General features: G+C 39.3%; 1 protein-coding gene and 1 long non-coding RNA gene across 2 annotated transcripts; one reads left to right on the plus strand and one right to left on the minus strand.

The window, feature by feature from the left end:
- The first annotated feature begins 29,666 nt into the window (after window positions 1–29,666).
- LOC123810195 (ADP ribosylation factor like GTPase 14 effector protein) lies at window positions 29,667–40,474 on the plus strand. The gene is made up of 4 exons (XM_045825761.1): window positions 29,667–29,909; window positions 35,830–36,327; window positions 38,031–38,158; window positions 39,204–40,474. The coding sequence occupies exons 2-4, from the start codon at window positions 35,902–35,904 to the stop codon at window positions 39,430–39,432; spliced, it is 783 nt and encodes a 260-aa protein (XP_045681717.1). The 5' UTR covers window positions 29,667–29,909; window positions 35,830–35,901; the 3' UTR covers window positions 39,433–40,474.
- Window positions 40,475–52,227: 11,753 nt separating this feature from the next.
- Window positions 52,228–60,412, minus strand: LOC123810229. The gene is made up of 4 exons (XR_006784199.1): window positions 60,172–60,412; window positions 59,361–59,430; window positions 55,980–56,080; window positions 52,228–52,686 (listed from the first exon to the last, which is right to left on the minus strand). It is a non-coding gene; the product is annotated as an uncharacterized LOC123810229 (long non-coding RNA).
- Window positions 60,413–60,948: the final 536 nt, after the last annotated feature.

The following is a 60,948-nucleotide window of genomic DNA, read 5'->3' on the forward strand; positions in this document are numbered from 1 at the left end:
TAACCTTGCCACCCTCCACCAAGCCAGACCAGTCTCAGAACATGTCACTTAAAAGTACCATTCTTCAGGAAATGCAGAAGTCTACAGCTCAGAATTCCTGGTCACGGTTCAGCTCCAAGCATCTCTCATGAGTCTGTGTGAACCTGCCTGAGTCCTTCTCACAGCAGTTTCTCTCCTCTGGAGCTGCTTTTTCTCTGGCCATCAGCTCACCAGTGTGTGTGTGCTTGGCCAGGCAGGTCTCCCACAGATCTGCCTTCTGTGCAGGAGGGGTGCTGAGAATGTTTCCAAACCATGTGGTCTCCAGGAATCTGCCAGGTCTCAGAACCCTGGGCTCCCTCTAGCAGACAGGCTAGCCAGAAGAAGGGGGAAAAAAAGCTTTGTGCTTCTCCGCACGCTGGTTTTGAACTGGGCTTGGAAATCCCTGCATGAGGGAGTGTCAGGCTTTTTCTCAAGGTGTGTCACTCTGCCATTCTTGTCAGCTCTCCAGCATCTTTGACCCTCTTTCAGCTGCCATTTTATAGTAAGGGCAAAGTTTCCCAGCTGTGCGCAGGTGCACAAGCATCTGTTTGTCTGGGGTGCGGAATCCAACCCCCCTCAGCTCAAGCAGGGCTGTATGAGTTACCCCCAGCTATATGATGAGTGGCTCCACTGCTGGCACATTTGGACAGTCACATAGTCTTGGTTTACAGTTTGCCCCAGAAGCGGCCTCCTTCTGCAGCCCCGCCCTTCAGGAAGACACTGGCTAGGGTGCTTGGTTGCCATTTTAATCTGCCATCCTGGGCATTTCCTAACCAGCACTAATGTAACTCTCTCCCTTCTGAAGGGGAGGTGCTGGCTCTGCCAGATCTGGGATCCCTTGCATGAATTGGGGTCCCTTGTTTTCCAGCAATCTCAGGTCTGACCTACCCTGTTGCAAAACTAGACCATTTCTTACACCATATGCAACATCCCCATAGCTATATTGTAAATATCTATTTGTACTTCTTAATCCCCTCACCTCTTCACTCATCCCCCTCTCATCTGGCAATCATGAAAACGCTCTCCATATCCATGATTCTGTCTCTGTTCTTCTTGATTGCAGTTTGTTTTTTAAATTCACTTGTTGATAGATACGTATTTGTTGCCATTTTATTGTTCATAGTTTTGATCTTCTTCCTCTCAAATAAGTCCCTTTAACATGTTATATAATAATGGTTTGGTAATGACAAACTCTTTTAGCTTTTCTTCTGAGAATTTCTTCATCTGCCCTTTCATTCTAAATGCTGTCTTTGCTGGGTAGAGGGATCTTGGCTTTAGGTCCCTGCTTTTCATGACTTTGAATATTTCTTGCCAATTCCTTCTAGCCTGTGAAGTTTCTTTTGAGCTGAAAGTTTTCTAGAAATACCCTTGTAGGTAACTAACTCCTTTTCTCTTGATGCTTTTAAATTCTTACCTTTAACTTTTGGCATTTTAATTATGATGTGTCTTGCAGTGGACCTCTTTGCAACCATCTTGTTTGGGACTTTCTATGTTTCCTGGACTTAACATGTCTATTTCCTTCACCAAATTAGGGATATTGTCTTTCATTATTTTTTTTCAAATAGATTTCCAATTTCTTTTTTTTTAAGATTTTATCTATTTATTTTTTTAGAGAGAGGGGAAGGGAGGGAGAAGGAGCGGGAGAGAAACATTAACGTGTGAGAGATATATCAATCAGTTGCCTCTGGCATGCCATCATCTGGCCCACAACACAGGCATGTGCCCTCACTGGGGATTGAACTAGTGACATTTCAGTTCTCAGGCTGGCACTAAATCCACTGAGCCACACCAGCCAGGGCAGATTTCCAATTTCTTGCTCTATCACTTCTCCTTCCAACATTGCTATGATGTGAATGTTGTAACATTTGAAGTTGTCCCAGAGGCTGCTTATACTATCCTTGTTTTTTCAGATTCTTTTTTCTTCCTGTTGTTCTGATTGGTTGTTTCTTGCTTCCTTATGTCCCAAATCATTGATTTGGTTCTCAGCTTTATCCACTCTACCATTGTTTCCCTATAAATTGTTCTTTATTTCAATTAGTGTATCCTTTGCTTTTGACTGGATCTTTTTTATGCTGTTGAGATCCTCACTAAGTGAGGATCCTTGAGCATCCTTATAGCCAGTGTTTTGAACCAGAGTGCTTATCTCCATTTTGCTTAGTTCTTTTTCATTTCGGCCATGTTCCTTTGTCTCCTTGTCTTGGCAGCCTCCCCGTGTTTGTTTCTATGGATTATCATCTAAGCTGGGTCCTCGAGGTACACTCTTCATGTGGACTGAGTACACCCCCTTTTGTAGTTGAGCCTTAATTACTATTAGCAGGTCAATGGGAGGGATTTACCTGGGACAGTCAGCTGCAAGGACTGGCTGTGACCACTGGCCACCCACCTCCACCCTCTGTGGAGCATCAGCTCTTCAGGGGCAGGGTGGTGGTGCTCCAACATGGCCTATAGCTCTCCACTGGGTGTACAAGCTCTGGGGTTTCCCAGTGGTGCAGGCCAAGGTCAGCCCCTACTTGTGTTCTGCTCGGGGCCACTCTGACTGAGTTATAAAGCAATCTGGGATGGCTGCTACTTGTGCTGGGATTGGAGTTTCCCAGGTGAAGCCCAGCTGTGAATCTAAGCTGACTGCTCCAGTGCCAGGCCTGGGGCCACTTAACAAGAGGTACAGGGGGCTAGGGGCTCACTGAGGCCAGCTATTGCTTGTTTGAGATGATTTTTGAGGTTGTGAAGCATGAACTAAAACCAGCCATTCATATGGAAAAGTCACTTTTAACAATTGGGGTATGCCAGTAAGTTGGGTGGGACAGAGTACAGGAGATTTCCAGGGTGACTCAGTGTTAGCCAGGTTGATGGAGTCTCAGATATGGCATCCACCTGCCAGCTCTGTGGCTCTGTTGCGGGGGGGAATCATTCAGAAAGGGAACAATGGCTTCCACTTGCCTTTCTGCCTGTGACAAAGCTGTGCCCCAGCTCTCGCCTGATGCCAGATACTTCAGTTTCTCCCCATGTGCCACTGGTGCCTTTCAAGCTGCTACCCTGGTGCTAGAACTCAGAGGGAATGAGTCTGAGTAGGTGAGTCCATGAGTGTGTTCTTTAAGAGGATCTGCTTGGGACTCCAGAAGTTTCCTCCACCAACTCAATCCCCACTGGTTTTTGTGGCCAGGAATTATGGGGGCTTATCCTCCTGGTATTGGAACCCTAGGCTGTGGAAACTGGTATTGGGTTGGGACTCTTCACTCCCAAGATATCCCTCCCAAACTTTTATCCACCACATTGGGTATGGGATGAGGCTGTTCCATGTCTCCATCCCCCCTACCAGCATGGATAGATGTAGTTTCTTTAATTCTGTAGTTGTCAGACTTCTATTTAACTCGATTTCTGACAGTTCTGACTGATGGTCGTTCTATATTTTAGCTGTAATTCTGATGTGGTTGTGCAAGGGGGCGAGCCATGTTTACCAATGCTGCCATCGTGACCAGACTAAACAGACTAAGTCTTGACCTCATGGATCTTACATTCCAACCAGAAGAGACAGATAAAAATAAATGAATATGTAACTAATAAAACATGAAGAGCCCAAGAAAGAAATAAAGCATGATAAAGAAATAATAAAAAGCATTGTTATTAGGAAAAGCTTCCTTGATAATTGATATTTAGGTAGAATCTTGAACTAAGAAGGAATGAGCCTTTCCTATTCCAAATGTATCTCATAGAAATCTAATAATTAATGAGGGAACATTTTTTCTTTGTAGAGATATTCCAGCTTAAAAATGAAAGTATCACCATTCTGCTACTCATAATGAAATAATGGAATTAGGCAAAACTCAATGATGACCTCTAACATCACAAAAAGAGATAACTAAATAGAATGTGCCTCCCATTGGGAATATACAACATACTCCATAACATATTTTTGGTTAAAAAAAATCTGATCAGCCCATTAGATTTAACTATAATCCATAGGAAATATGAAGGTATAGAAACATGACAAATAAGATTACAAGAATAGGCCCTGGCTGGTGTAGCTCAGTGGATTGAGCGTGGGCTGCGAACCGAAGTGTCGCAGGTTCAATTTCCAGTCAGGGCACATGCGTGGGTTGCAGGCCACGGCCCCCAGCAACCGCGCATTGATGTTTCTCTCTCTCTCTCTCTCTCTCTCTCTCTCTCTCTCTCTCTCTCTCCCCCCCCTTCCCTCTCTAAAAATAAATAAATAAAATCTTAAAAAAAAAAGATTACAAGAATAAAAATCAGGAAAAAGTGACAGTCTTCAGAGCAAAAGCAAAACAAAATAGTATTTTTCAACAAGGAAATTGCAAGAATGAAAATAAAGAGAAACAAAGGGAAAACCACTAGATTAAAAGAGACTTAAAAGATATCTCCACTGCAGTAGATTACAAAAGTTGCCCATTCTTCATCCTACCCTGTGCAGTGGAACTTCGTAGTGCTTTCCAGTATGACACTGTGACTTGGCATAATGACTTACTTTGACCAAAAGAATGAAACAGAAGCGATGGTGTGCTAATTCTAAGTCTAAACCTCAAGATGTTTGCACACTACTGCTTGCTCTCTCACTCCTTTGCATCACCATGAGAACATGCCTGGGCAGCCCACTGGATGATGACAGATGTATGGATTAAGACCAAATTATCCAAGTCACTCCAGGTGAGCCAGTATACATAGCCAGCCAAACTCAGATATGCAAATGAGCCTAGAGAAAATCAACAGGGCTACCATGCTGACCCCAGGTACATGAGCAATAATTTTTTTGTTGTTTATCTGCTTGTTTGCTTGTTTTACCTCCAAATTATTGTGGGTTTTGTAATAAAAGTGTTACTGTAGCAACAGACAAATGATACACCCAGAGAAGTGTAATATAGAGATCTTATTTGTATTTTGATGAACAAACTATTGAGTGAATTGGGAAATCTTAAACCAGGGGTATCCAACTTTTTGGCATCTTTGGGCCACAATGAAAGAAGAAAAGTTGTCTTGGGGCACACATTAAAAACACTAAGGAAAACTAATGAGCAAAAAAAGGTCTGTGCATTATTTTTGTGATATCTGCCACCACAGATAAGCAAAAAAGTCCTCACATAATAACCCTAATTATGCAGCAGCCCTTTCAATAATCTTCTCCTTCTGGCACCCCTATAATTCAGATGTTGGAACGTTTAAAGCTGTCCTGGAGGTTCCTAAGCCTCTCCTCATTTTTTTGAATTTTTGTTTCTTCGTTCTTTTCTGATTGGATGTGTTTTTCTTTCTTCTGGTCTACACCGTTGATTTGAGTCCCAGTTTCTTTCCCATTTAAAATCTTAGAGCAGGTCCCAAGTTTATTATCACTAAAGTAGAAAATGTATATATCTAAGTAATAAAATGTCATTGATTGTTATTATATGTTTTTATTATAAAAGTAAAAGAAAAGAGGGCAACATAAAACTAGTGGGATGTTGGACATTGTATTTGAGAAACTAGTGCATCAGTATCTGGTTTGACAGAAGTAGTTGCAATTCCCAGTGAGTTCCCAAGGTGCTTATGAGATATTTTGATTCTAATTTTACTCTTAATGTATTGCATTCTTGAAAATATTTGCTTGCAAATGTAGGTGCTGTCAAGTAGTGATGACATGAATAAGGTGTGATTGTGAAGCAATGGATATTTGCCTGAGAAGATAGGACCTATAAAGGTCCAGCAAAGAGACATAATCAATTTTTTCTTTAAGTTGAATATCAGATGCATTCCATATGAAAATTGGCAGGTAACATATTTATGTCAATAATCATTTTTAATTGATTTTATTGCAATAATTTAGCTATGATAAAATTCACCAATTTTAAGTTTACAATCGGATGATGTTTGAAAGTATAAAGTTGTGTAACCAGCATTATCATCAAGATATGAAACATTTAACTTACACCCAATAGTTCTCTCTTATTCCTTTGATATGCATTCTTTTTTAAATGTAGCCTTAAGAAAGTTTGCCAACCTCAATAGTGAACTCTCATTAACTTGCATCAAAGATGCTAATTACACATCCATTGCTAGTGATTGGTTCAGGAACTAATATAAAAATCTAAGTAATTCAGGCCTAGGAGAGGATTACTATAGACTTCTCGTAGAGAATGAGCATCCTCTTTCGGTCCTGAGAGTAACTGGTACAGAATAAACATCTCACCATAAACAAACAGAAAACTGGACAAAATCAATCTAAGAACTGTTTTCAGACCTTAGACAACAGTAGTGCAGAACTGTGATCACTTAAGGTTACACCCCTTTTCTTCCCAAAGGAACTGTCCAGCCTGCAAAGTGGGGAGGTATAAGCCATGCAGAGAAGGCTTATCTACAGAGCCAAAGAAACAGCGATCAGAGTCTGGGAGGCTGAGCAGCTGCAATTTTTGAGGCAGAGTACCAGAGAGAAGGGAACAGAACTGAGCAGGGAAAAAAACGCCAGAAATCTACATCCAACTCAAGAGTCTGAGCTAAATTCTAAGATGGCATATGACTGGTCAAAGAGCAACTACAATGAAAAAGCAAATATCAGGGTGCTATAAGCTGAATAGCTACTGGAAATGTTTGAATTGTGGCCAGACAGACCTATGAAAACCTGAGACATTCAACAGAAACCCCAGAACGGCCACACACTTCAGTCTATTTCCCTTTGCTTCCTCTAATAGCTTTCCAACTCAATTACTGCAGGACATGTCTTGGTTCTTCCTCCCAGAGAAATAAGCAATATTTTTTAGTATCAAAAGTAATTTATCCACACTAAGATAAAATTAATAAATTCATTGGCACAAATTCTAAAACCAATACAGAAAGAAAATGAAATCTGAACATATCTATTAAGGAAATTTTTTTCTTCTCCCATGGCTTCATTTTATTGTATTAGTGTTCAATTACCGTTGTGCCCATATCTCCCCCATCACTCTCCTCTGCCCTACCCACCACCCACCTCCCACATTCAATCCTCCCCTTTGTTGTCTTTGTTTGCCTTTGGTCTTTCAACAATGCTGTGTCTTGGAGTGGGCCCCTCTGCATCCGTCATAATTGGGATTCCATGTGCTTCCTGGACTTGCATGTCTATTTCCTTCACCAAATTAGAAGTTTACTTTCACTGGCTTTTCAGATATTTTTCCAGCTTATTGCTCTTTCTCCTCACCTTCTGGTACCCCTGTGATGAAAATACTGGAATGCTTAAAGGTCCCAAAAGCTGTTTATACTATCCTAATTTTTTTAGGCATGAATTCTATTTATTTATTTTTAATTACTTTATTGGTGTTCAATTACAGTTATCTGCATTTTCTTCCCACCCCTCCCCCAACCCCAGCCAAACCTCTCCCCCTCTCTTGCTTTCATCCTCCTCCTTGGTTTTGTCCATTTGTCCTTTATAGTAGTTCCTAAAAGCCCTTCTCCCCACAGTCCCCTCCCTCCTTCCTTCTGGCTATTGTTAGATTGTTCTTAATTTCAATGTCTCTGGTTATATTTTGCTTGCTTTTTTCTCTTGTTGATTATGTTCCAGTTAAAGGTGGGATCATATGGTATTTGTCCCTCACCACCTGGCTTATTTCACTTAGCATAATGCCCTCCAGTTCCATCCATGCTGGGGAAATTTAAATTGTAATCAGAAACCTTCCTCCAAAGAAAATGGTGGTCTTGAGCGTGGGCTGCGAACCAAAGTGTCGCAAGTTCAATTCCCAGTCAGGCCACATACCTGGGTTGGAGGCCATGGCCTCCAGCAACCTCACATTGATGTTTCTCTCTCTCTCTTTCTCCCTCCCTTCCCTCTCTAAAAATAAATAAATAAAATTTAAAAAAAAAAAGAAAGAAAATGGTGGTCTCATTTTCTGTTTCACCAAGATGGAGAATTCCATTACATATTTAGGAAGATATAACATCAATCTCACACAAGCTATCCTAGGAAATAGAAGAGAAAACACTTCCCAAGTCATTTCATGGTGCCAAATAGCCCCGATACCAAAACACATTACAAGAGTAGAAAAGAGCTGACCAATAACCCTCAAGAATATAGATGCAAAAGTTAACAGAATACTAATAAATGGAACACATCAATGTAGAAAAAAAGAATATCATTGCAAAACTGAGGTTTATCCTAGGAATGTAAGATTGGTTTAACATTTTTAAATCAATCAATATAATTCACCATATTAATATAATAAAAGAGAACAATCATATAATTATCTCAATTAATACAGTAAATGAATTGGACAAAAACTAACATCTGTGCATAACAAAGACTCTCAGAAAACTAGGAATAGAAAGAAATACAACCTGATATAAAACTCTTACCAAAGGACCCTACTGCTACATAATTCTTAATGGAGAATAAAAAGCATGCTGCCACTAAGATCAGTTTCTCTGAGTCATTTTCTATGCAACGTGATGATAAATTAATTGTTCTATCCAGTGCAATTAGGTAAGAAAACAACTGCAAAAAAAGAAATATACTGTCCTTAGTTACAGATGACACAATTACATAAATAGGAAATTCCATATTTTTACTTATCCATTCCCTTAGTGATGACCACCAAGGTTGCCTCTGAATTCCAACAGTGATGAATATCCTTATTGATGCACATGTAGGAAAATTTCTGCTTGATATATACCCAGAAATGTGATTGCTGTTTCATACTTCTACTATTAGTTTAATTTCCAGAAATACTGCACCAGTTTCTATCCTAATCAGTAGTGAATTGTATATTTTTCTCTTAAACTTATTTTAAGTACATTCTGCTGTTTAAAGTGACAGAATAACCTGTTGGAATAATAATTTTGTTTTGTTCCTGGATACTCTACATTTATACTCATAAGGAAGAAAGAAGAAAGGAGGTATGGTCAGACCTTGACTTCTAAGGCCTGGACTCTGCATAAGCTCTAAGGGAAAATAAACAATCATATTGGGTTTCAGAGCCAAAAGAAGGAGTTACCAGGCAGAAATCCACTACCTCGAAGACAGCCCCTAAAAGAGGTCTTTATGCTTCAAAGGTCTAGGTCCATTTAGAGAATTAAAGAAGCTTTGGAAAAGAGCAAAGAATAGAGCTTTATGGAGTGTGACCTGGTGGGCTCTTGGTTGCTGATTCTCTAGGACTGCAAATCTGCCGTGGGTGTCAGGGCTGATCCTCCCTAAACTGCCTGCAGTGAAAAGGCTACAGAAGGCTATAATTAGGTAAGAAGTGTTACACTCCTAGAAGTCTAAGTGAGGGTCCCTCTGGTTAAACTTGATACAGTGGAAATGAACCACACACTAGAGTGATTAACCTTGAATAGACTGTTGTGCTGGCCTTTGAGGACCTTGTAAGTCCCCCGGGTTCTTGTAAAAGCCAAGCAATTGGAAAAGAGTCTGTGAAATAAAATGCCTGATAATGAACTTTCAGGCAATCTTAGCAGGTAGGACTAGGTTTAGCCTCATTTAGAATGTCTCCCCTGCAAAAAAAGTGAGTCCCTCAGGGGAAAGTCCAAGAATCTTTTTTCTTTTTTTTTAATCATTTATTTATTTATTTTTATTTTATTGATTATGATATTACAGTTGCCCCATTTATTTCTCCCCTTCATTCCCCTCTACCCTACACACCCCCTCCCACCCACATTCCACCCCTTTAGTTCATGTCCATGTGTCATACTTATAAGTTCTTTAGCTTCTACATTTCCCATTCTATTCTTACCCTCCCCCTGTCTATTTTCTCCCTACCATCTATGCTACTTTTTTAAAAAAAGATTTTATTCATTCATTTTTAGAGAGGGAAGGGAGAAAGAGAGAGAGAGAGAAACATCAATGTGCAGTTGCTGGGGGTCATGGCCTGCAACCCAGGCATGTACCCTGACTGGGAATCAAACCTGCGACACTTTGGTTCGCAGCCCGCGCTTAATCCACTGAGCTACGCCAGCCAGGGCTCCATCTATGTTACTTATTCTCTGTACCTTTTCCCCCTTTCTCCTCCTCCCACTCCCCTGTTGCTAACCCTCCAGGTGATCTTCATTTCTGTGGTTCTGTTCCTATTCTAGTTGTTTACTTAGTTTGTTTTTGTTTTTGTTTTAGGTGTGGTTGTTAATAGTTGTGAGTTTCCTGTCATTTTACTGTACATGTTTATCTTCTTTTACTTAGGTAAGTCCCTTTAACATTTCATATAATAAGGGCTTGGTAATGATGAACTCCTTTAACTTGACCTTATCTGAGAAGCACTTTATCTGCCCTTCCATTCTAAATGAAAGTTTTGTTGGATAGAGGAATCTTGGATGTAGGTCCTTGCCTTTCATGACTTGGAATACTTCTTTCCAGCCCCTTCTTGCCTGTAAGGTCTCTTTTTAGAAATCAGTTGACAGTCTTATGGGAACTCCTTTGTAGGTAACTGTCTCCTTTTCTCTTGCTCCTTTTAAGATTCTCTCCTTCTCTTTAATCTTGGCTAATGTAATGATGATGTGCCTTGGTGTGTTCCTCCTTGGGTCCAACTTCTTTGGGACTCTCTAAGCTTCCTGGACTTCCTGGAAGTCTATCTCCTTTGCCAGATTAGGGAAGTTCTCCTTCATTATTTGTTCAAATAAGTTTTCAATTTGTTGCTCTTCCTCTTCTCCTTCTGGCACCCCTATGATTTGGATGTTGGAACATTTAAAGCTGTCCTGGAGGTTCCTAAGCCTTTCCTCATTTTTCTGAATTCTTGTTTCTTCATTCTTTTCTGATTGGATATTTCTTTCTTCCTTCTGGTCTTCACCGTTGACTTGAGTCCCAGTTTCTTTCCCATCTTTATCGATTCTCTATATATGTTCCTTTATTTCACTTAGCATAGCCTTCATTTTTTCATCTAATTTGTGACCAAATTCAACCAATTCTGTGAGCATCCTGATTACCAGTGTTTCGAACTGTGCACCTGATAGGTTGGCTATCTCTCCATTGCTTAGTTGGATTTTTTATGGAGCTTTGATCTGTTCTTTCATTTTGGGCCATTTTTTTTGTCTTGATGCACCTGTTGCATATGGGGGGTAGAGCTTCACCTGGGTGAGGCAACCCAGTCACTGGGTTGTGACACTGTATGTGGGGCAAGGGTCTAAGAGGGAACAATGGTGCTTTCTCTGCTCTCTGTCAGATTTCAGTCACTTCTCCCACTTCCCACAAGCAAATTGGGCCCTTCTGGTGCTGATTCCCATGTGGGTGGGTTTGTGTATGTTCCAGGACCCTGTGGGTCTCTCCAACGAACTCTCCTGAGAGACTGAGTGTATTTCCTGGCACCTCAATCCCCACAGGTGTTTTCAATTGGTGTTTTGAGGCTTTACATCCCCATCCTTGGACCCTGAGTTGCTGGGTTGTGTGGTCTGTCTTGCTCCCCAGTTTTGCCCGGTTTATCTGCATGCAAATGTGGAACTGCCCTGTCCGCCAGCCTCCTTGTGCACCACAGCCTTCACAATCCACCACCTCGCTGGGTCCACCAGCTACCACCTTGTTGTGAGCCCTCTCTGCCCAGCCACCAGACTCCATCCCTCCTACTGGTCTGGATGACTGTGTGTACTTTAACTCTTTGATTGTCTGACTTCCATACAGTTCAATTTTCTTTTAGTACTGGTTGTTCTTTGTTTCTAAATTTGTGTTGTCCTTATTTTGGTTGTGCGAGGAAGCACAGTGTATCTACCTATGCCTCCATCTTGGCTGAACTCAAGAATCTCTTTTTTTTTTCCTTTTTTTTAAAGAATGATTTTTTAAAGATTTTATTTATTTATTTTTAGAGAGGGAAGGGAGGGAGAAGGAGAGAGAGAGAGAAACATCAATGTGCGGTTGCTGGGGGCTGTGGCCTGCAACCCAGGCATGTGCCCTGACTGGGAATCGAACCTGTGATGCTTTGGTTTGCAGCCTGTGCTCAATCCACTGAGCTACGCCAGCCAGGGCTAAGAATCTCTTTTCTTGTCTCAGCAATGTCTTTCCCTTGTTGATTTCTAGATATCTAAAGCTTTATATGACATCTCTAGGTTGATGACCTCTATTTTTATATACAATTAATGCATGTATACATTCACACTCTTCATATTCCCTATAACCAAATCCTCTTACTTTTTCTTTGTTGGACTTATCACTGTTTTAACATGTTTGTTTTCTGTCTTCCCAACTAGACTGTATATGTACCACGGCAGAAACCACACCTTTTTTATTTACCAGATACATAACTATTTGTGCCCAGCCTAGGGCCTAATAGAGAATACATGATGAATAAACACAAATGAATCAGCACTATCCCTAAAGTGATACAGCACTACATATTTTTTACATAAAAAACAAAAATACTTCTTAAAATCTCCCATTAGTCATGTCATCCTGCTTTCTTTATTAACAATCCTAGGACATAGGGACTTGTTTCTCCTTTACTCCATCATTTTCTTCTCTTATCTCTAATGCTCAGATGACCTTCTTCCATAAAAATGAAGCTAAGTTAATGCTCTAATACTGACTTATGATTTTTAAAAAAATGTGTTTGCCTTATAGGTGGTCCACTTAAGAAAATAGGGATTCACCATCATCATTCAAACATGGAGCCTTGAAATACGTTTCCTGGGGCAGGAAAATTTACAAGAACTATGCTGAGGGTAGGAGGAGACAGAGCAGAGGCAATAAAAGGACAGACTGAACAAGAAAATATTTCTTGGTACCCAACTGGACTGTTAGGATTGAAAGGTAACCCAATGGCACAGAAAAGATATATTTAACATCATTCTCTCAACTATGAATATGCTTGTAATAAGCCATTCATAAGATCAGATTCTTTCTTGTAGTATCTGGACTCACCTTTTTCTAAATGTTTCTGGACAGAGTAACAGTCCAAAACAAACCCTCTGGTTCTGAATGAATTAGAATCATTCCTCAGCTATCACTTTGCTAACATATGACTTAGGAACTGTATGGTATCCACAGTCATAATTTAATTTCCCACCATTCTATTTCAGATTAGAATAAACATCACAAAAAATGGGGTTAATACCTAGAGCACTGAAGAAGAAGGTTAGAGAATAAGAAGACAAGTGATGTGTAGTTCAGAATCTGTACTTAAGCAAGAAGCTGGAGAAAAAGTTTTCAAGTCCTATCTACTTTTCAGTGTGGGTTCAAGAAACTTCCTTCCCAGACAGCAGGTAAGACAATAGATAATGTCCAGCATCTTCTACTTAGCCTAGTGTGATACTCCAAGCTTAAAATAACTACTATAGATAATGAATGCTATAGCATTGCTAATTTACTTAATGAAAAGTGTACTCATCTGTAACATTCCTTTCTAGGCCCAGCCAGCTAAATTGCCTGAAGCAGAGAACATGCTAGTAGTCACTAGACTACTACTAATACTGCTACATTTAACTCATTAAAATGATTTTGGAGCCTTTTAGTATAGTAAACATAGCCTGTTTGTCACTATTTCTATTTTTATTTCTTTGGGATATCAGCTACAAGAGCTAAATTGGACTATAGCAAATGACTGCAGCCTAAACTTGACTACCTTCTCAAGAATAGTGCAATGCAACACTGAGGATTTTAAACTCAGTCAGACCTGGATTTGCCAAGGAAAATTCATTTTTACCATTCTGGGCCCTGGGTATCTTATCAGTAAAATTGGAATAATAATAAATGTGTTGCAGAATGATTATTAATATCAGAAGTAATATATACCTAATAATAAGGTATTTTCTTAGGTGGTTAATAAATGGTGCTTGTTAATATAGCTCTCAGAAGTTTGCCAAAAATAAAAAATAAAATAAAACCCTCATCAAATCATATGAATTTTTCCAATATTTTATTAAAGGCTTACAGATACAAGCACCACAGCAGTCGTATTGATACCAAAAAAGAGCTATAGCTACATAGAAATATTGTTTATAATAAAGTGATTCACCTGTCAGTTTGGCAGAGTTTACACCAGAATTAAGCATGAATGCAAGTGAAGTGGAAGGGACTCTATTTCCAGCTATAATAGCATAACCTGAAGCAAACCAATAAATGTTCACATCAAGAAAAACCAGAAAAAAAGATTTTTTTAAAAAATCTCTGTTTGAAAACATTGAGAGCTACGGAGGCAGCCAGGACTTAAAGGGCCAAGATCCTAAAAAGAAGAAAAGAAGTAAAGCAGAGAACGGTGAGCTGAGACGGGCTCCTGTTTGGGAATTTCCTAATACTTAGCTGGGGTTAAAAGGTGAAGAATTTGTGTCATTCCTAAGAGGAAAAGTAGCTGAAACCCTTTCTGGTAATTGTACAGGACAGAAAAAAACAAACAAACAAAAAAAGCAAGTGGAGTCCAGAATCAGCAAGAAGACATCACAGGTAGGGGGAGAGGCAGACCTGACACAGAGCCACATTTTTAAGATACACAAAGCAAGAGACTCGGGATCTAGGTAGACTGCCACTTAAAAGCATAGCAGAGTTTTCAATGGACTGATAGTGCCAGGGAGACAAATGTAAGAGCATATGACCCAGCAATAAGAAGTGACCCTAATGAACACTGGGCCTTTCAGGTAGACCCTTGGAGAGATAGACCCCAAGAGTGAGCACAAAGCAGTTTTACATTTGTCTTAATAAAATGACCACAAAGGTAATTTACGGCAACTTGGTTGCTGATCAAATTGAAGTGATCTAACCGCCCACCCTAGCTTCCTGACAGAGAACAGGGTGAGCCCTTTCTCAAAGAAGATAAAAGCATCTGGAACGTGAGCAATTTTTTTCATACACAATATCCATTATTTAATTAAAGATGACAAGGTATACCAAGAAATAAGACAAAAAGGAAACCCAGATGGTATAAACAGACCCTCAGATTCCCTAGATCAGTGCTGTCCAACAGACCTTTCTGCAATGACGGAAACGTTTCATGTACATGCTGCCCGATACAGTATTGGTCGCATACATGTGGCCACCTGACATGAAGAACTGAATTTTTTAATTTTATGTCAAATGTCCTCTCCCCTCCCCCTAGGGTACTAGATGAGGAAACAACACACTATAAACCCAGAGGTGAGAGAAGTACTGACAGGACTCCTGCCAGAGTGTTCTATCTAAACCACAAATCTGACTCTCACTCATGGTATGAACCATTCTGAGATTCTTCCTTGCTTTCAGGGTAAGTTAAACTCCTTAAAATGACAGGTCTCCCTCCTCTTTCAGCACTCTTCCTCTCTCATTTTATGTTTCAGCAACACTGAACTACTTGTATTTCTCTGTACATGCCACTTTTTCATGTTTCTATGTCTTTGTTCCTCTGACCCTTGAAACTTCCTTCACCTACTCTCTGCCTAAGTAACTATAAACAGCTGGGATTCTTGTGGCTGCAAAGAAAGCCAGCTCAAACTGATTTGGGAAAAAATAGAAGTTTACTGTAAGGATAATGAGGTGTCTCACGAAACAGAAGAAGTAGCAAAGAAGTAGCTGCATATCTATTATAGGTGACATTAGAGCCAGAGGCTTGAATGGTTTGAATGCTAGGAGAATGGGTTCTCTCCACAGCTTGTCTCTGCTTCTCTCTGTGTATGTCAGTGTAACTTAAGACCATTGTTATTATTGTTTTCCCCCTACCAAGCAGCAGAAAACAGGTAGTTAACAATTCTCAAGCTACGTTGTGACCTATATTGGAAAAAAAAAAAAACAAGAGAGGCCACAGCGATCTTGAAAAAGAGCACAGTTGGAAGTGTCATGCTACCTGATATCAAACTATACTTTGTAGCTACAGTAGTCAAAACAGCATGGTACTGGCACACAAAAAAAGGTATGTGGATCAATGGAACAGAACAGAAAGCCCAGAAATAAACCCAAATCTATGTGGTCAATTAATATATGACAAAGGAGGCAAGAATATACAATGGGGTAAAGACAGTCTCTTCAATAAATGGTGTTGGAAAAACTGGACAGAACATAAAAAACATGAAACTAGACCACCGTCTTAAACCATATATAAGAATAAAGTCAAAATGGATTAAAGATCTAAATGTAAGACCCAAAACCATAAAACTCCTAGAAGAAAACACAGGCAGTAAACTCTCTGACATTGCTTTTAGCAATATTTTTTCTGCTATATCTCCTCAAACAAGGGAAACAGAAGAAATAACACATGAACAGGACTACATCAAACTAAAAAGGTTTTGTGCAGGAAAGAAAACGATTAACAAAACAAAAAGACAATTTACCTATTGGGACAAGATATTCACCAACGATACATCCAATAAGAGGTTAATATCCAAAATTCATAAAGAACTCACACAACTTAACACCAAAAAATCAAACCATCCAAAATGAAAAAAAAGTGCAAAACCTGAATAAACACTTCTGAAAGGAAGACATACAGATGGTCAATAGACATATGAAAAAATGCTCAATGTCACTAATCATCAGAGAAATGCAAATTAAAACCACAATGAGATATCACCTCACACCTGTCATACAACAAGTGCTGGTGAGAATGTGAAGAAAAGGGACACCTCCTACATTGCTGGTGGGACTGCAAAATGGAGCACTCACTATGGAGAACAGTAAGGTGTTACCTCAAAAATTAAAAATAGAACTATCCTAGCCCCCACTGGTGTGGCTCACAAGCTTGATGTGGCTCACATCATCCCACAGATGTAAAGGTCAGTGGTTTGATTCCCAGTAGGGCACATACCTGTGTTGCAGGCCAGGTCCCCAGTTGGGGGCGTGTGAGAGGCAACCGATCAATGTTTCTCTCACAAATCCATGTTTCTCTCCCTTTCTCCCTCCCTTCCCCCTTTCTAAAAATAAATAAATAAAGTGTTAAAAAATAGAGCTACATAAATAGAACTACTTTATGAACAAGCAATTTCACTTCTAGGTATTTATCAGAAGAAATCCAAAAAAATAATTTGAAAAGATATATGTACTCTTATGTTGACTGTAGCATTATTTACAATGGCCAAGATATAGAAGCAACCTAAGTTCCCATCAATAAACAATTAAATAAAGATGTGATACATACATGCAATGGAATATTACATAGCCATAAAAAAGAATAACTCGACATTTGCAACATGGATGGACCTAGAGGGTATTATGCTAAGTGAAATGAATCAGACAGAGGAAAACAAATACCATATAATTTCACTTATATGTGGAATCTAAAGAACAAAATAAACAGACAAGACAAAAGCAGAATCATAAATACAGAGAACAAACTGTTGCCAGGTGGGAGGGGGTTTGGGGAACTTAATGAAAAAGGCAAAGTGGTTAAGGATTTCAAATTGCCTTGGATAGGGTAGCTCAGTGGATTGAGCACAGGCCTGCAAACCAAAGGGTTGCCAGTTCGATTTCCAGTCTAGGGCACATGCCTGGGTTGCAGACCAGGTCCCCAGTAGGGGGCACATGAGAGGTAACCATACATTGATGTTTCTCTCACTTTCTTTCCCCTTCCCTTCCCCTCTCTCTAAAAATAAATAAATAAAATCTTTTTTAAAAAATGATAGTATTTTTTAAAAAAGAATTTCAAATTGGTAATTACAAAATAGTCATAGGAATGTCAAGTACAGCATAGGAAATATAGCCAATAATATTGTAATAACAATGTATGGCACTATGTGGGTACTATAATTATCAGAATGATCATTTTATAAGTTATGTAAATGTCTAACCACTATGCTGCATACCTAAAAAAATAACAATGCAGATCCAAGAAAAGAAAACCCCACCTAGGGAGGAACACTGATTGTCCCAGCATGTTGCAGGTGTCTGCTCTTGCCATAATCATATGAATGGGGACAGAAGCACCTAGAGAAGCTGAGGAAAGAATTCAGGGCAGACTATAAATATCTTGAGTGGAATACATTCCTACTCAACCTTTATGACTGAGCTCAGGTGGCCCTCCTCCAGGCGGCACTCCGCACCCCCTGTGGGTTGGATGCCTGTGTTCTATGCGTTGCCGCCCTGTGGATATGCCTAATTGTCTGATGCTGCCAATAAACTTTTCAATCATCTGTTTTAGTGTCAGTGTCTTGTGAAGTCTTTGAGGACAAGAGTGTAGCATATTCAGTTTTATACCCCAAACTCTGAGGAAACAAAACAAACAAAGCCATAAAGAATATGTAAATATATTGAAGCTTTATGGGAAAATGAGGAGCTGATTACTTCAATTAACTTTCACATGGATTTTATTTCTAAATCTCTAGCTATAAAAAGTTATCATTTCAAACTTCCTTTGGAGTCAGCTGTATATTTATCCTCTTTCAAATCAAAATCAAGTGATTGAAATAATTCCAAACCTTAGTACATTATTACTTCTCTGAAATAATTAGAAGTAAAAGAATCTATATAATTTTATTATATATATATTTAAAATCACTAAATTAACCTATTATGGAGAAAGAAAGCATGTGAAAGCTACACAAATAAACTCCTACTATACTTAAGAACTTTCCAAATCCAGCTCATTTGATAGCCTATTGACCAGTAAGTGAAATAAAACTCCAATCGTTGATAAAAGCATCCTCTGCCCTCCCCAAAAGTGCAGGAAAGTGTAGCATTTTACTCACTACTGTTAAGGAATGCATCAAATATGTGTGTGGGGTTGGGGGGCAGCAACGAATAAAAAGTAAAACCGTGTAAAGGGAAACTTGGTGAAAACTAGCAAAAAACAATGCTCTGCTCTCCCCCTGCTGGCTTTTTGGCAGTACTGCTCTTCAAAGTCTGTGGAAAGGCCCAAGTGAGGGTTCTCTCAGGGAATCTTAAAAATACTTAGAAGTGCTCATACTACCCATATGAATAAGCCCCTCAAGTCAAAGCATCCCCACCAAAGCCATCAATACCTTCTTTTCCTATCACTAATAATGGCTAATATTGAAAAGACAAAACATGTAGATGTTAATGGCCTGACTCCTAATTTTAAAGAGTAATTCAATAGAGAGGTATCTGTAATATTTTCTGGTTTTCTGAGAATATGACCCTTACTTACAGACTGAGATGAAGCCTGAGAGAATGGGGAAAAATGCATTTTGAATTGGAATTGGAAGACCTAGGTATGAGTCTTGGCTTTCTCCATTACTTATTGGTTGTATAACCTTTACTGTTACTTTTATATTGGTTAGGTAAAATTACCATTTTTGAAAGTGAGTTTCATCAGCCTCTGAAGTTATGCAACAGAATTGTTGGATACTGTGATGCAGCAGCCCCAAACCTGGGAGCCGCTTAAGTGTTCATGATACTCCTAAACACCTGGTGGACTAGCAGATGAGGCATGTCATTTATTACAGTATAGGGCAGTTCACTGGCAGGTCGGTGAGAGGGAGACCACTGCTGGGGCCTGCCCTGCCTGGTCTCAGGAAGCTGTAACCCCCCATGACTTAGGCTAAGTGAGAGACCTCCAAATCAAGAGCCACTAAGGAGACAAAACTTATTTCCCTGGCATGAACGCTGTCTGTTCTGTGCCTGGCCTCCTATGCTTGATCAGTTAGCCAATGACAGGTAAGATTTCCCATGGGGGGGATCATCTAAGACAGTCATGATTATGTGGAAGCCTCAGGGAAGAGACTGGGGGCTGTGGAAATGAAGGGGTGATGGACATCAACCCCTGCCCCCTCGGGTTTGGCAAAGCCTGAGTGCTTGTTCTTAGTTGAGAGAAATCCAAGTCTCCTGGCTGCCTTTGTCTCCTCTGCCCGACTTAGGCCTGTGGAAATAACAGGGGCAGTGCAGCCCAGACCAGAGTCAGCAGACCCCCAGGGTAATCAGGCCTGGGACATAGAATATGCAAGATCCTGTGAGATCTACTTGCTAGAGGATGCTATTGAATTAGAATATGAAGGCACAGGCAGGAAAACGGGACTAGCCTTTTAGGTCCTGAAGTGATAAAACCCCAAACTCTGCCCAGAATCCCAGCAGGAGTTCTGTTAGCACCTTTGAAAATTACCTACTTGTTTGATCTTCCCTGCCACACTGGAATCCACAAACTGTATCTATGTTCTTAACAAAAGCACTACTCAGGTGGGAACTCGGGGTGGTCTCCACTAGAGAGGGTGGCAGTTTCGTCCCTATTTCCCCACAAGACTCGGTTGTCTCTATGTATATTTTTCTCATGTTTCGATGAGCCATCCACAGTGTTCCACAGTCACTGCAGGCCGGTGGCCCCATCAGACCACACCTCCCCAGTGTAAAGCTCCTTATAAGGAGTCCCAGACAAAGGCATGTGTCTTATGTGTGACTGTAAACTACATTACCTCAGTGAAAGCATGCAGAAAGAAAGGTTGAGAAGCAGTCACAGGACCAGAAGCCACTTCCAAGAAAAGATAAGGAGGGGGTTACAATGCATTCCCAAAATAATACACATTCCCTCTGGCCAGAGGCCCTCTGACTAGACCTCAGTCATGGGAGGGAGAAGGGCCAGGTACTGACCCCACAGATACTTTTCTAATTCTAATATTTTATTATGCTAAGTGCTGTTGAATTATAAAAATTTAATGATTTATTTCTGCTTTTTCTTTATACTATTTGGGTCATTTTCAGACATGAGCAAAATGGTTAAAACCATCCTTCTACTCATCACCTTCTTTCCTTCATATAGTGCCAAACATACTGTGGACACCCAAATGAATCTCAATTGATAAAATGATGATTATGATGGCAGTGAAAAGCCCAGGGGTTTCTGTCTAAGCCAGATTCTCTCCCAGTTATATGGCTAGTATTTTTGAGTAGCAGCTTCTAAACAGATCTGTATTTCCTTCCCCATGCCACCTCCACAACAGTGTGAAATCTTTGCTCCAAGTAAGAAAAATCAAAAACTAAAAATGCAATTTCAACTGTCCTACTGTCCAGTCATTAGTTAAATTCCCTATATCACATTTCTTTAAATAAGATGACTCTTAAATGTTGTTGTAAGAAATGAGGATACAAAATGGTGAAAGTGAAGTCAGGGGATAAAGGTTCAAATAACAACTCCACGTCTCAGTTTAATATCCATCTTTCAAGATTAAAATATAGCATATCATAACTGAGAGAGCATGTGTGAGCTGATTATTCCAGTGTTCCTGGATATAATTGGAAGTCCACAAATAGTAGCAAGAATAATTATAGCTACCAGTTATTGACAGCTTACTATGTGCCATTTATACACACACACACACATATGGTGCCATATATATATATATGCTTACTATGTGCCGTGTGTGTGTGTGTGTGTGTGTGTGTGTGTGTGTGTGTGTGTGTATGGCATGTAGTAAATATATACAAATATATTGAAGGGTATTGTGATCTTGGTTTTGGTCCTGTTTTCTGACTGAGAGCCCCTAAAATCCTTGGAATTTTCTAAGAGGTAAGAGTGATAAAACTGTCTTTGTTATATATAACAAGCTCTTTACAACACAACCAGAGTTTATGTTAATGAAGAGACTACTAAGAAGCCCCAAAGAATGGGGACCGACCCCACCTCTGAGAGGGGAAGGGGGCTAGAAATCGAGTTCAATCACCAATGACCAAATACTTAATCTAACATGCCTCCTTAATGAAACCTCCATCAAAACCTAAAAGTTCAGAGAACCTCCCAGGTAGGGGAACACATGTAAGGCTCTGGGAGTGCGCTGTACCCCAGAGAGGGCATGGATGGCTTTGAGCCTCTTTCCACAAACTTGTCCTATGCACCAGTTAGATCAGGCCATTCTTGAGTTACGTCCTTTTCTAATAAACTAGTAATCTAGTAAGTAAAATGTTTTCCTGAGTTCTGTGTGCTCCTTTAGCAAATTAATTGAAGAGGGGGCTATGGAAAGCAACAATTTATAGCTGGGGAGTCAGAAGCATATGTAACAATGGGGACTTATGATTGGAGTCTGAAGTGCAGAGGGGGCATTCTTGTAGGACTGAACTCTTAGCCTTTGGAATCTGACACTATCTCCAGACACTGTCTGGACTGAATTCAATATAGGACACTATACACAGTGTCAAAGAACTGTTCAATGTGTGGAAAACCCAAACATCTGGTGTCAGAAGTAAAGGATTATATAGTGTAAAGGAAAACACATGAGGAGGTGTGTTTTTTCTATATATTATATATATGTAAAAATATCACAAAAGTGTGTGTGTATATATATATGTTATATATATATATATATACAGAATCTATTTCATAAAAAATAGTGTATTTATTCTTACATGTTTAAACTTCAGTCACCTTCAAAGTCCTCTCCATTTGATGCAATACACCTATTGAGACTTTCCACTGCCTCAGGCAGTTTTTGAATTTGTGATTTTGATGCCTTTTAGTGCTTCTGCTGTTTGTTGTTTCACCTCTTTCACATCAGCAAAACATTTTCCTTTGAGGACTTTTTCATCGGGAAAACAAACAAAAAGTCACTTAGGGTGAGATACGGTGAAAGTTGCTTAGGGTGAGATACGGTGATACGGCACAAGGGTCAGGCCATTTTTGGTCAAAAACTGCTAAACACTCAGCACGGTGTGGGCAGATGTACTTATAAGTCACCCATGATGAAATGGGCAAACATGTTGAGTCTTCAAAAAAAAATTCACTGAAACTGAATGCAGCCTCTGACAACAATGCCAGCTGGCACACTTATACAGATGGGTTCCTAAAACACTCACCTAGCAGGGGAAGCCTATACTACAAGGGGCCTGCCCTCCAGAAGATAATTCTAGTTTTTTGTGGGCCCCCTCTCATATAATCTAGCATAATGTATAATGCCTGGCATATAGCTAAGTTCTCAATAATGGTAGTTAATATATGTGTATGCTAAATAACAAAATTTCACTGAGTACATTTTAAAGCTCTTCCTGGCTTTATTCAGCAATTCATGAATCAGGCAGTATCCAATTTAGCACATAACAAGGAGTTCCAAAGAGCTATATAAAATGAAAGTCTTTTACAGACAGAAGGGAACAAGAACAGGAAAACCATAGTAGGCATTTGCTAATTGGTTAAAGCAGAGTTATTTTCCTTATACAGAGCAAGAGGAAGTTAGGTAACTTATTGAGCAGTCAAGCACTGATTGGTTCTGGGCCTTTTCTGGAAGAGCAAACACAGAAACTTACTTGAATTTTGGTTTCCTAACATGGGGCTTAGCACAAGCGTTCTATCTTGGGCCTAAGCTGGTTACTATATTATATATATACACATATATATACATACATATATATATGTATGTATGTATATATGTGTATATATATGTAATAGTATAGTATAGCATTATATATTATATTAATATATAACATATTATATACCACATTTTGTCCTGTATAATGTGTACTTTTTTGCCCAAATTTTTGAGCAAAAATAATATAAATAATAATATAAAAAATAATATATAGGTAGTACCTGAAATAACCTTGTATCTGTTCTTGTGTTTTGTAATTATTGTTACATAAAATTTCTAGTACCATAATATGTTCAAAAATAAATGCTCAAATTCCTTTATAATAACAAAAGCAAGCATCTAAATATAACTAAATAATTAAATTAAAAATTAAAGCGAAAGATTTTTTCCCCAAAAGTTTGGCCCAACAATGTGGATGTGCATCATACAGGGCAAAATATGGCATTATATTGATATACACACACAAACATATAGAAGTATATATGCATGTTACCCATACACACATTCGTTTATTCCCCACAACAACATTGTAAAGCAGATGATATTATCCCTGTTTTGTAGAAGTGATTGGAAGTGTAGAGAATTAAAGTAACGTTCATAGGTTAGCCTACTAATAAGTGGCTAAGCCAAGATGTGAACCAGGCATCTAATTCCAGAGCCCACTTAGTTAGAATTCTGTTTTGTACACAAGTAATACCCTGAAGCAATTTAGCTTTAGAAAACAATTACTTATGCATCCTCCAGAATAACAAAAACGAAAACCATCAATAACAACTGATAATCCCAAGGGTTGGTGAGCACAGTGTAAATTATTGCTGGAAGGAGTGTAAGCTGATGCAATCACTTGGGGAAACTCTTTGGTAGTGTCTACTCACACTACTTGCACATTGCCTGCGATCTGACGATTCCACTATCCACTATATACCCAATAAGTGTGAATACACGTGCCCCATAATGTTCACAGCAGCATTATTTGTAAAAGCCACAAATGAAATCAACCCAATGTCTATCCACCACAAAACAGATAAAATAAAATACTCTCACTTTCATGTGATAGAAATGCAATTTGGCAACGACAACAAACTACTGCTACACTCATCATGATAGACCTCACAGACTTAATGCTGAGCACAAGAAGCCAGACACAAAACAGTATACCCGGTACAAGTCCAAATTTCAAAAACAGACAAAATTAGTCTATGGTGAAAGAAGTTAAAATGGTGGTTACCTTTGTTGACAGGTGACAGTAACTGGAGGGCAGTGTAAATAAGGCCTCTAGAATACTGGGAGTTTCTTGGCCTGGGTAGTGACCATACAGATATAAAAATTCAACAACCTATAGACTTAAGATTTGTATACTTTTCTGTCACATATTAGAATTCAACATGAAAGCTTACAAAAAGAAAAAAAACAACTACTAAGAATCCATCCTCCTTGTTTCCCACATCCCCTTTCAGAGCACCACACCATCCCATCCCAAACTTGGGACCCATTCCATGCTGATGTTCCATGTCTTCGTAATTCTCAGTTCCTTTGGACATCACCAGGTGCCTTGTATGTGGGGCCGAGATTTAGCCTCACAGGGAACCGCACCAGCAGCTGCTGTTTTAAACTTCAGTTCAACTCTCTGACCACAACTCTATTCTTCCAATATGATCACTGCTTTCACCTTCTATTTTGATTTTTGAGAGCCCAAGTTCTCTTCACATTCTCATAGCCAATCAGCTTTCTCTTACTTGTTTCCAGAGATTTAAAACTGTAACCATTCCTTTACTCAACTAACATTTGTAAGCTGTGGGAATATCATAGTAAACCAAACCAACACATTGTCTTTTTTGATAACTCTTAGATTTCAGGAAGAGTTATTTCCTTGACAAAATTCTAAACTCTGCTGTCCCTTGTCCTTCTGATGCACCTGACTGACAATTCTTCTCCATTGAATTAATGCAGTTGTCTGACTTCACTGGTCCCATACAAGAACACCTATATACTAGAATAGAAATTGGATTTTCACATCATAGGTTTATGTCTCTAACATATTTGTGATCTCTGACTTCATGTAGGCCCTAAATGTTGCTCTTCTATGCCCCTAGTTATAGTTTTCTCTTTATTTCCCCTAACCTCTAACTGAAATTGAGCAGTTCATTTACTTACAATACAGGCAATAAATTATAGTATTATTAGCAGTAGCTATCAGTTTTGTTGCAGTATTAATAACTCTGTCTACAGTAGCCATTACCTTATCACCAATAAAAATCACAGACTTTTTGTATCAAATTACAGTTTTTACAGATATCTCAAAATATCATTTATACTCATCACCATTTTGAAATTATGGTAGGTATTAGAGTTGACACTAGAATATGACATTTTAAGCATTTTTAAAACATATCTGCAATTTTTTTATACTTCTCCCACAAGAAGCGGAAGCTATATTCCCTCTCCTTGAATCTGGGCCAAGCTCAGTAACATACACATAACAGAACAGGTGGAAGCGACAATACATGACTTGAGAGGGTAAGTCACAAAAAGTGAAGCTGATTTCACCTTGTTTGCTGGAACATAAGCACTGGAAGCCCTGAGCCACCATGTGATAAATCCAGTACCTCACAGCTAGCACGCTGTGAGGAAGACCAAACTAGTCTAAGAGGAGAGATCACATGGAGAGACTTGGAGGACCAGAAGAGTGAGAGAGACAGAGAGATATGAGGTGGAAGATGGGGAAAGATCATGCACTGGCTAGGCCCCAACTGTTTTTATTTTGATTGGTAGAGACAAAGTGTTTATTACAAAATCTCTCTATTCTGGGTGATGGGAACTATTCTCAGCATCAGACATTGTTTGAACTACTACTTTTTGGTGGCTCTTTCTCAAACCTCATGGTGTTTCACCCTTCCATTGCGCAGATCAACACTCAGCCAAAAGTACAAGGGGAAAGGTACACCCTGGGCAGACCTCCAAGACTCTGTGCCACCTCTTCCTCTCTGATACCAGCCCATCAGCTTCCCTCAATTCCCACCTCTGTCTCCTTCATTCAGTGAAGCCACTAGTCTCTGTTTAGGTTCCCCTCCCTGCTCTGCAGCTGAAGGCTGGCTGCAGCAGGCAGTAAGCTGGGCTCACTACAGGATTTACCTTATTTGTTTCCCTTCTGTCAGTGATCATAATTCTGTTCTGCCTGTTGTGCAATATCTGAAAATATAGTTTTCAGTGGGAAGGCAATCTGCAGAAGCAGAAGTCCAAATTAATTGGACTGAACTGTGTTGTCTGATCACACTCAAATTCACACTCAAAAGCACCAAAAATAATAATAATAATAAAAGTAAAGCTTCTTGAAAGTGTTCTGTGGTAGCTGTTATCTCTAATTTCCCACTCTTTAACTGGGTATATTCTGGCTTTTACGCCCCCCCACTTCACTGAAAGAGCTCTTACCACATCATCTACAAACATCTCATTGCTATAACTAAAGAATACATTTTAGTTCTTTTCTTATTTCACCTTATACAATTATGCTATCCAATATGGTAGCTACTGACCACACGTAGCTACTCAGTACCTGAAATGTGGCTAGTCCAAATTGAGAGGTACTATAGATATAAAATACACACCCGATTTCTATGATTTAGTATGAAAAGGGGAGAAAACATACCTTATTAAATAAGTTTATATTACATGGTAAAATGATAATGTTTTAGATATAGTGAGTTAAACAAAATATATTTATAAAATTAATTTCACCCATTTCTTTTTACCTTTCTAATACTGGTACTAGAAAATTTACCATTTACAGCTACATATATGACTCTCATCGTATGTCAAATGTCCAGAACTCTTCTATAGCAGCCTCTCATACCAACAAAGCCCTGCTTTCAACTCTCTCCTCCTTTGGTAATGTGGGACTCTGCTCTTGTTTTCTGTCTACCTGGCTGTCTGCTCCTTTTCAGACTTCTCCTCTGAAACCCAAATCTATTGTTCTCAAATTTTATCACGCTGCAAAATCACCTATTTGCTTGCCAAAAATGCGATATTGAAACTTATCTGTAGATATTCTGATCTAGTACTAACATTTACCAAAACTCTGATGTTTAGCTCAAATTCTCATTGTCTGCCTCTCCTTTCCTACTGTGTACCATGTATCTTCATTCAGACGTCTTAGACTTAGCATACCCAACATTTAATTCCTTGTCTCCATTCTCCTTAACCCTTTTGTCCTCCCAGTTACTCAAGCAAGTACCCTAAAATCATTTGCATTTTTATCTAAACCATTACTAAATCCGCTTGTTTAAATTCTATATTCTCTATGCTGTCTTAATTCCTTTAGTTTGAAGTATATCAATCTTGGCACTATTGAAATGTTGAACCAGATAGTTCTTTTTGTGAGAGTTTGTCTTGCACATTGTAGGATATTTAGCATTTTCCCTGACCTCACACCACTAAATATCAGTAGCAACCCCTGGATGCAAAAACAAAAAATATTTCCAGACATTACCAAATGTCTAAGGAAGCGGGAGGGGATCACCTCATCCTAGGGCCACTGAGTTGACTGAGGCCATCGTTATTAATCACCTCCATTAAGGCAAGAGATTCCACTTGGCTCTCCTGCCCAGTACTGTACCTTTTGCCTATTCTCCATACATCTTACAGTTTTAGTTTACTTCAGAATAAAATTTAGTATCTCTAATATTGCATGAAAAGGGCATTATCTGTCCTCTACTTACCTCTTTCAGCTTTCCACTCCAGCTATGCTGAGTTCCATGTAGTTTCCTTAAGGATGGATGAAAGCCATAAGAAGTGTTCGTCAGAAAAAGTGACTGACTCACTAGTAGCTTATAAAATAAATGCAAAATTCCTAGGATGTTTTATACAGAGAATATGAGTAAGCATGTATTTTGTGAAACATAGAAGTGTGTTCCTATGAGTAAACTCATATGTGAGTAAACTATAAGGCATGCCTAAGCTAAAATAAAGTAAAAATACCATGAAACAGAGGATCAGTTAGAGTGAAAAAAAATGTGGGGGGATGGAAAAACTAAGCTATGGGTTGAGAGCTATGTTGCCAGTAAATTAGCCATCCATAGGCAATACCTAGCATAGTCTCGTAAGTGCTGTATTCTGAATGAATGAATGAATGAATGCAAGCAAATAAGCCCATGTCTGTCCAGGCTAATTAGTAAGCTCTGGTTGTGGTCCGGCATCTTTCCCTGCACCTATCCAATAAAACAGGTGTGTGCTATTGGCTCAAAGCACTTTCTACCTGTGAGACTCCTCGTTGTGACCTGAACGCTAGTCCTCATAAGCATATCATTAAAGGAAAAAGCTGATGGGGCAGGTAGAACGTATGAACACTGCTTAACTCCTGATTCAGGTGAAGTCCTTCCACTTGTTTGCACCCTATCCTAAATGTGTCAACTTAACTCCAATTCTTTCCCCTTGCTTTTCTCTGGGTATTCATATTGATTCAATAAACCATGTTACTCAAGCATCTTAATTTGGTCTGTGTCTTCTTTTTCATTATCTCTAAGACAGCTTGCCTCGTAGTGTAATTGGAGTCAAGTTGCTTTTCCATATGACAGCTCAATCCAGGTAATAATCTCCTTTCAGAATCCCCCTGCTTTGGTAACTCTCATTTCACCCTGTTCACATCCTGTGTTTGTTGTGGCATTTATTGCACCACACTGTGATTAACTCTCCACTCCTTTGTCCTCTCTCTAGTCTGTGACCTCTTTGAGGGGGGGAGGGATACGTTTTATTCTCTTGTCTCATTATTACTTAGTAAAGTGCCAACCATAAAGTAACTATGGAAAGTAGTAACTATGGCATGTGACCTCCTGAAAAAGAGTTGAGCAGGTTAACTATTGTTTTGCCTTCTTGTCACTCCCCAGTCCTAAGACTGGTGTAACTTGGTGAGCAGCAAAACCCCGCCTGGCTTCACAGCAGCATGGAGGTTGTAGGAAGACCCACAGGCCCACTGCAGAAAACAACTTACATTAAGTGAGTACAGAATTACCAGCAAGCTTGGGCCTTTGTGGGCTGTATTTCCCTGTCTCACATTTTTTTTTTCACTTGGCTGGTTAAAGAAAAACAATAGTTGTGATGTAGTTGGGGAGGGGAAGGCTTTTCCACACTACTCCCACCTGAAAATTGGCTGAAGGCTGAGACCCCTTTGTCTAATCTCGAGCACTCAAACATTCTAAATGAATACACAGAGCCATTTTTATAGTTTAAAAGAGATGCATTTTGGAATACATGTACCTTGAATAAAAGAAATTAAATAGAATGTGAGACCTTAAATAAAGGGCCTGCTCTTGAGGTTCTTTTAACTCATTCACTTCTTCAGGAATTAGAAGGATCGGGGTGCGAAAACCTGGCTTCACGATCGGACGTGGAGACTCGCGAAGAGAATCCAAGCTAGCCAAACCAATATCTTGGGAGGGATGGCCCCTGGGACCCAACAATTCCCTAACCTCGGAGAACTGACAGGAAAATCGAATCCGCGCCAGGAGCCCCGTTCCCCCACTTCGAATCCTCCGCCAGCGGACGCCGCCCCGCCCCTTCCGCCCTACAGGGGCCCAGTGAGCTTGGGGCTGCTTCCGGGTCTCGCGCCGAGGCGGCGCCGAGGCGCTCTAGCTCCGCTCGTCGTCGTCCACTCAGTGGTAGTGCCGGGGTTCGCGGAAGAGCGGGTCGCGGCGTTTGTTGTGCGTGGTTACGAGTTCTTCTCGAACCCGGGCGGCGGACCTCGCGCTAAGGTGGAAAGGGCCGTGGTGACTCTAGGCGGGAAGGAGCGGGAGCGTGGAGACGGGTCCCTGGATAGGACCGGCACCCGGGCCGGGTGATGGAGGCCGGTGAGAAACGGGAGAGGAATTTTCAGCTGAGGGTGGGCCTCCTGTCCAGCGGCGTCATCTCTCCCACATCCCTGACCCCAGGTCTCATCTCCCCAGACCTCAGTTCATCTGCGGCCCGTGGTGTCAGGGCCCAGCTGAGTTTCTGCCACATCTGTCGTGTCCGCGGCTTGTCTCTCCTCCGGGGACCTGGAGCCCTCAAAGCTCTTGTACTATGTCGGGTGAAGGCCATTGTGGCTTTGAACCCCGTCTACTGTGTCCCGCCTGTTTTGTTTCTGTTTTTGTGATCAGAATCTTCCCAGCCCTGGATACTGGTTGAAGCTGGAGGCGTAGTAGTACTCGTTTTATATACCGGTACCATGAATGTAGCAGCTGCACATTGGACATATCTGACGCCATGAAACATTTCTTACAGAGCCACGAACTAGAGGCCTTATGCATGTGACCACCACAGGGGTGGGGTGGGAATAATTGCAGGATCCTGGGGCCTGGTGACATTGATGTAGGGAGATTCAGCCTTCTTGGTGTGCGATTCTGACAGCCTCTGAATTTGCGTTTGTTCAAAAGACATGAAATAGTCTACTAAGTGTCTTGTGCTGGGGAAGTTTCAACCATAAGTGGGACCCACGTGATTTCTTTGCCCTCGCAGAGCTTACTAACTATGTAAGGAACAAGCCTGTGATGCGTGCTATGAAAAAAGAGATCTCTGAAGTTATTACTGTTTCGCTTTGGGCGATACAGGAAATAACACCATGTAGCTCTTGTCTACCAACATCTGAGTAATAATAAAGATTTTCAAAATCACCGTGGAAGTCTTGTGCGAAGAGAGAGGAGGACCTATAACAACAGTATTGGGTACGGCTCAACAGATTGGTAAAGACACTGGCTCTGACTTGTAGAATGAATTAGCATTACGTGACAAAAAAGCTAAGTGCTTTCTACGTTTACAAGGTAAAAAGAACTTCTCAGTGTAGTTTACCCTGAATATTGTGGCATTTAGAACAAGTAATGGCATGCTCACGAGCCCAGACTTTATTTTCTACAAAGAGGTAAAAGTATTTTTAATAGAAAAAAGTACGATTTGCGTCACATCCAGAATAAGATAGAATGAGGGGAGTTTGTTCATTTCTCTTGGTCTAGAAATAACCTCTTGTTGAAATCTCAAGTCTTCAGTTAGTTCTCTTTGGCCTTTAAGGACCAAAGGGAATAGTAACAAATTGCAAAAGGGATTTGGAAGCCTGAAGGGTTTGCTACATTGCTCCAAAAATGATCTGAAGGTACACTGGACAAAGCATTAAACTATCTGAGGGGAGCCGTGCCGGTGTGGCTCAATGGATTGAGTGTGGTGTGCAGGCTCGCCTGTTGGATTCCCAGACAGGGCACACGCCTCGGCTGCGGCCCGTCCCAGTAGGGGGCGCATGAGAGGCAACCACACATTGATGTGCCCCCCACCCCCGTCTAAAAATAAATTTAAAAATATATTTTAAAAAAAATCTGAGGGGAGTGCATTAGCTGAGCCTAGAGTAAACCGTTAGGACCTAATTAACAGGGATTCTTCATATGAAGTAAAATTGCTTGTTTTTTAAAAATTCATTTAGCAAACACTTAAGTGTCTCTGTGAGCCATTGTGCTAGGTTTGGTAATCAGAACTCTGAACTTCAGTTTCTTCACCTGTAAATGGAGATGATAGTACCTTGAAGTTGTCAAGACTAATGAGATGATGTTTGTGCTATTGCTGTACCTAGCCCTTACTATGTCTTTTAAGTGGTACTGTGGACTATATTTTTGTTTAAATTCTCTTTACCTTATTGGCCTGGGCCCCTTGAGGACTGAAACTATCTCATCTTGGCTCTTTCATTCATGTATTAAGGCCCATTTTTATATGTGATGTAGAGAGTTAATATTTGAAGATAATGGGCACAAAAAGTCAACATTTGCAAAATGTATGACTTGTATTTGTGTGCCCATAGCTAAAGCTGCTGATTTGTATAGTAGGGGTAGATGAAAATATTTTATTTTCATTATATAAGAGATAACCTGGTAAATGCTTTATAAATTATAAGACTCTATATTTCACCCCTCCCCCCAAAGGGCATTTTTCATGAAAGGGAAGGACTCTTGAATGAACCTAAAACTTCAGTAAAATTTTTGTTCAGTTAAATTTCCACTTAATACTACTTTTGCCACTAATTAGGAGACTGGTAACAAAGTGGAAAGCTATATCAATGAGATATCAACATATTGGAACATAGTATTGCCATAGCTCCCCTAAAAATTTGGGGGAAGAAAAAAATTAGTTCCCTTTTTAATCTGCACCTCCTTCTGCTATAGTTTTAGGGCAGTTTTATTTTAAACTAAGCAGGTCCTATGATTTGTTTATAGGGAGTTCAGATTTCTTTTAACAACAGGTAAGAGATGGAACATAATTTGAAGCTGGCACCAAAGAAAGATCTCTGCTACTGGAAGATGAAAAAAAAAAATTACATAGTAAATGAGGTTGCCAGAATTAGCAAATAAAAATACAGGATGTCCAATTAAACTTGAATTTCAGACAAACAATAACTATTTAACAATATTTGGGACATAATTAAAATAAAAATTGTGTATTATCTAAAATTTAAGTTTAACAGCATTCTGTGTTTTATCTGGCAACTGCAGTAGTAAATAAATCTTACTCCACAGTGACGCCTAAGGGTTGGATGCTTAGAAAACAATATAGGAATTAAACAGCAAGTGGTTTAATTTTCCTTCAAGTGCTCCTACAAAAATTATAGTGCAACACTCAAAGCTCCAAATGTTTGGAAGCTACTATTTACCAAAAGGGAATGTTTTCAAAAACTGATAAGAGTTATGGCTAACTTGAAGAAAAAATAATTTTAACTTTAGATTTTCCAACAAGAGCCTAAGTTCATAGTAATTTTAAATTAATTAAAGAAGTTATACGGTTGTGGAAAGAAATATCAGGAAAATTGATTTAATAGGAATTCAATTTCACTGGCACAATTTATACAGTCTACTAATAAATATTTGTGAACTATGTAGTAATTTGAACCAAGATTAAAGGAAAACAAAGGGACAGAATCCCCCAGTAGCCAAGGAAAAGAATTCCCTACTGGGTAAAAATATTACTGTGGACAGATGGAATTTCTAAATAAGTTTTCTAAGTCAGATTTGATATTCCCTATCAAATGTGGTTAGACCAGCCCAAGTCTGAATACTAAGAACTAGTCTTATGTTCCAAAAATCTTATTATAAATTAGTGCTACAAATTGATGATAGGTACCTACAAATATAAGAATCTGTGGCACTAATAAGACATTAAGCATTAACAGTTTCATAATGTGCTAAACAAATTTTTTTATGTACACTAACTTAGCAAAAGTCAGAGCCAGATTTGTGTCCTATATCTGCTAAGGTACAGAACAGCATAGTTTGTTGTATTAACAGTAGTACCTTGCTTCTTTTTTCACTCTTAATTTATCTAAATCCACTTTTCTCCTTGAAAAAAATCTAATTATTTGTGTGATACAACCTGTTTTATCTGATGTGATTGGGACCTATTATTGGGAATTAAATGTTAAAAGTTGGTTAAAATAGAATAAAAGAAAATAAATATACTTCATTTTAAACAGCTTAAAGTTTTTAAGTTAAAATGTTCAATAACTTTTTAACAACTTAAATTGTATTTTTTAACTTAAATTTAGTATTTTAACTTAAAACATCAAGGTGTATATTTACTCACCTTTTTTTAATTTCAAGAGGCCAGAGTCTGCTCTTTGTATATGGTTTTACTGATTACAATTTCTGCATAAAACACATAAGAAAGGGTCTTCAGTATTTCTAACCAGTTTTTAAACAGGGAGCAACACTTATAAAAACACTTGCAAGATTGTGGATTCCTACATTTTTTAAATGCCTCTCTACCGACCAGATTTCAGTTTTTCACATCTACTTTCAACATAGACTTTTCCTGTTTGTTGAATCTTCTCTTAAGAATTAAATACTTTTTGTATTTGTTTTGAAAAACATTAGTTATGAAAAAATTTAACTAGAAAGTATGGGAAATAATGAAACTCTTAGGTACATGCCACCAACCATACCTTCTGTAACTCTCCAAAAAAAACCAGTTACTTCTTTGAAGTATCATAAATTTGGTATCTGTTACTCTCATGTACATTTTAGTATGTATTTATGTTTTCATCCATAAAAATTTATATTATCTGTTTAAAATTTTACGTAAATGATACGTCCTTTTTCAGCTTTTTTCACTTAGATTCTCTTTAAGATTTGTCCATGTTGATAAATATAATTCGTGCAGTCTATTTCAACTGTCCTTATGAGTCCCCTCTATGAGTAACCCACAATTCCTTGTCCTTCACAGTTAGGTTATTAACAGTTTTTCACTGTCAAAAACAGTGAATGCTGAATGTCCTTATATATAACTTGTGCTCATGTGGGACATGTTTCCCTAACACAGACACTTGGAACTGAAAGTGCAACAAGGTGCTGGTGTGTACGCTTCTTCATTTTGTGAGAAATTGCCAAAAACACTCGAAAGCAGTGATTTACATTCCTACCAAAGTATAAGAAGTACGTAAATGTTGGCCACATTTTAGCCAGTGCTAGGTCATCAGATTTTTCAAATTTTGCCAAGTAATTGTTTGAGAAATGGTATTAATTTGCATTTTCCTGACAATTATGGTGTTGAACATCTTTGCATGCATTTATTGTCTATTTTATTCTCTTTGGTGAGTTGCCTGTTTATATGTGTTTAGTTTTCTAATGCTTTTGTTATTTTCTAATTGATTTGTAGAAGTCAGGATTTTTTCAGGCATTTGCAAGTGTGGCTTTTTTCTCCTTTAGAGTTATACAGAAATATTTAATTTTGACATATGGTCAAATGTATCCATCTTTTTATTTGATATATGCATTCTTGTTTGAGAAATTCTTCTCCACCCCAGTGTCACAAAGTCTTCTATGTTTTTTTGTAAATATTTTTACATTTTTTCTTTTCATGTTTAATGTGTTAATCCATCTGGAATTGATTTTTGTTTGTGAGAAAGAAATCTTATTCTTCCTTTTTCCACATAGTTAGTTTTCCAGACATCTTTCATTGCGTCCTTCTCCCATTAATGTGTAGTAACCATTGATTTATAATACTATATGTCGTACACCCTTCTCTTCTCATAGATCTATTTGTCTCTATTATGCCGATACCACAGTTTTAATTATGATGGCTTTATAGTAAACAAATATCTTACTTGTTTTTCTTCAGGATTCTCTTGGCTTACTTGAACCTTTACTCTTCCATGTAAACCAGTTTGCTAAATTCAAGAGGGAGTGGGCAGAGTACCTGATGAGATTTTAATTAGAATAGTATTGAATTTATACATTCCTGGAGAGTTGACATATTTACCATAGGCTTTCCAAGACATATTTTTTTACATTTTTTAAAAGTATCTTTTGTCTTTCTATTTGATCATTTTTGCTATGAAAGTTTTGCATATCTTTTGTAAGATATATTTTGTAAGGTATCTTAAAGTGTTTTTGGTTTCTAGTATCCTTGTTGAATTATCTTGCTAATGCTAATAGTTTGTTTGCTAAAACCTCTAATATTTTCCATGTAGATATTTAATCATCTTTGAGTAATATTCCTTTCTTTTCAATTCTTACATCTTTTAATATGCCATTAAATGGAAGCTGTGATAACAGATATTATGTAGTTCTAACCTCACAGGGAAAGGTTCTAATGTTTTATATTTAAATATAATAATATTTGTTGTAGGCTTTTGGTAAATACCTTTCTTTTCCTTGTTTACTAAGAGTTTCTTTTAACCAGGCATTGAATTTTATCAAATGCCTTTTGAGTTTTCAAATAAAAAGTTTGCAGCACAAATCTGACTCTCTTTAATGTTTTCTTTAGGGTGATCAGCACATAACTTATTAGAGAGAGATCCCTCGACAGAATTAAACAGGAAATTTGCTAGAATCAAGAATGATGGATCCGTGTTCAGTTGGAGTCCAGCTTCGTACCACAAATGAGTGCCATAAAACCTACTATACTCGTCACACAGGTTTCAAGACTTTGCAAGAATTGTCATCAAATGATATGCTTTTACTTCAGCTTAGAACCGGAATGACACTTTCTGGGAACAATACAATTTGTTTTCATCATGCAAAAATTTACATTGACAGATTTGAGGATTTGCAGAAGTCATGTTGTGACCCATTTAACATACACAAAAAACTAGCCAAAAAAAATTTGCATGTAATTGACTTAGATGATGCCACTTTTCTGAGTGCAAAATTTGGCAGACAGCTCGTACCTGGTTGGAAGCTTTGTCCAAAATGTACACAGATAATCAATGGAAGTGTGGATGTTGATACTGAAGACCGGCAGAGAAGAAAACCTGATTCAGATGTATGTATATCGGTTATTTTTTCCACTGTGTTATTTCTACAACATGGGGTTTTGTTTAACTATAAGAAAGTCATATTATTATACAGTCATACCTTGGTATTCATTGGCTTCAGAACTCATCAAACCCTGTACTCGTCGCATTTTGATGAGGAAAAAAATGTTTTAGCGTCCTCACACTTGCTAGAACTTGTATGAGTTACACCACTACCCTGCAAGAGAAAATGCTTCATGGTTTGGTACTCATTGGTTTCAGCACTTATCATGAGTTCCGGGGTTAATTAACGAGGAGTACCGAGGTACCACTGTACTAATTAGCATGCAGTAATATAAAGTAGAGGAAGTGAAAATAAGTGGTGTTTCTAAATATTTGCATATACCTAGATTAAATGACAAAGAAAGTAGGCTTTGGAACATATTAACATAATATGCCCAAGCAAGACTCCCAAACTGTGGCTCCTAGTACTAAGACATTAGGGGAGTGGCTTTTAGAACACTCTGGCAAAGCCAGGACTTAACTATCTTAGTTTTTTTTTCTGACACTGAAGTAACTCAGTAGGATATGCCAGCCAGCAAGGGTCTGTATGTAGCAAGATGAATTCTCCTTTTCATGAAGGACTCGAAAATTACTGCTTTGAAAGGAACATCAGAGAAGTGACATTTCTTATTTCAACTTTTCTTTCTCCTTTGGCACTATCCCATTCTTTGGGTTTTTGAGACGCTCGTGAATTTTCTTGGTTTCTAGCTGACATTCTAATTGGCTTGATTAAAGCTAATTTTAGGACTCCCTCTGGTCAAAAAGCAAACATTTTTATGTTGTAAGTGATAAATATTAGAACTCCCCTCCTTGTTCACATGGTTCCATTCAGATTCTTGAACCATATCAGAACACCTTAAGATTTCCTAAAGTGCTCTTTGGTGTAGAACAAGGACAAGCATGTCAAAGGAGCACTTCTCCAAATTTCTACTGATAGCCAATTGATCCATTCTTGCTGCTGGGGTACTTTTCTCAATGTTATCTTTCATTATATTATTAAACCAAATTAAAAGATAATTAAAGATTTAAATTTTATGTAGAGTTTTCCTTTTGCACTGCCCTCAAAAGCACATCTCCAACCCAGTGTTATCTTGCAGTTCATACTAGGCTCTTGCTACTGTCACCTAAGATGTCTTCTCCACTTTATTTATCTGCTGCTCTTGTAGAATAATATATCACACTGTCTCCCCTAAGTGACAAACTTAAACTCTTAACCATGGAAATTTTGTAATACATTTCAGAACTCAGAACCATATTTCTGCATTTGAAAACACATACTGTAGTAATAATAATAGAACCTTTTCTTAAGGACTCAGGATCATTCTGAGGAACCTCAGTTACATGCCATTGGGTTGTAAAGCAGCTTTTCTGACTTCTCTCCCATGTTGGCAGCAGCCATTTCAGTTTTCAGTTCCTGTCCCCTCTCCTCCTAATATACCAGAAATTAAAATTAGATAATGAAAATATTATATGTAAATTAACCAATAAATTTTGAATATGGTCAAAGTCTGTGTAGATTCTGTTGCACTTGGGCTCTAAAACCTTTTTTTTCTTTTTTGTGAGTTCCAGACTCTTCCAGGATAAGGAATAATTTAGATTAAAATTAAGTGAAATATTACTATGACCTGATGTCAAGATTTACGTTGATAATTTGTTTACCTTCATTCAGGGAAGAACTGCTAAAGCTTTGAAGTCATTACAATTTGCAAACCCAGGGAAGCAAACTGAATTTGCTCCAGAAACTGGTAAAAGAGAAAAAAGAAGGCTTACAAAAAATGCAGCCTCTGGTTCAGACAGGTAGGCTATCTGTTACTTAAGTCATATGTTAACTTTCCATTTCACATCTTTATTGTTCCTCTATCTTTTTCTTAGGTTTTGAATTTCCTGGGTAAATATTTCAAATTGAGTAATCTGGAATTGGTGAGAACATCTGAGGACCTCATAAATAATTAAGATGTCTTTTCAACTCTAAAAATTTGTTTCTAAGAAAGTATCAATGAAGTGAACAAGATAATTTTTTGGCATGAGAATTAAACTAATTTAAACAAATTATACTTAGAATTAAAAAAATTGACTTTTTTGAAAAGCATTGACGTTATGTAATTGGTATATCTCTGCTGTATGAGTGGCAGCTAAAAAGTAAATTTTATGAGAAATTTTATAGATATGAAATTTAAACAGTTATGGTACAGTCAATAGAATGAAGGAGGAAGTTAAATTGTTTAGAATATGACTTTAAGCATTTATAGAATATGAATTGACAAAGAAATGTTAATATAATCAGTCAGAATTTTTTATAGGTACTGTTTGTCCATCTGTTAAGGTTTTCTATTGAGTCATTTAAGTATTTGTAGGCCAATTTTGCTAGAGTCCATTAAAGAACAAGAAGCAGATTAATTGCAGCATAAATACCAATAGGTTAGAATACTGCAATAAAAATAAAACTGTTCGCAAAACAATAAAGAGATTGGTAGCCAAAAAAAAAAGTACCACTGTTTATTAGCCATTCTTTCTTTTGTTAAAGGTAAAGGAAGTTTTAACAGAAAAACACTTACTGTTTTGGACAGGGTTCTTGTCCGTTCTTTTGCTGAGTTGTTTTTAAATGGACTTTGAGAATTCAGGTTTTTTGTATTTGTCTCAACACTTTATAATGAGGTCTCTTCTAGCATGGAGTTCATATACTATTAACAGTAGCGTAGCCTTGAATCTGGTAAGTTATGTACCAGTTTGTTGGGACTTCATCCCTAATTCAGAATGTTTATCTCCTTAAATGTTTTCATTGCCTTACTATTCAAAAATAATGTATTTGTGAGGTGTAATTCACCTTGTGTTTATCTTACAGACAAGTGATACCAGCGAAGAGCAAGGTCTATGATAGCCAGGGCCTTCTGATCTTCAGTGGAATGGACCTGTGCGACTGCCTTGATGAAGATTGCTTAGGCTGTTTCTATGCTTGTCCTGCCTGTGGCTCTACCAAGTGTGGGGCAGAATGCCGCTGTGACCGCAAGTGGCTATATGAGCAAATCGAAATCGAAGGAGGAGAAATTATTCATAATAAACATGCTGGATAATTTGTGCTGTCAATTTATGGGATCTTTAAAGTACTTTCTCTGTTTCTAAAATTCTGTCATTCTTAGATACATTTTCAAGTAGAGTACCAAAAGACAGAAATTTGAAAACTACCCCAGCCAACATGCACTCAATGTGCACTAACATTCTAAATTTAGATTGGCTATTTCAACAATCACTTTAAGCCTACTTGAGTCATTGTAAACCAGTAAGGTATAGGCAGTCTCCTCAGTTTGCACAATTCCCATATCCACAAATTTTGATAACAGTGAATTACACCATTTAAACACCAGTTAAATAACACCAGTTCATAACAGCAAGCTCAAATTTCAGTTACCACAGTATATTAACTATTAGTACATGATATACACATCTCCCTGCTAGCTCTTCAGTCCACTATGTGAGTAACATGTTTTTCATGATCAATGCCAATCACATTACTTCTCTCAAATTCTGCTGTACATTGGTCACTGCACATCTTAATGAGTTCACCCATAGACAACAAAGCATATAGGTGTATTATTTGTTTGTTCTGCATGCGACATCTTTTAAAAGTAGATAATGAAAAGAATGGGCAAAGAAATGGAAAATGGTAATGCTAGAAGTGAGATCTGAGCTGAACATTAATGGGGCTGTAGCAGAAGTCACTGATCATGGGAGCGTGGACACTGCTGCTTTTCTAGAACCTCTAAGTAAGACAGGCAGCCCGAGAACCGTCAAGTGCATGTGAAGGAAAGGACAACTGTGTCCCAGAGGAAGCGATGGTAAAAAACTTCACATTAAAGGGAATTACAGAAACATTTCATGACATTGAAAGTACAAATGATGAAGTGGGGGAAACTAATCTAAATGTAAAGGAGTATGGCAATTTGCCATGGTGTATGTTATTTGGCAAAAGGTAAGCATTGTTTAAACTGCTCTTGATTTCTTTTTTACAATGAAATGACATTCTCAGTCTAATGTTTTTAATTAGTGTACTAAAAACATACTTTTTACAATTTTTTCATTTATGTTTTAACTGAATAAAATAATTTCTCCAATTGATGATTAAGAAAGATTATTCTGAACAGCTATTTTTAATGGTCCCATACTGTCACAGAAGGCCAAGACTGCCTGTAACCGGGAACAGTGCCTACTCCAGGAAAAATTACTTTTGATACAGCTAAGTAGATGAGCATTAAATTATTTGGGGAATAATCTACATATCTGTAGTAAAATATACAATTTCTTCTCCCCACTTAATCTCTTAAAAAAGACATTTCAATACTGTAAATCTTTCATCATTTAGACCATACATTCTTGATGAATATGGGTTCTTTGTGGCAAAAATCTTTATGTATAAAGCACGAATATATATAAACATATAGTGTTGATTAGGATTAAAAGAGCTAAAAAAGGCTCCTGGTGGGAGTAATGATAAAAAAGAAAAGGAGAAACACTGGTTGAAAGTAAATTATTTAGAAATTTACACGATGTTGGAATTTGGGTATTCTTTGGAGAACAGGAGTGGGTGATTTATCTCTGCTTTTTCTTTTTTAAAAAACAGATATACGTTATTCTAAAATCTTCCATCTAGGATACTGCCACTAAACTTGGTTTTTATTTTGTTTGTTTTCCCTACGTATAGAACTTTAGTTTAATCAAATGAGCTTTAAACAACTTTAAATATATTTTAGCCACTGAAGCTATAAATTTATACAGCCAGTTTTATTACCAATAGAGGTTTATTTTTATTTCTGAACACTTTTAGAATTTCTTTAAAAGACTGGTTTTACTTTAGTGGAATGCTATTTTCAACCACAAAATTAAATGTCATTTTTAAGTTACAATTGTTTGCTGACCTAGTTGTCAGTATACAGTTAATCAGTTCTTTGATTTATGTGTTTCAGCAGAGCACTAGCAAAAAGAACATTTTAGCTTTATATACTAAAATTGGATGGTAGATTTTCTTTCTGAATTAAGGAAATAATTTCTTATAAAGGACTTAAACATAGACTCTATGCCCTGGCTGGCATAGCTCAGTGGATTGAGCGCGGGCTAGGAACCAAAGTGTCCCAGGTTCAATTCCCAGCCAGGGTATATTCCTGGGTTGCAGGCCATAACCCCCAGCAACCGCACATTGATGTTTCTCTCTCTCTCTCTCTCTCTCTCTCTCTCTCTCCCTCCCTTCCCTAAAAAATAAATAAATAAAATCTTTAAAAAAAAAAAAACCATAGACTCTAATTTTACCTGAACTTCTAGGATCACTAGACCTTCTTAATTGCATTATTACCATCTTTTTGTTGCTTCTACTTGTTATTTAGTATATTACATAGGCTCTTCATAGGGACAAATTAAAATCTTAGAGATTTTTTTTAAATAGGAATATCTTCAACAGAATAAATGACTTTAAAGGTCAAATTGTTTCAGCATTACTTAGAACATTTTGTATTATTTTTCAAATATGATAAAGCTTTTCAAGGGAAAATTTTTTAGATAACTATTATGCTAATATTTGTTTGTCATACTTATTTAGGAGACCAGATTTTTAATGACCATGCAAAAGGTTTTCAGAGAAATACCTGATTTAGAGTAGGTTGTTAATAAAAGTTGTGTTTTAGGAAACATCACAAGCCTACTTACTGTTTTTTACTATAAAATTTCAGAAATACAAAAAACAATGAAATCATCTAGACCCTTTTTACATTTTGGTATGATTCAAGGTAGCTGAATTACTTTTAAATGCTATTACTCTAAAAAGTGAAACTAAAAGTTATAAAGATATAAAACTTCTGCTGTGTGTACCTCCTGGTGGAGAAGTTAATAATATAGGGCCAGAAACAGTGATCTTATGTAATGTCTGTCACAAATGTTGAAGTAAAAATGCATGTATATATTTGGATAATATAAATGGCATTGCATGTGACCTTTTTTCAATTTGCCTTTTACAAATATAATAAAATAGGTCTGGAATATTACATGTAGATTCTTCTGTTTTCAAAATATTACATCTAGTTCTATATAACAACCTGTTCCACAATCTTGGAAGCCTATTCTAAAACTGCTTGCCTGGTGTGGATTCAACTAAGTAATTTTTAGATGTATCTTGAGACATACATACACACATACATATGTATATAGAGTGATTTATTAATACAGAGAATATAATTTTCTCAAGTCCTAGCACTCCTGTGAGAAGCTGATCAAAGCTATGAGCTATCTCCCCAGAAATGCATTCATGTACTCACAAATACTTCATGTTCAGAATCCCTGAGCCTGTGCTGGAATTCCTCAGTAATATGAAATATTCTGTAAACCAGTTGATTTTTTTAAACTGAAGATGGCTGTCGGAAGTGCTGTTTGGTTTGTAATATAGTGTTGATGGTTTTTGGTGAACAAAATCAGAGCAGTTCAGTTCTTTGAAAGAGCTGTTGGGAAAATTAGTGCCCACTGTTTGCCACGTCCAGAATGATAGTTAACAAGTCAAGTAACAATGTGGAAAGCTGAGGTGTCTTATATGTACTAAGCTTTGGTAATTAGAGATTTTCTAAGTCACTGTGGTTAGCTAGAAATAGCTTAACATCCTTGTACAAATTCATGTGACACTGCCTTGGTTTTTGCTGACATCTGCTGGTATCTTATGAAAATAAACTCTGCTGCTACTACTGAACGCTTCCTCTCATGTTCTAGATGGAACTTTAAACACTGGTAATTACATTGAAGTGGGAAATTTTTTTAAAGATTTGTTTATTTATTTTTAGAGAGGGAAGAGAGGGAGAGAGAGAGAGAGAGAAACATCAATGGGCGGTTGCTGGGGGCCATGACCTGCAACCCAGGCAAGTGCCCTGACTGGGAATCGAACCTGTGATGCTTTGGTTCGCAGCCCATGCTCAATCCACTGAGCTATGCCAGCCAGGGAAGTGGGAAATTTTTAAAATTTTTCTTAAAGTAGAAAGGTTTCTCTTTTTAGCCTTCTTAGGCCTTGCCCATGTTAGATTTTATTTTTCAGGAATATGAGTGAGGATATGAAAATATGCATAGGCACTTTTGGGCTCCTTTTCAATTATTTTTATAAAGTGGAGAGACTTGGAAAAATAATACTCTTTTCTATGTATTTTTTAAAAATTATCAAACACCTCATTGAACACTTAGTTTGAAAGGTATAATAGACTTCTGTAGAATATGTACCCCAACTTGCAGATTTGTGATGGCATAGTTCTCAGGATTGATTCATTTTACTGAAATAATGTAACTTCTAGAAGATGAAGTAAATTAACCAGGTGAAGCAACTGGGTTAGTGATGCTACATCTTTAAACGCAACTCGAAAATATTAAACTACACCCCTATGGAATGGCACAACTAAAATGTATTGTTTTTCCCCCTGATTGAAACCATGAGGGAATTATTTCTTTGTGAGACACCTGATGATTAGAAACTTCAATTTTCTCATTTCATATCATTACAAACAAATATGTTTTATCAAAGAGTTGCCATAATCGTCCTAGGCTATGGTTTTGAGATAAATGGACTTACTAAAATGTTTGCAAACTGCAAAAACTGCCCAAAACTCCCCACTTTGACAGCTACCCCAGAAACAAAAGTTTTAGCCTTGTAATTTTCATTGTAAACATGCTGGATAATACTTTTTTTACCCAGTTCTTATCTGGGGGACATGTTGAGGGGAGGGTGTATTTTAATGAAATAAAACAAAAACACAGACATTGACTTAGGGTTGAGGATCTTTGTCTTATCAAGAGAAAACATCTGCCCTGGCCATTGTGGCTCAGTTGGTTGGATAATCATCATCCAGTAATCAAAAGGTCACCAGTTTGATTCCTGGCCGGGGCACATGCCTGGGTTGTGGGTTCAATGCCCCATTTGGGCATATACGGGGGTGGGGAACCAATTAGTGTTTCTCTTTCACATCGATGTTTCTCTTTCTCCCTCCCCCTCTCTCTCAAATGAAAATAAAATAAACCTTGGGGGGGCATTGAAAATCAAGTTGAAAACCTTAAGTCAGGCTTTAATAAGAGAACTGGAGCAATTCAGAATATAAATACTAGCTCTGTAAATATCCCTTTGTTACCAACAATCAGAACAATTTGATAAATCCAAATTAAACTGGTTTTAATTGTCATATTCTGGTAGCTGAAATGTATGATTTACAATACTACCAAGGTAGTATTGTAGTTATTGCTGGCATAAGATAAAGTGAATGGCAATACTGGTACCATGTAAAAGGATTTTACAAGATTTGGGGTAAAGTACAAATTTAATTTTGGCATTAAGATAGGTAAAATGACTCAGGGTGTTCAGTGAATTGTGGCATCGTTAAGGTTTTTAATCCCATGCTTTCCCCAGGGGTTAGTTAGCCATTTGATTGGATTGGACTTTTATTGTTTTTCAGTTTAGCAAAATATAGTGAGATCAGATCACAAAAAGAAAGTTTAAGACTGCCAATCTGAAATAATCTGGAAAGAACTGTCACTTGAGCCTTTCTTTCTTTTTTCTTTTTTTTTCCTTTTTGGTGAATGAGATTTTTAAAAAATGCCAACAAGCTTCTAGTCACTTATATCTTAGTGAATGAGATTATGCAAAGGGAATTTCTGCATAAAATACAGGCCCTACAATTTGGGGCATGCAAATCAGATTTTTGTTTTCAAAAATAATTTGGCTCACAGCCTCTCTAAATTGGGCCACAAGAGGCCTTCCCTATAGGAAATGTTAAAATGGGAAAGAAACATTTCCAAAAATTTTCAGTACAAGGTTCCAACTATGCCAACAGTTATGCTTGAACAAATGCATATATTCTCCTTGATGTCTTTTTGTATAAAGAACTACACGTAGATTTAAGGGTCAGAGAACAGCTCAAGATCCCTAAGGGACCAAGCCTCACACTGAGTGACACCCACCAACCCACGTTATGAGGCTCCTTAGTCCTTTTAAAAGAAATGGCCCTACGAGATTCTTAACACTGAATTTCGTTTCACTCTGGTCCCAACTGATTGGGTTTGGTGGGAGACTTGACCCAAGGAAAGCTAATCTGTATCTTGTCCAGACACCGATAGGTTGAGCAAATGTAAAGGAAACACTGCTCAAATGACAGAGGTGATTAACTGCACCAATCAGATTCAGGAAACGGAAGGTAAGGGAGAAAGAAGTCAGTCTGTGTAAGGAGAGATGAAACAACAGAATAGCTGAAGCACTGTGATGGAACGTGAGGCCTCTATACTTAAACACCTGGGAGGTCACAGTTGCTGGATCTGCCACTGAGTCACCAGAGGTGTTGAGGGATTTGTGCATCTGTTTGGTCTTAGAAATACGCAGTCTCCATAAAGCCCGGCCATGCAGTCAAGATCCCTCTTAGTTTTGTATGTATTCTTCCCACAAACACTCCATTACTAAAGAAAATCTTAACGAGGAGTTACTTTGTTCACCCATAGAGCTCTACTAATATCCTGCCCTTCTGGGTTAGAGAAGAGACTGGAGGTGTAATGCTATGCTGCTGCATAGCATTAGTAGGTCTGCAGTAGGGGCAGAGAATTTGCATTTCTAACATGTTTGCAAGTGAGGTTGAAGTGGCTAGTCTGGAAAGCGCACTTGAAGAACCACCACAGTACCAGGGTGATTCTCAATCTTGTATACACATTGAAATAACCCATGGAACATCAAAACTACCTCTACCTGAGCCTCACCCCCATATATTTGATTTAATTGGTCTGGAGTTTGGCCTGAGCATTGAGACGCCACCTCCCTTCTGGCTCAGTGTAGGGATCACTCGAGATTCAACTAGGTAACTGAAGGTTGATTTCATGTGTCAGCCAACTGGATACCATGACCTAGCCAAGGTCAAATATGACTCTCAATATCTCTGTGAAGATATTTTTTTTAGTTGTGATTATCATTTAAATCAGCAGACTTTGAATAAAGCAGATTGCCTTCCATAAGACGAGCAAACCTCATCCATTCAATCAAAGGCCTTAAAAATACTGACGTACCCCAGGGAAGGAGGGATTCCACCTCCAGACCTCCTTCAGACTTGAGCTGCAACATCAGTTCTTTCCTTGGTCCCCAGACAATAGATTTTGGGCTTGCCAGCCCCCACAAATTTGTGAGCCATTTCCTTACAATAAAACTTTCTCTCTGTATATCCATCTTGCTTTCATTTCTCTGGAGAACCCTGGCTAATACGATAACCTAATTAGTCTCCATTCCAAATTGGTTCCCAGAAAGGCTCTGGCTCTCAATCAAAGAATATAAACCCTTCACTAGATTTTTTTTTTTTTTTTGCTATTTCTAGCTTTAGGCGAGTCAATGAATATATAGCTCAGTCACTTTTTTACTTCTTTATCCAGCTCCTATTATCAAATCTATTTGGTTCCTCTTTGGAATATTCTTGAATCCATTTTAGGTTTTTTTGTTCATTTTTATTTTGTCTCTACCACCCCAGTTAAAAATCAATGGTGTATTGTATGCCAGTATTCATTCCCCTTTTTGGTGTTAGCAATAAATTTAACTTTGAGCTGCCCCCCTTATACTCCCAGACCACATAGTTCAGGTCATGTGTTGACCTCACTTTGTGGCCCCAGGGGCGGGCACGTCACCAAACCCTGGCCTTTGAGGGCGCAGCGTCTCCTGAGCTTTAGAAAATGCTTTAAGGGCAGGTACACAACTAGCCAGGCCAATCAAAGCCAATAAACATCAACTGGGGTTAGAGAAAAAGAGATGCTGTTTTTCAATGAAGTTTGCTAAGCTTACAATTTAAGACTGGACCTATTGGTAGCTACCCTGAGCGAGATTTGAGAAGAATCTGCCTTAGAATGAAAACATAGGTGAAAGCAGAAGCCAAAGTCCGAGCAGACAGGATTGGAGTGCCTGGATGTAGCTGTGTCTGAAGTCAACCCTGGACTTTTCAGTCACATAAGCCAATCATTTTCTCTTCTTTCCCATGATTGCAGGCAGTGACCAGATGGAGAGTAGCTCTATTCGTATGAGGATAAAAACCACCAAAGTGCAAAAGTAAAATGACCTGTTTAAAACTCATGCCCTTGGATCTTATATACAATAATGTCCCCCCTTATCCACAGCTTCACTTTCTTCAATCTCTGTTATTATTGGAGGTCAGGTGCAGTCCAAATATATTTAATGGAACGTTTCAGAAATAAATAATACATGTTTTAAATTGCATGCCATTCTGAGTAGCCGTGATGAAATCTCTCAGGCCACTCCTTCCCGCCCAGGACATGAATTGTCCAGTGTCTCCACATTACACAGGCTCCCTGCCCGTCAGTCACATAGTAGCTGTCTGGGTTATCACACCAGCTGTTGTGGTATCGCAGTGCTTGTGTTCAAGTCACCCTTACACCACTTAGTAATGGGCCCACTGTATGAAAGTAGTGATGCTGGAAATTCAGATATGCCAAAGAGAAGCCATAAAGTACATCCTTAGGTGAAAAAGATGAAAGTTTTCAGCTTACAAGGAAAGACAAAGAATCATATGCAGAGGTTGCTAAGACCTAGGATAAGAATGAATCTATCCATGAAATTTTGAAAAAGGAAAATTTGTGCTACTTTTGCTGTCATACGTCAAACTGCAAAAGTTATAGTCACAATGCAACTTAAGTGTTGAGTCAAGATGGAAAGGGCGTTAAACTTTCTCATAGGTATGTTGTATACAGGAAAAAACATAGTATGTATGCTTGAAATTATCCAGTTTCAGGCAGCTGCTGGGGGTCTTGAAATGTATGCCCCAGAGTGGTGGGAGGGGACTCCTGTGTATTCCAAGGAATGGGGAGCAAGCAGCTGTGACCTATAGTCACTTCTTTACTCCCTCAGATCCTTGCAGAATCTTGTCACTCATGGAGATGTAGCATGGGCTGGGGCAATTCACCACTAGGGAGGGTCTGAGATTCTATAATTAAAAATATGAGATGTCTAATTAATAATTAATAATAAAGAGGCTTACAGGATCAATGTTTGGTATTTTGGTTGGTATTACTTGCTTTCAAAGCACTTAGAGTGTTTGAAAATAGAGTACTCGAAGCATTCACTCTGTGATTCTATGTGTCATAGCTGGAATCCAGTTGTGGGTGAAGTGATCAGAAATTTTTAATAGCTAAGCCTGAATTAATTGACTTGTCAGGCAATTAAAGGTATATAATTGCCTCAAATTTGTGATTTATAATACATCAGTAGGAAAGTTAAATTTAAGCATGAACAGCTCTGGCTCTTCTTCCCTCTGCCCTTGCAAGACACGTCAGGTGAGGGAAGGGAGGCTCACTCATGGAGATGTGGTTCTCTCCAGAAGGAAGGGGACTCAACACAGGGCGACATTCCCTGTGTGCCGCTTCAAGTGACAGCAGGGCCAAAAAATTAAATGTACGGTGACTTTCTGGGACTTGATATTATTTTAGAAAGCTGTAATTCTTACTTGTGAGAGGGGTATTTAGATATTTTCATCTTTTTTGGTGTTCTATTATATTGGTGTATTTTTAAACCTTTTTTCCATTTTAAAATTATATAAAAGAAAGGATACATTATCCATGCCATGAATTTCATAGGTTCATCTATTTCTAAGGTTTCTGTGCCAAACATGTTTATATGGATATCATTGCTTTCCTTGAAAAAGCAGATGCCTATAAAACGTAGATAATTTAAGGAAATATTTGGTTTGCTAAACCTTTGCTGTTAGCCAAAACTTCTGTAAAAATAAAGAGACTTCAGGAAAAGAAATTATTTTTGTATTTCTACCTTGTTGACTTTTATGCTTTAAAACTTAAATGAGCTGATTTATTCAATTAATAATTGGGACAATCTAATAATACAATACCAGCCACATGTACTGAGTTTAACTCTTCGCAGTGTGTTACCTTTGTTAACTTTGTGTGTTACCAAACAAAGGTAACACACTGCAGTAAATACAGCTCGCCTCCTCACACAACCACAGTAAATATTACAATTAACTACAAAACAACTATCATTAGGTGTTATCTCATTGCACTTTCATAGGTAGCAAAATCTATTAGGTCTACTCTACTGCATCCTACTTAGCTCTTACTTTTCTATTCAGTTTTACCATACAGTGTTATCAACTGTAACCACCAGGTTTGACATTAGATCTGAAGAACTTATTTATCTTATAGCTGAAAATCTGTACACTTTACCAGCCTCTCTCTATTTCCCCCAACCACCAGCCCTTGAAAACCACTTTCCCACTCATTGCTTCTACGAATTTCACTGTTTTGTTTAATTCCACATATGAGTAATATCATGCAGTATTTGTCTTTCTCAGTCTGGCTTACTTCACTTTAGCTGCTACTTTTATTATTATGATTTAACAGAGCAAGAAACTGAGACTCAAAGAATTTAATAACTTGACTAAGGTCATATAGCTTATAAATTAAAGAGAAGGAAGTCAAATGAGGTCTACTGACTCCCAAGCACAAATGCTGAGTAAAAGGCAGCAAAGACTCTATAATTAAAATTAAGACATGTCTAATTAATAATTAATAATAAAGAGGCTTACAGTATCAATGTAAGTCAATGCTTGACTTCTGGTCAAGATGGAGACAATGTAAATACAGCTTGCCTCTTCACACAACCACAGCAAATATTACAACTAAACTACAAAACAACTATCATTCAGAACTGTCAGACAATCGAGCTGCATGGAAGTCCAAGAACCAAGGAATTAAAGAAATCACATTCATTCAAACAGGTAGGAAGTGTGAAGACACAGTGATACAGAGACATGGAGATACAGAATGGGCTGGTCCCATGCATGCCTGTGGTGGATAAAAACCAGGAGGGATACCTCAGGAGCAAGGGATCTGGGCTCCACAGCAGACCATCCAGCCCAGGGTTTTGGTGCCAGAAAGGTAAGTCCCCATAACTGCTGTCTTTAAAACCAGTGGGGGTTGGGGTGGTGGAAGAAACTGCAGGATTCTCAGGTGTCTCATTTTAAAGGGCCTGTGACAGGCTTAGGACTTACTCAGACTCACTCCCTCTGGACTCCAGCACCAGGGCAGCAGCTTTCAAGGACACCAGTGGAATATGGGGAGAAACTGAAGTGTCTGGCATCAGGTGAAATACTAGGGAACAGCTTCCTCCTGAACAAAACACCTCTGGCAGTGGCCATTCTCCCTTTTCTGAGCCCTCCCCCTCCACAGAGCCACATAGCTGACATTCCATCAGTTTAGTTTACAGGGGTTGTCTTGCCCTAGTGATTACCTAAGGCTCCACCCCATCCAACTTATGGGTGTGCTTGTCTACAATTAGACCATGCTATGGAGGCTGGGGGTGGGGGGTGTCAAAGCAGCTCTACCTAGAAACAAACACAGGGAGGCTGCCAAAATGAGGAGACAAAGACACATGTCCCAAATGAAAGAACACATAAACACTCCAGAAAAAGAACTCAGCAAAATGGAGATAAGCAATCTATCAGATGTAAAGTCCAAAACAATGGTTATTAGGATGCTCAAGGAACTCACTGGGTACTGCAACAGCATAAAAAAGACCTAGGCAGAAATGAAGGTTACATTAAGTGAAATAAAGAAAAATTTACAGGGAGTCAGCAGTAGAGTGGTTGAAGCCAAGAATCAGATCAATGATCGGAACATAAGGAAGGAAAAAACATTCAATCAGAACAACAAGAAGAAAACAGAATCCCAAAAAACAAGGATACAGTAAGGAGCCTCTGGGACAACTTCAAACGTACCAACATTTGAATCATAAGGGTGCTGGAAGAAGAGGAAGAGCAAGAAATCAAAAACTTATTTGAAAAAATAATGAAAGAAAATTCCCCTGTTTTGGTTAAGGAAATAGACATGCAAGTCCAGAAAACACAAAGAATCCCAAACAAGATGGACACAAAGAAGACCACACCAAGACACATCATTATTAAAATGCCTAAGGTTAAAGGTAGAAAGAGAATCTTAAAAGAAGCAAGAGAAGAGCAGAGAGTTAACTATGAAGGAGTTGTCATAAGACTGTCAGCTGATTTCTCAAAAGACACTGCACACTAGAAGGGACTGGCAAGAAGTATTCAAAGTGATGAAAAGCGAGGACCTACAACCTAAATTACTCTGTCCAGCAAAGCTATCATTTAGAATGGAAAGGCAGAGAAAGTGCTTCCCAGGCAAGGTAAACCTAAAGGAATTCATCATCACCAAGCCATTATTACGTGAAATGTTAAAGGGACTTATTTAATAAAAAGAAGAAGAAAACTGTGAACATTAAAATGGCAATAAATTCACAACTATCAACAACTGAATCCAAAAAAAGCAAACTAAGCAAACAAGCAGAACAGAAACAGAATTATAAATAGCATTTGCATGGTTACCATTTGGGAGGGGGAAGGAAGAGAATAGGGGACAAGGTGCAGGGGGTAACAAGTACAAATTAGTAGGTACAGAATAGGCAGGGGGAGGTTAAGAACAGTATAGGAAATGGAGAAGCCAAAGAACTTACATGCATGACCCATGGACATGAGCTAAACACGGGTGACTGCCAAATGTAATGAGGGGTACTGGGTGAAGGAAGACAAAGAGGGGAAAATTGGGACAACTGTAATAGCATAATCAATAAAACTTATTTTTAAGAAGTAATGATATAAAGTAAAAATAAATAAAGATGAAAAGCTAATGTGTGAAGGTGGCTGTATAGAAACATAGAAACCCCCTGAATACTTGACGATGTGATATCACTGAGCTGCTGCATCAAGCTGGAAATCACCCATCTCTGGACTTTGTTGTGTGAGATAATTAAAAGTTTTCAGTGTCTAGGAAAAAACAACAGCAACAAAAAAATCAGTGCCAATCTCTATTCATTGTGTTCTTTCTCCAATTATCTTATACATATGATGTTCTTCCTACTCAGGGCTCATTGGAGCTATTTGATTCTGATGGTTTAGGTATTATTATTATTATAGTTTATTTATATAGTATTATTATAGTTAGGTATTATTATAGGATAGTTAAGACATTTCCTAATAGTTAAAACTTTTATCTACTCCTGTACCCAGCACTCAGCCACCTTCATAAAAATGGAAAATTACTGCTCTGCAAGTTCCAAAATGTTTTTCTTATTCCATTGTGAGGAGTCACTTTGAGTAGTAAAGCATACATATGATAAGTGATAACAACAGCTGTTCATTGTCATTCAGCACAATTGTACTTTAGCTCTTTCAAAAATACTTTGTCCATCTTCATTGTATGATGCCCAAATGTCCAGAAGAGGGCGATGTTTCACTACAAACTTCCAATGAAGCGACTCTGACCTGCTTTGGAGAAAAGAACCAATTAGAAAGCAAATTTCTTAAGGTATTAAGAGTGCTATTTGCTTAAGTGCTTTAGGAAGAAAATGTTTCTTTATGTGGAGAAGAAAAAAAATTTCTTTCTCAACCACCTCTGTTTTATGTAAGTTGTTCTTTCAACTGGAAATCAAGTATTCTATTGAAGTGCAGATTGTAGTGGAAATATTCCAGAATCAGTCAATACTTCAATTATAATTATTTACAATCCAGAGCAGAGCGCATGGTCTTTGGTGTTAGACAAATAGGAGTTTGAAGGCTGTTCCTACTACTTCTTAAGCTCTGCGACCTCAGACAAGTTACGTGGTTTCTAGAAGCCTCAGTTTCCTTGCATGTAAAACGTGAACGGGAGTACCTCCATGGTAGAGATATTGTGAGGATTAAATGTGCCAGGTTGAGAGCCTGATTCAGACACGTGCTCAATAAACGGAAATATTCTAAATTTCTGAATAAGCAGTCCATCTGAGCAAAATTATATGAGATTTGCCCTCAAGGTGAGCCTTGGTCATTTCTACTATGCTGCATAAAACACAGTGCTTGGCACATATTACACAGTTAGTCAATTTTCTTAACTGGAATATTTTAAAATGTGAAAAGAAACCATGAAGCCCGAGATAAAACTGGTATTGGAGTCTAACAGATGTGTTTCTACCTTCTTTCTTTTCCTTTCCTTCCTTGATTAAAAAAAAAAAAAAAGTCAGGTCCCTCCTTTCTTCTTCAAAGGGGGAAAGTGAGTTGGACCAATTAAGAATAAGGTTTTGGGGCTGAAGGCAGAAAAGTGGAAATAAAAGGAAGTGTTGTGTTCACTGTCCTCTGTTTTCTCGGTGGGCAGGAAGCCAGCTACAGAAGCAGGGCAAAGGCCTGGGGCCGCAGGAGCGCGGTGTCCGCAGCCTGCAGCGCGGTGGGCCACAGCCATAGAGGTCAAGGCAACACGTCCAGGGGCACCGCGCAGTGGCTCTGCGGTGGCCAGCAGCGAGCTCTCAGAGGTGCAGGACAGACAAGACACGCCTCTCAGACAAGACTCTCATTGGTCTCTCCCTTCCGCTCACCCCCGCCTCCTCCGGGAGATCCCCACCAGTCTGAGCCCGGAACAGCACCACGAGGGTAACCACCCATCCTGTCACTCTGTCGCTCCTCAGCCTTTGGTCTGGACACTCTCGATGGAGGTCCTCATGACCCAACAACCAGATAATGTAAATGATGACACAGCTGTCCAGAGGGAAGTCACCTCTAGATGACAAACATGGCTGCCATTGGGGCTTAAAAATAGAAGTTTTGTATAGGTATGTTTGTCACATGACCAAAAATTTGTGAACTAATTTTCCAGCAAGAGAAAAACAGTTGAACAACTAAATGGTATAATATTTATCAATATAATGTAACCAAATAAGGTTTTTGGAGAATTTTTAATGACCAGGGGCAATATTTTGATATAATGTTAAAATTTTTTAAAGATAAATAGGACAATTTCAATTTTTTCAAAAAGCAAAATAAACTGGAAAAGCAGAGTGAGAGATGTACCATGATGTTGAGCGAATTTATCTTTGATTTCATGTCATTTTACATTTTTTCTAGCGTTGTACAATTTTCAAATCTCCTATACTGAATGCTCTTGTTCCTATAACCCTGACTGCGTAGCACTACAAAAAGGTGGTGGGAGTTGTGATGTTAACGATTTGTAACCATTTCTGGTCACCTAGAGGATGTAACATATAGCTCCGTGGTTGAAGGGCAACCTCGGGCAACTCTCTTGACAGTTCATACCCTCCGTTTTTGCTGCCTTAAAACGAGAGTAACTTCATGGGGGAGAGGGGCCTTCATGCAGCTGTCATGACGATTGAGTGAGATGATGTTTGTAAAACTTTGTTCAGTGCAGGGCTTGGAACAGAGGAAGCGTTCACTCAACTCTAATAATTATTAAACAGCAGAATAAATGACTTAATTACCTAATTTCATCCCCGACTATGCTGATTGTTTCATCTCAAAATTTTGGAGGAAGGAAATGGACATCAGACCCTACTGGGAAATGGATCCCCGATGATAAAAAGACAAACGCGGGAAAGTGCGATTCTTTGGGAGTGGGACAAAGGACAGCCCATGTGGTTCTCAGAGTGGCGCTCTGCCTGCGGCTGTGTTCCGAGGAGGAGTGGACCAGCACACAGACTTTGGGTCCCCATGCGTCACAGGGACGCAGGGAGAGCGCAGTGTCCAGACCCTCACAGGAGTGAGGCTCTCTCGGTGGAGCCATCCAACCCACCTCTGACCACGGAGGCCTGGAGGTCCTGAGAGCCGCATCATGAGAGGTTTAGGCTAAATGCTTCATTTAAAAGCTTATAATAGTGTTCTAGGCAGACAGAAACTCCTGAGGTAAAATAGTATCAGCTGAGTGCCTTCAGAATAAAGCTGGAAATGAAGAGCTCCTGTGAATATCAGTGCAAAAGCCACCCCAACAGAATCTGACCATGGTCAGATTTACCAAATGCACTTCACCTTCCTGTGCCCTTCCTCCTGCCACGGCTCCTCCCTGCATGGCCCGAGGCACCAGAAACTGTGTATCAGGCTTCCTGGGCCTCATCAAAAATTTTCTAAAAAATAGGGTTGGACGAATATAAATATAAACAAACAAACCTGCCATGTTGCTTTTGTTTTAAATCTAGAATCAAGGTAAAAGATTGTTGAACTTTTCTTTATAATATAAGTCTGAGCCAGGTCCCAGGCTGAATCGTTAGCCTTAAACAGCCGTGTGAGCTCACGGCTTCAATTATTTCCATGTTGCAGACAATTGGGAATGCCAGGAGATAGTTTTGTTCACTCCTTTGTCTCAGTGCCTACAACGCTGGCTGGCTCAGTAAATATGTGTTGAATCAGTGAGTGAAGCTAAGCAAATGCATAAACCTCACTGCTGGTTAGAGGTAGAGCTGGGGTCACACCTAGGCTGGCCTAACTCCAGAGACTGAATTCTCAGCTGGTGCCTCTGCTTACTTGCCTCTTTCCCACTGGCTGCTGAAGTCTGGGAAAGAAGACAGGGCCTGTTGGTAGAGGTAGCTCCCTGCATGACACTTTGAGTTGGCATGTCTTTGGAAATGGCTGGCTGCATAGTGATTTCTCCAGGGTCACTATTTAGACATTACTAACAATCCAGGGCTCCTCTGGTCTTGGAATATGTCTCCATATTCCAAGCTGTGAAAGTAGGATAGTTCTGTATAACATAATTCTTTAGGCTTTTGGTAATACAGAATAATAAATTGTAGGCTACTCACCAAAAATCTCTAGATTCAGGCAACTTTAGTTCTAAGATCACTTAGCAATTGCTTGAGGGATTTGAAAGTCTCTTGTAGACAGACAGTTGAGGGAATTTCCCCTAAGAAATTATCAAGATTAGGACTTGGAAGTTAAATGCAATTCCTATATAATCCCTATACCTCTTAGGCTGTATCTACTCAAAGGTGACAGATGGAGTTTGCATCTCTTTGTGTGATTAACATCAAGCACCCTGCGAGGGTTGAAAAGATTCATTATCTGGAGAAGAACTTAAAAGGCAGGATGGACAACTTCAATTTAGACGGTTGCTGGATGTGATGGAGTGCCCTTCAGAGGGGCCCGCAGGGGGCGGGAGTGGGGAGGAGCACTACCCACTAGGCTCTGGAAAGGCTGTCAGAACCCACAGGCAGCAAGCACCCAAGTGGGGGAAGCATGACATATGGGATCAGAAACCCTGAGTTTTAGCTCAGGCTCCACTACTAGCTGAGTAGCCTTGGGCAAAGTCACTCAGTGCCTTGGAGGTGATTTTTGTCATCTATAAAAGTGGCAATGACCATGCCTGACTTCCACGTTGTAAGGATGCAGCAAGATGGCTGCCAATGCCTTGTAAGTGCTCGGTACAAGGCTTGGAATCATCATCATCATCACTACACAAGGGTTAAGAGGACTCGAAGATGAGCAAGACATTGTATTTCCATCCAGTCTTATAGAACCTGGAGCTAGTACAATCTTGAGAGGCTCTTAAAAGAAAAGAATACAAAATTATGAATAACAATTCAGTACACTGCATTTGAAAGGCCTTTGTTGGGTTCACACCAGATGCACCTCTGCTTCCTCAAGAAGTGGTATAATAGTTGTCAGGAGCATAGACTCAGGGAGGCACACTACTTGGGTCCAAATCCTGGCTTAGCTGTGTGACCTTTGGCAAGTTGCTAAACCTCTCTGTGCCTCAGTTTTTCATCTGTGAAAAGGATGGTTGTCAGGGTTATGTAACATGTAGCAGTGGTGGCACATAGTATGAAATATAATTTTTTACAATCCCTATTTTTCTTCACCTCCTTTCAAGGATCTTTTTGCCTGGAAGAATGCCCTATAACAAGTGCAAGTGTTACTTAAGACAGTGTGGGGAGTGCTGTGAGGGAGTACAAACCTTGAGGTGTGGAGCAGAGGAGAACAAGATCTATCTACTTGGACAAATCAGGAAAGGTCTCAAAGGACAAGCAGGGAAGGTTTCAAAAGGTAACACATTCCAGGCAGGGGAAACAGCTCCCACACAGGCTTGGGGACTCGACATATTTGTGACGACAGAGGTCTACACTTGTAGACTAGAGAGGAACAGGGAGAAGAACCAGGGAAGGCAGATTGGGGCCATCGTGTGAGAGCTTGGGTGCCCGGAGGAGGAGTGGCAGGCAGAGGAGAGAGGATTAGAGCATGTGGGCTTGAGGGAGATGAACGCAGCAGCAGGAGAGGTGGGGTGGGGTCAGTGCCCGCAGTCACCCTGGCAGTGGGTAAGCAAGGTCCCTAGAGTCCTACATTAGCAAGCCAGACCATGTGAAGGGGGTCACCAACACCATCGGGAAGGATAATCATTTCTTTCAAGTCTGATGAGCGAAACTCCAGTTTGTAGTTTTTACATTTCTCCCACTCATATTAGTGGCTGGATTGAGTTTCTCCTTCCTATTCCATCCATATGAAAGGCAGAAGGGCTTCTGCCTATGAGAGAATGGAATCGTCACTCCTCCCAGCCCACCGTCCTAGACTGCTGGGCTCTGGCCACGGGGCTGAGAAGCGCTGCTCTGGCAGAGGTGTCTTCTCTCTCCTAGTGGAAACCTGTCCCATCCCCTCTCATTAGGACGAAGACTTTCCAAGATATCTTTTGCTGTCACCTTTTAGGGTGCATTTTCTTGGGAAATGAAGTGCTTTCACATGGCTGCCAGTTATTCAGTTTTCTCCCCAGGCAGGTGGGGCTATTGCATACAACACACTGCACAACCTACACAACTCTGTGTGACAGCCCAGGCACCAGTCAGGGCCTCATTACACAGGGCACCTGCGGGGCTGCTCCCAGGTGTTATCACCCCTCTGGGTAAGGCAGTTGCTGTGTGTCTCCCTGCAGGGTCTGCCTCCCTGGCCTTGATTAGTCCAAGCCAGTCAGCACCCTTCCCTGGAAGGTTTAGGATCAAAATTAAGCAGAGGATCAGCCTCCTCCAAGTGGTGGGAGCTATAGGATTTGACTATGGGGAACCCCCACCAGCGAGGGTCCCAGTATATGGAGGAAGATGTCTACATAGCAGAGAAGGATTCTCTCCCAGGAGAAAAGTGAAATGCTGGCTAAATTTGAGTGCCTTTTCCTATTCTCCCTGAGGACTGACTCTACCCTCGTTCTGCTTTAGGTTACGTGTGGTACCCTTGCAGAAATTTCCTTCTTCTTTTTCCTAAACCATTTTGCGTTGAATATCTTTCACTCTGGGGCATATACCCACATTCTCACCCTGTGCTCGTCAATTAAGCTTACTCAACGTGTTTGCCTTCTTTCCGGTGTGCTAAGGGCTAAACAGATGACCTCATCACTGCTAACATAGAGAACAATGCATTAAACCTTAATAATCACAGTAAGTGCTTACCTACTGCTTTTCAAATTTCAAAATAATTTTTCAATCAGTATTTCACTTGATTTGCATAAAAATGCCAAAAGACAATTCAGCTAGTCTCTTCCTCACTTTACAGAAAAGTTAGGCCCAGAAAAATTCATTGACTTTTCTAAGTTCCCTCAGTTCTTTTCTTCCAAAACCTGAATTTCAACTTATATCTCTCCGTTCCAGATCCCGTATACTCTTCCCAATACCATCTTGCTTTAGTAAGTGACCCAGTTCTCAGACCTCCGGATATTGGTGAAGGTGAGTAAGGAAGGTAGTGTGGGCAAGAGCACCTTCACAGGGTCCTCAGAGCTCTGGTTAGGCAGCTTTCTACTCTGCCTGCAAGGAACAGGGCAGTGCAGTTGCTTATGTTCGATGGGACCAAGGGAAATAACATAACACAGAACCAGGAGTAAGGTGAGGCAAGTGAGGTGTGAAGGGTGAACAACTTAAAGAGATACCTACTCTCAAGGTCATGCAAGGGCTTGCCCTGGTCCTGTAACACCATTAAGGTCATAGCTGCAAAATTCAGACTTGAAGGGCATGGCAGAGACCTCCTGAAATAAAGACACCTGTTCTGGGCTAAGTGTTAGGAGGTGTGCCAAGCAGAAGAATCGAGAGACCAGAATCAGGTGCCGGCAGCCAGCCGTGCCCCGCCTGGCCTCTAGACATCATTGCCTTAAACCTTTGCTCAGTGCCTGGTTCACTTGGCTAGCCATGCTCTTAAGAAACAAAAACACTCACCGGTCACACTGACATCCTTACCAGTAGACTCTGAGGTGAAGGAAAATTACAGTTACGTTCTGTTGGAAACCTAGGAAGAGCCAAACAAATACTAAATACCAGTGTTTTTAAATCAACAAAGGAGATCCTCGAGAGAATCTGTCTCAGGTCAGATTTCTGTCACTTTTGACAAAGACTCCCAAATATTATTGCTGTACACTTTTAGCCTGCTCTCTTAGATCAAAACATACTTATTCTTTTTTTCTCCCTTTCAGTGTACCGAAGGGTTATCAGATCAGGAAATGGAAACTGATGGAGCTTGTGTGGCTTTTCTCAAGGTCATACAGCCAGTCCGTGGAAAAGCCTGGATTGGAACCCAGGTCTACGGGTGCATAGTGCTCACGCCACTGTATCGCGAGTCAGAGAGAGCACTGGACCAAGGGAGTGAGTGTCCAAGGGAAAAAACATGTTAATACTCGTCATTTCACATATGTGCGGTACTTGAAAGCTTTTCGGAGTGCTTTGGTATTTCATTTTCAACTCATGAACATTGCTAGAGTAAACTATATCTCCGATAAGAAAATGGAAGCACAGAAAGGTTATATGATTTATCTGAGGAAACACACTGAGGTCAGGGCGTGGATGGTGTTTTCCTCCCCCCCCCCACCACCCTTCCGTTTTTCCCTACCAGCCTGTGTGAGGAGCCAAACGTTATCTAGCATTCTTTGTTTCCTTAACGACCACTCTTTCCCACCCTGTATTATTTATCTGTTGCCACAAAAGAAATTCACTCGCAACTTAATGGCTTAAAATAACAAGCACATTCACTCACTGTTTCTGCGGGTCAGGAGTCCAGGCGCCACTCCTCTGGGTGCCTCCGACTCAAAAATGTGTCCTGAGGTGGCAGCCAGGTGCCAGCTGGGGCTGCAGGCTCATCTGAAAGCTCAACGGAGGGATGACTTGCTTCTCAACTGTTGGGAGGCTTCGGTTCCTCCCTGGTTGTTGGCTGGAGACTTCCCCCAGTCACCACACGACTTTCCTCAGAGGGAGCACCTGAGAGAGCAGGACTCAGAAGCCCCACAAAGATCAAGCCCCAAATCTTGTGTGTAAGCTGATCTTGGAAGGGGCATCCCATTACTCTTGCCACGTCCTATTCATTAGAAGCAAGTCAAGAGGCCCAGCCCACAGCCTACCGGAAGAGCAGGCAAAAGGGCGTGACTATCCTCAGACCTCAATCACCGGAGCCATTCCAGAGCCTGCCTGTCACCTCTCACATGCCCCAAATTAAAATCCACCTCCAAGAAGCCTAGGGTGAAATAACTGTAGGGCTTAGTTTATTACCCTTCAGTGTTTAAGGAAAAAGAGGTTTGGTGTTTTTTTTTATTGTAAAGCAAAGAGGGTTATTCATCCAAAAATTATAGCTGGCAGCTTGTTTGATATTTTGAAACCGTTGTGCAAAGAGGACACATATCCCAGAGGGACCGATCTGAGAGTCGGCCATCCATCTCTCCCTCTCTCTTCAGAGCATGCTAATTTCATAGTTGGGACTTTTTTTCCATCTGAGCTGAAAGTCTTGCCTTCCAGACAGCACGAGTGAATGACACCGCCT

This window comes from Phyllostomus hastatus, unplaced genomic scaffold, assembly GCF_019186645.2.
Source record: "Phyllostomus hastatus isolate PE091 unplaced genomic scaffold, TTU_PhHast_1.1 phas_scaffold_585, whole genome shotgun sequence".
Taxonomy (NCBI): domain Eukaryota; kingdom Metazoa; phylum Chordata; class Mammalia; order Chiroptera; family Phyllostomidae; genus Phyllostomus; species Phyllostomus hastatus.

Bases quoted from the DNA above. Each gene is read 5' to 3' on its own strand.
- LOC123810195 (XM_045825761.1), top strand. From the start codon at position 35,902: ATGATGGATCCGTGTTCAGTTGGAGTCCAGCTTCGTACCACAAATGAG. The intron at 36,328-38,030 runs GTATGTATATCG...ACCTTCATTCAG, and splicing joins GAAGAAAACCTGATTCAGAT to GGAAGAACTGCTAAAGCTTT. The intron at 38,159-39,203 runs GTAGGCTATCTG...TTTATCTTACAG, and splicing joins GCAGCCTCTGGTTCAGACAG to ACAAGTGATACCAGCGAAGA.